Source organism: Ovis aries, chromosome X (assembly GCF_016772045.2).
Source record: "Ovis aries strain OAR_USU_Benz2616 breed Rambouillet chromosome X, ARS-UI_Ramb_v3.0, whole genome shotgun sequence".
Taxonomy (NCBI): domain Eukaryota; kingdom Metazoa; phylum Chordata; class Mammalia; order Artiodactyla; family Bovidae; genus Ovis; species Ovis aries.
The window spans coordinates 34,794,339-34,866,427 of NC_056080.1; the positions used below are offsets into that span (position 1 = coordinate 34,794,339).

Below are 72,089 nucleotides of genomic sequence, written 5' to 3' on the forward strand. Positions count from 1 at the left end.
AAACTTATTCAAAATTAATTCCTTTAACAAATTTATTAAGCACCTACTAAGTAGCTTGAATGTGTGAATTACCCAGGGATTTAGCATTCTAATTCGGTGGGTCTGGGGTAGGGCCATCCAAAGGGTCTACAGTTCTCACCAACTCCCAGTTGATATTGATTATGCTGGTCCCAGGCTCACTTTTGAGTAGTAAGGACCAATATTATAAAATTTTATTCTCTTGAAATATTGTCCCGTATCACTCCCCTTGCAAGATTTCCCCAGTATCACTTGTTCTTGTATGTGTGTTTAGTCCTAAGCAGTTTTGCCACCCATGTAGGGTTGTAGATTCACCATCACAGTAAACATATAGAACAGTTCCATCACTCCTAACATTCCCACCCCGCAACATTGCTAACCTCTGGCAACTGCTAATCTGTTACCATCTCTACAGTTTTGTCATTTTGAAAATGTTATATAAATAGAATTATGCAGTATGTAACCTTTTGAGATTGGTGCTTTCACTTTGTACTTCTTTGGAGAGTCATCTAGATTTTTGCCTGTATCAACAGATCATTCCTTTCTGTTGGAGACAAGTGTTCCATGGGATTAAAGTACCACAGTTGGTTTAACCTGTCACCAGTTGAAGGATATCAGGGTTGTGTGTCCATTTTCAACTATTAGAGATAAAACTGCTCTGAACCTTTGTCTACAGATTTTTGTGTGAACTTAAGTTTTCATTTCTTTGGGATGAATAACCAAGATTGCTGTTGCAGGGTGATACGGCTTCCCAGGTAGCTCAGCTGGTAAAGAATCTGCTTGCAATGCAGGAAACCCTGGTTCAATTCCTGGGTCAGGAAGATCCCCTGAAGAAGGGATAGGCTACCCACTCCAGTATTCGTGGGCTTCCCTGGTGGCTCAGATGGTAAAGAATCCACCTGCATTGTGGGAGAGACCTGGGTTCAATCCCTAGTTTGGGAAAATCCCCTGGAGGAGGGCATGGCAACCCACTCCAGTATTCTTGTCTGGAGAATCCCCATGGACAGAGGAGCCTCGTAGTCCATGGGGTTGCAAAGAGTTGGACACAACTGAGCGACTAAGCACACAGCACAGACACACACACGGTACTTTTATGTTTAATTTTATACGTAAGTGCCAAATTGTTACCCAGCAAGGCTGTACAGTTTTATATTACCACTGGCAAAGTTTGAGTGTGGCAGTTTCTCCTCATCCTTGCCAGCATTTGATGGGGTCACTATTTTAAAAAAAATATATTAGCACACACTTCTTTTTATTATGTTAAAATTAGGCAACGGTCTGACAATGAAAGGGCTGCTTATGGAATACTGTTATGTTAAACTTTACTTACAGGATGTTAAACCCTTATAACTAAGATTTTCTCTATAGTTACTGCTACAAAAGGTGGTTTTACACAAACACTAAATTAAAAAACAAACAAACAAAAAGCTTTAGAACACGATGAATTACTTTTATTTTGATATATATCCACATCTCAGCGTTTAGTGATCCTGAACAAAAAAGTGAAAAAATGCAGCAGTTTGCCAGGGATTTTGGCAATCTCTCATGCACACTGAGTTTTTTCTTAATCCCTGTTGAGGACCATGAGAAGCAACAGCACCAAAAACAAAGTATACACCAACCAAGGTTCTTTTTGTTCTAGTTGTCACATTCCAAACTAGACCCAGATGGATTGCAAAGATGAACAAGTAAGAGCCCTGTTTAAAACTTCTTGAAATTGTAAAAGCAATTACAGGAAATTTCCTTCTCCAGTGCATGAAAGTGAAAAGTGAAAGTGAAGTCACTCAGTCGTGTCCGACTCTTAGTGACCCCATGGACTGCAGCCTACCAGGCTCCTCCATCCATGGGATTTTCCAGGCAAGAGTACTGGAGTGGGTACCATTGCCTTCTCTGTGTGTGCTGACAGGAGTCTTCTATTGCCTCTCTCCAAGTTTATCCACCAAAGACTTTGAGAGCTGGCAGGTCTGAGTAACTCTGTTGATTGTTCTTTTCACCTTATCAAAACATGAGCTAAAAACCAATGATGATGTCAGCCAGTGATGACAGCGGAGGGCGGCAGGGCTGAGAACCCATTATTCAAATCCCAGGCTGGTGGAGAGTAAATAAAGTGGTTGTAAAGCTAAATGAGGGGCTTCCCTGGTGACTCAGAGGTTAAATCGTCTGCCTGGAATGAAGGAGACCCGGGTTCGATCCCTGGGTCGGGAAGATCCCCTGGAGAAGGAAATGGCAACCCACTCCAGTACTCTTGCCTGGAGAATTCCAAGGAGGGAGGAGCCTGGTAGGCTACAGTCCCTGGGGTCACAAAGAGTCGGACGCGACTGAGCGACTTCACTTTCACTTTCAAAGCTAAATGAGGAAGGTCAGAGACTCTTTCCAACCTTGCCCGATGGCTTCTGGCCAAAGCAAGGAGGTGTCACGGAAAGTATTGGATGGTGACGGTGCAAAAAGGGACTTGAGGAGGAGGAAGGAAAAAACAGCACCTCTTGGTCAAGGTAGGGAGAGAAGTGATATGGGAAAAGCCCTGAATTCCTCACCAAAGGCTAATTTCAGAGGGGAGCTGACTGAGTTATGATCTATGCTTTGGTCATGGGTGGTAGTGGAGAGTGAGGAGAAGGATAATTGCTTGAGGGGGTCATCATTTAAGACTTAAAGAAACCAGGAGGGGATGGGGGAGAAGACAGAGATCCCAGGCCATGTAATCTGCAGCAAGGCTGAGTTAGATGTAACTAGTTAGAGCTAACAATTAAGTTAGATATGCCCTGTTGGTTATGATGGGAGTCAATTTAAATTTCTTGGACCCAGAAGTTCAACTGTGTGGATAGTGGTTATACTTGACAGATTTATTTGTTATAGCACAACTTATACATTTCACATGGACACAAAATTAGTGTCCTTTACAGTATCTGAAAATAAACTGCCTTTGAATGGGCTCTTCCTTTCCAGTACTTTGAGGTCTCCAAGATGTATCTAGAAAATTTACTACTTGAAGAAAAAAATGACAATTGCTTAAATCTCATGGGGGATATGGGAGGGTCTGTAGTTTTTTTCTTTTGGATTAACTACTGTATAACACTGTCTTTCAGGCAGCTGAGGAAGTTTCGTATTTTCTTTAGACATTAGGCACCAAAGCTCTTGTAGGACAACTTTGATGCTGGATGAATTTTGCCATTTTGCTCTTAGGTGCACAACTCCATTGGAACTATTAACTCCATCTATATTAATTTTTGTTACAGATCTTACAAAGGGGCATGCTTCTAGGCATTTAGGTCCACATCCTAGTTCAAGGCTGTGTATTCAGTTTTCATAGCTTGTTCTTGGGGGCCCAGTTATCACTCCTGTCCATCTTGTAAGCGTCATGTGTTGGTCATATTTTAGACCCTAGCTAACTGCCATCTCCTAATACTTTCTGATGTTTTTTGAGTTCTAACCATTGAAAATTGTGAGAGACTTTTACTCCCGAGCCTGTAGTGGCTGCCAACGTGCATTGCTCTAACTCTTTCACTATTTTTTTCTAAATTTAGTAATTCTAATAGATATGTAGTGATATCTCAAAGTGGTTTTAATTTGCCTAATGGCTAATGATGTCAAACATCTTTCTTATGCTTCTTTGTCATTTGAATATTATCTTTGGTTAAATGTCTGTCTGTGTTTATCCCAGTTTCTCACTGAATTTTTCTTTTGTTGTTTCTGTTGATTTTAATAGTTCTTCATATGGTCTAGATACTGCCACTTTGTCATATACTTCTTTAGAATTATTTTCTCCCAATCTTAAGCTTGCATTTCATCTTCTTCAGAGTCTTTTGGCAGAGCAAAGGTTTATAATTTTAGTGAGGTCCAGTTTATCATTTTTTCCTTTTATAGATTATGCTTTGGATATCATGTTTAACAATAGCTTGCCTAGACCTGATCCCAAAGTATGTCTATTATTTATTTTCTCATAAAGATTTTATAATTTTAAATATTACATTTAAATCCTTGAACATTTTGGACTTTTTTTTTTTATATATATATAAGGTATGAGATTTAGCTCAGATCTTACTACACCTCTTGAGATGTAGCATGAGATCCAGGTGGGTGTTATGTTCAGTTTCCCACTAGACTCCACTGGTATCACCCTTAAAAAAGTGGAGCAGAGCATTTACACCTCACTGCCGACAGCTGAAGTTAAGTTCAGCCAGCTCTTCCCTATGCTGACATCTTCCCAGCAAATGTGTGACACTGATTTTTACTGCCTTGTTGATTCTGAGTGAATGTGGAAGCTCAGCAGCTCCCTGCTGGGCCCCACTGATGCTACATGAGGAAAGGGAAATAGAGTGTCTGCCAGCTCCACCGCTCATCACCTCATCTACCTCATTGCTAGTGAGTAGGAGGTGAGATGCTGCTCCCCATAGTGCTCCACAGACACAGGGAAAGGACTGTGAAGCTTAGTGGGGACCAGCTCTGCCTCATACTACCTCATTTAGTCTCATTTCTTTCAGGAAGATGTGGACAGTCTGTTCACTGCTGGATCCTACTGACACCATCCTGAGTGGGAGGGAGAATGATAATAACACCTGCTCTGACCGGTGGGGATGGAAGATCAGATCCCTACTCAGCTTTGCCAATACTGTTCCTGCAGGGGAATCATTGGTGGACTTCCCAGGTGGCTTAGCGGTAAGGAATCCGCCTGCCAATGCAGGAGGCATGGGTTTGATCCCTGGGGGAGGAAGATCCCCTGGGGGAGGAAATGGCAACCCATCTTTTAAAGTTTTATTTAATTTTTAAAAATTTTCCCAGTATTCTTGCCTGAGAAGTCCCATGAACAGAGGAGCCTGGCGGGCTACAGTCCATGGGGTCACAAAAGTTGCACACAACTGAGCAACTAAACAACAAAAACAACAAGGTGGATATGTGCACAGCCTGCCTCTGCCGAGCAGAGTATAGATGACTAGCTCCGCCCTTAGCCCTGCCAACTCCACTGGGCAGGGGAATCAGAGGGCTGCCGCCTCTCTGTGGTAGAGGGGGGAGCTGCAGAATCAAAGATCAGCTTGTGCTTGGCTCCAGTGGAACTGTGGGGCAGGGGTACAGTTTTTCCATTGTTTCATTTATTTTGGGCTGGAATAGGGTGGCTATTGCAAAAAAGGTTTCTGTTGTTAAGGTACCCATTTTCTGGGCCTCTAACTAGGGGAAACTTTTTTTTTTTAATTTGTTTCATTTTAATCTGTGCTTTTTTAGATTGGAGGCTTTTGCTTGAGAAGTGATAAGAAAACCCAGGAAACTCACTGCCATGTTGTTCTTCAACCCCCTGCAGTTTAAACCTGCAGAGAAGAGACTGCTGTGGGAAGGAACTGGCTTACTCTGGGTTGTTACTGAGGACCAGTCCTTTTTCTCAGCCATGGATATTGCATTCTCTGAACCTGAGGGCCCAGCTGTGACACTTTCATTGTTTCCCATTAAATTTCTCTTTAATAAGGATTGAAAGGAGTAAGGCTTCAGTTCAGACAGTCATCCTGGTGGCTTCAAGAGGTGCTGTCGACCTCTGAGGGGTTACATGGGATGACAGAAAAGGAAGCTCTGGCCTGCCTCCTTGTAGCGACATCATATCTTTAAAAAAAAATAAAAGAGCTACTGGCTTCTCTTTTTGCTTCTGAATTTGGTCTTTGCCAACACCCTTCCAAGTCCAGTATGTTTTATGTTCCTTATTACTGAGCTCATATTTTTTCAAATACTCCCCTCCAGAAAGGTCCTGGCAATAAATGATTGAACTTCATAGAATTTATTTATTTATTTTAGAATTAAAAAAAAAAAATTGGCTGGGCTGGATCTGAATTGCGGCATACAGGGTCTTTGATCTTCATTGCAACACGTGGGATCTGTAGTTGGAGTATGTAAGATCTAGTTCGCTGACCAGGGATTGAACACAGGCTCCTGTATTGGGAATGTGAAGTCTTAGCCACTGGACCACCAGGGAGGTCCTTTGTAGAATTTATTCTTAACTTCTTGCCCCTCAGTTCATGTCCTCTCTGCCCACTCTTAGGATAACTCAGAGTGCCCAGTGTTTCATGACACTGCATTTTTAACATCTTTTTATGAAATAGAGAAATGTGGCAGGCTTGTAGAAATATCTGACAAGCTTTGCTGTTTAAGGCACCTATAAAAACACTTTTTAGATTCATTAATATTTTATCAATAAATAGTTAGAACTTATATGTAAATTTCTCAAATGTCTTTTAGAGAAAGTGTAAGTTCTTGCTCTGTATCAGATATAACAGAATCATAAAAAACACAAGAAAATCAACCCAAGTCATCTAGACTTAATAGTAAAATTCAAACACCAATGCCATTTATAATGGGAAATCTGATTTTTTTTTTAATTTATGAAGCAACATTATCTTTTCTAACTGTACTTGGAGATGAGGGCTCAAAAGATCACACAATCCAAACTTCATTTGGAGATGAGGAAATATACTCAGAGGACATAAATGGCTTATCCAAGATCACAGACCCAATTAATTCTGAGTTAAGATTCATATCTCATAATTTTGGGACCAATATTATTTACATTACATCAGTGGTTCTCACATTTTAGGGTACATTAGAATCACCTAGAATGGCATGTTTAAAAACAAACTGCTGGGTCCCACCTTCAGAGTTTCTGATTGAGTTTTTAGAGTATAACATGAAAATTTACATCTCATACCAGATTCCACACAGCTGCTGATGCTGCTGTTCTCAGGGACCACTCTTGAGAACAGCTGAATTGCTGCATTTTCCTCTATTTCTATTCTATTTTACTTTAATGAACATCTTTATTTTTACCTTTATATCTTGGATACCTTTGAAAATACACAAAAGTGGACCAGAGACTATGTTTAAGGAATCCTTATCAAACACCACCAACCATCCAACAGTGGCCAATCTAAAGAACTTGATATATCACTTTAATCTTTAGGCACTTTCATCTGGGAGACATATTCTTAGATGTCAAAAAGGTCTAATAAGTATAAGTTATTATATTACTCCTCTAGTATTTTTCAGTTTGTGGTTTTATTTATGTAGACTATCTTTACAATTTTAAGAACAGGTGGAGACAATGGTTTAACAGCTTCCATATTACAAGGAAGAAAAAAAAAAAACACTCACATGATTCTTACATGATTCACCCAGGACTGATACTTAAGTCAGACTCTAGAATTTATTAATAACTTGCTGATCATCATCATCCAGTCACTTTAATTAAAGCCAAACTTATCTGATTTAAGGCAAAGACACTATCTTAGTCCATTTTGCTATAATAGAATGTCATAGCCTGGGTGACTGTAACATTTATTCTCACAGTTCTGGAGACTGACAAGTTCAAGATCAACGCTCTGGCAGATTCAGTGTCTTGTGAGAGCCTACTTGTTGCCCATAAACAGCCATCTTGCTATCTCAAATGGTAGAAGGATGAGGGGTCCCTCTAGAATCTCTTTTTTAAAGGTCACTAATCCCATTCATGAGGTTCTACTCTCATGACCTAATCACCTCTCAAAGGCCTTACTTCCAAATACCACCATAATGGGGGTTAGGATTTCAAAATATTAATTTGGAGAGGATACAAACATTTAGTCTATCAGTCAGTCATTCAGTTCAGTCTTTCAGTGGTATCTGACTCTTTGTGACCCCATGGACTGCAGCACGCCAGGCTTTCCTGTCCATCACTATAACTCCCAGAGCCTACTCAAACTCATGTCCATTGAGTCAGTGATGCCATCCAACCATCTTATCCTCTGTTGTTCCCTTCTCCTCCTGCCCTCAATCTTCTGCAACATCAGGGTCTTTTCCAATGAGTCAGTTCTTTGCATCATGTGGCCAAAATATTGGACCTTCATCTTCAGCATCAGTCCTTCTGATGAATATTCAGGACTGATTTCCTTTAGACTTGACTGGTTTGATCTCCTTGCAGTTCAGGGACTTTTAAGAGTCTTCTCCAACACCACAGTTCAAAAGCATCAGTTCTTTGGCACTCAGCCTCATTTATGGTCCAGCTCTCACATCCATACATGACTACTAGAAAAACCACAGCTTTGACTAGATGGACATTTGTGGGCAAAGTAATGTCTCTGCTTCTTAATATGCTGTCTATGTTGGTCATAGCTTTTCTTCCAAAGAGCAAGTGTCTTTTAATTTCATGGCTGCAGTCACCATCTGCAGTGATTTTGGAGCCCAAGAAAATAAGTCTGTCACTGTTTCCATTGTTTCTCCATCTATTTGCCATGAAGTGATGGGACCAGATGCCATGATCTTCGTTTTCTGAATGTTGAATTTTAAGCCAGCTTTTTCACTCTCCTCTTTCACTTTCATCAAGAGGCTCTTTAGTTCTTCTTTGCTTTCTGCCATAAGGGTGGTGTCATCTGCATATCTGAGGTTATTGATATTTCTCCCCACAATCTTGATTCCAGCTTGTGCTTCATCCAGCCTGGCATTTTGCATGATGTACTCTGCATATAAGTTAAATAAGCAGGGTGACAATATACAGCCTTGACATACTCCTTTCCCATTCAGTCTATAGCAGGCACGTTAACTGACTGCACTTATTATATATGTAACCATTATATATATATAGCCAGTAATGGTGGTACAATGTTAGTATTTGTGAGGAAATGGTAAGTGGTTGGTGGCCCAGGAATATTCAGACCTTCTGGTGGAGTGAAAGCGGCTGTATTTCCAGTCAAACTTCCAGTGACATTAATTGCCATAAGGATTTCAGCATCGCCACCTGATACAATGTTCATGCCAGAGAATGGAGTTCTCCCTTCATTTAGGACCTGAATCTTAGTCTGTCTCTTGCTTTCAGAAATGTAGACAGTCTTTGCCATTTATGTGCCTCCAACAAATTGTGAAGTTTAATGTACTATCAAGAGCTTTTTAGATGAATATTCAAATATAGTACCATGTGTCTCTAAATAGTTCTCTATATTATACATTTATGAATAGTTCATATGCAATTATGATCTAATCATCAGAAATACAAAAGTATAAAATACCTACATGTGTCAAATAAAATGCCACTCAGCACTGGCAACTGATGAAATCTTATCCTAAACTCCAAATCCTTACACTGCTCTAACAGTTACCACCTTTTGAGATAGAGGTGATTTACTTAGTGTGTACCTCTCTGTGACAAACATTATACCCCGTACTTTCTATGATTAGCACAGAATAAAAAACAAAAAGTCAGAGAAAAGCCACTCGAGATGAAACTTGACAGTTATAGTACTTTCTTACCACTGACCTGTGACTTTTTAAAATGTGATTCTGATTTCTTTTCTTCACGTTCATTAATTTGGGACAATAATGAGTGGTTTTAGCACACTGTATGAGTCGACAGCTGTTTTTATCTAGGTCTAGAAGAAAAATAAAAACATCCGCTTTATATATTTTTATATTAACAGATTTGCATCCAGTACAGATAATTAGCATATGAAAAGTTTCTCATCAGCGTTGCAACTGCAAATGTCAATGAGATATCATCAGAATAGTTAAAATTAAAAGAACTGACATGCCAAGTGTTGGCAGGGATGAAGAGTAGCTGAAATTCGTTCACATTGCTGGCTGGAAGTAAATTGCTAAAACTGCTTTGGAAAACTGTTTTAACAGCAATTGGCAAGGCTAAAATACAAATACCCTAGGATCCAGTAATTCCATTCTTGGCCTTGTTCACAAACATAAATGTGTACGTGTGTACCAAAATGCATGAACAGAAATGATCTTCCCAGCCAGAACCTGAAAACAACACAAATTGCAGCCACAGGTGAATGGATAAATACATGTGATATATTCATACAATAGGATATAACTCAACAGTAAAAAGAATAAACTACTGATATATGCAAATACATAGATGACACTCACATATATAGTATTGAGCAAAAGAAAGTCAAACACAAAAGAGGACAAACTGTATAATTCCTTTTATATCAAATTCAAAAACAGCCAAAACTTTTGGGAGTATTGGCTATGAGAAGGCACAAGGGAGCTTCCTGTAGTTTTAGATATGCCCTTTACCTTGATATCAGATGCTGGTTTCATGGGTGTAAAAATTCATCAAGCTTTACCCTTAAGATCTGTTTGCTTACTAAAATATTTTCTTAAAAAATAGAAATAAAAAGATAATCCAAAATTGTCAAAATGTCCAATTGAATTAACACTTCCAGCCAGGCTCATTTCAAAGTATGCAAACTTGGTCCCAGAGAATTAAAGCTTTTTGGAGGCATCAGGTGATATGTCTTGAGCTTATTCGTGGATAGTATATTTTCAGTGCTCTGCTCAGGAACCAACGATGCTTAAAGGTAGATTTAGTATCATCTCTTTTTATTGTACAGTGCCACATGGAAGCAGCAATATCTCATATCCCACATTTTGAGTTGAATACTCAGTCATATAACTCATAATTTTCTACTTATAAATATACAATTAAGCAACTTAACAGCCATCACAACTTACACAACTTCTGAAAAGCAGTCGTAAGTAACTACTGGATTTATCTAATACTGGAAAGTTTTTGCTGAACAAGATAGGCATCATTTTTTCCCTGAGATTTTTGGGAAACTGTCTATACATATCTTATTTCATAGATTTTTTTTTTTTCAGATAGATGTCTTCTTTTTTTTTTTTCCCACACACAGATACTCTGTCATTGTATGCACACCCAGAAAAAAGGTATGGCCTCGCTTCTAAGTCATATTCTGAATGGGACTGTCTTCTTCCTGGAATGCAGTATCTTACAAAGGTACACAAAATAGGAAGGTGCTCTCAGTCTGAAGAGATTCCCACTATGAAGACATCTGCTAAGGTGTGGCATTTGGCTTTTGCTAAAGTTTTGCACAACCTTCTGTTGCCCCAGATACAAAATGACACAGGGAATTAATTTCCAGGAATGAAGCTTTGAGTCATGGGTTTTGTGTCTGGAATGCATTTTTACAACTTCCTTTTTGATCTTTGAAATGGAGCAAACCCTTGTATCCTGGAATTAATTTTTATACCAGAGGACATTCTCAAATATCATTTTTCTTTTGATAGGGGTCTGTCCTTCATATTGTAGTCATGAGGTCTTACTAAATGCATCATCTCTGCTAGTTAAAACAGACTATTACAAGCCAGATGCTACTCTCAGCATTGCAATGGCTGAAACAAGGTAGAATATAAAAGATATTTCATGTCAATGGAAGTGGTAGAGGCAGCAAATGAACTGGATTCCTTTAAGATGAATCTTTTATGGATCAGCAGATTTATTTGGAGTGACTTGGAAAGGAGTTATTTCATTAGCAACTAACTCTGATCTGTGTCAGCAATAAGGCATCCTTAAGTCATTTATTTCAGTATAAGAAGTCACTGCAGAAGAAATATGATTATTGACTAAGATGGAAATAAATATTGAGGCAAAACTAAGACTTTTTTATAGAAGTATGAATATTACACTTGATTTTATGGTTCATTTAATCAAAGCATTTGGCTATTATATTTTGGCAAGTAAATTTATGATCAAGAAAGATGAAACAAATATTTTTTAGGAACCTTAAAGCTAACACATTTTTGTAGAGATTTTAGCAGTGATTTAAGTACAAACTTAGAGCTATTATATAAGGAGTATGGGAAATGCTGGTTGCTCAACTGATTTTTGACAAAAAGGCAAAAGCAATTTAATGGAGAAAAAGTTACCTTTCAACAAATGATGGTGGAGCAATTGGACATCTGGAGGCAAATAGATAAAATGAACTTCATCCATGAACTTCAGCCTGAGTCTCATATACAAAAATTAACTCAAAATAGATTATAGATTTAAATATAAAAATTGAAACTATAAAAAATTTTGGCAAAAGCAAAGGAGAAAATCTTTGGAAACTAAGGCTAGTCAAAGAGTTCCTAGACTTGACATAGGCAAGCACAATCCATTAAAGAAATTCAATAAGGAAAATACTAATATTAATAATTCAGACTTCATCAAATTTATATGCTTTTGTTTTATAAAAACACTATGTTAAGTGGATGTAAACACAAGCTACAATATGTTAAAACTCTCAAATCTGTTCAGTGGCTCAGTCGTGTCTGACTCTTTGCAGCCCTGTGGACTGCAGCACGCCAGGCCTCCCTGTCCATCACCAACTCCCAGAGCCCACTCAAACTCATGTCCATCGCGTAGGTAATGCCATCTAACCATCTCATTCTCTGTTGTCCCCTTCTCCTCCCACTTCAATCTTTCCCAGCATCAGGGTCTTTTCTAATGAGTTGGTTCTTCGCATCAGGTGGCCAAAGTACTGGAGTTTCAGCTTCAACATCAGTCCTTCCAATGAACACCCAGGACTGATCTCCTTTAAGATGGACTGGTTGGATCTCCTTGCAGTCCAAGGGACTTTCAAGAGTCTTCTCCAACACCACAGTTCAAAAGCATCAATTCATTGGTGCTCAGCTTTCTTTATAGTCCAACTCTTACATCCATACATGACTACTGGGAAAACCATAGCTTTGACTAGATGGACCTTTGTTAATAAAGTAATTGTGCTTTTTAACATGCTGTCTAGGTTGATCATAGCTTTTCTTCCAAGGAGCAAGCATTTTTTAATTTCATGGCTGCATTCACCATCTGCAGTGATTTTGGAGCCCCAAAATATAAATTCTGTCACTGTTTCCATTGTTTCCCCATCTATCTGCCGTGAAGTGATGGGAGCAGATACCATGATCTTCATTTTTTGAATGTTGATTTTTAAGCCAGCTTTTTTACTCTCCTCTTACACTTTCATCAAGAGGCTGTTTAGTTCTTCTTTGCTTTCTGCCATAAGGGTGGCGTCATCTGCATATCTGAGGTTATTGATATTTCTCCCAGCAGTCTTGACTCCAGCTTGTGCTTCATCCAGCCCAGCATGATATATTCTGCATATAAGTTAAATAAGCAGGGTGACAATATACAGCCTTGACCTACTCCTTTTCCTATTTGGAACCAGTCTGTTGTTCCATGTCTAGTTCTAACTGTTGCTTCCTGACCTGCATACACATTTCTCAGGAGACAGGTTAGGTGGTCTGGTATTCCCATCTCTTTCAGAATTTTCCACAGTTTATTGTGATCCACACAGTCAAAGGCTTTGGCATAATCAATAAAGCAGAAATCAGTGTTTTTCTGGAACTCTCTTGCTTTTTCGATGATCCACTGGATGTTGGCAATTTGATCTCTGGTTCCTCTGCCTTTTCTAAAACCAGCTTAAACATCAGGGAGTTCACGGTTCACGTATTGCTGAAGCCTGGCTTGGAGAATTTTGAGCATTACTTTACTAGCATGTGCGATGAGTGCAATTGTGCGGTAGTTTGAGCATTCTTTTGCATTGCCTTTCTTTGGAACTGGAATGAAAACTGACGTTTTCCAGTCCTGTGGCCACTGCTGAGTTTTCCAAATTTGCTGGCATATTGAGTGCAGCACTTTCATAGCATCACGTTTCAGGATTTGAGACAGCTCAACTGGAATTCCATCTCCTCCACTAGCTTTGTTCGTAGTGATGCTTTCTAAGGCCCACTTGACTTCACATCCCAAGATGTCTGGCTCTAGATTAGTAATCACATCATCATGATTATCTGGGTCATGAAGATCTTTTTTGTACAGTTCTTCCATGTATTCTTGCCACCTCTTCTTAATATCTTCTGCTTCTGTTAGGTCCATACCATTTCTGTCCTTTATCAAGCCCATCTTTGCATGAAATGTTCCCTTGGTATCTCTAATTTTCTTGAAGAGATTTCTAGTCTTTCCCATTCTGTTGTTTTCCTCTATTTCTTTGCATTGATCGCTGAAGAAGGCTTTCTTATCTCTTCTTGCTATTCTTTGGAACTCTGCATTCAGATGCTTATACCTTTCCTTTTCTCCTTTGCTTTTCGCCTCTCTTCATTTCACAGCTATTTGTAAGGCCTCCCCAGACAGCCATTTTGCTTTTTTGCATTTCTTTTCCATGGGGATGGTCTTGATCCCTGTCTCTTGTACAGTGTCACGAACCTCATTCCATAGTTTATCAGGCACTCTATCTATCAGATCTAGGCCCTTAAATCTATTTCTCACTTCCCCTGTATAATCATAAAGGATTTGATTTAGGTCATACCTGAATGGTCTAGCAGTTTTCCCTACTTTCTTCAATTTAAGTCTGAACTTGGTAATAAGGAGTTCATTATCTGAACCACAGTCAGCTCCTGGTCTTGTTTTTGCTGACTGTATAGAGCTTCTCCATCTTTGGCTGCAAAGAATATAATCAATCTGATTTTGGTATTGACCAGCTGGTGATGTCCATGTGTAGAGTCTTCTCTTGTGTTGTTGTAAGAGGGTGTTTGCTATGACCAGTGCATTTTCTTGGCAGAACTCTATTAGCCTTTGCCCTGCTTCATTTTATACTCCAAGGCCAAATTTGCCTGTTACTCCAGTTGTTTCTTGACTTCCTACTTTTGCATTCCAGTCCCCTATAATGAAAAGGACATCTTTTTTGGGTGTTAGTTCTAAAAGGTCTTGTAGGTCTTCATAAAACTGTTCAACTTCAGTTTCTTCAGTGTTACTGGTTGGGGAATAGACTTGGATAACTGTGATATTGAAAGGTTTGCCTTGGAGACGAACAGAGATCATTCTGTCGTTTTTGAGATTGCATCCAAGTACTGCATTTCGGACTCTTTTGTTGACCATGATGGCTACTCCATTTCTTCTGAGGGATTCCTGCCCACAGTAGTAGATATAATGGTCATCTGAGTTAAATTCACCCATTCCAGTCCATTTTAGTTCGCTGACTCCTAGAATGTCAGTGTTCACCCTTGCCATCTCCTGTTTGACCACTTCCAGTTTGCCTTGATTCATGGACCTGACATTCCAGGTTCCTAAGCAATATTGCTCTTTATAGCATTGGATCTTGCTTCTATCACCAGTCACATCCACAGCTCAGTATTGTTTTTGCTTTGGCTCCATCCCTTCATTCTTTCTGGAGTTATTTCTCTACCGATCTCCAGTAGCATATTGAGCACCTAATGACCTGGGGAGTTCCTCTTTGGTATCCTATCATTTTGCCTTTCCATACTGTTCATGGGGTTCTCAAGGCAAGAATACTGAAGTGGCTTGCCATTCCTTTTTCCAGTGGACCACATTCTGTCAGACCTCTCCACCATGACCCACCCGTCTTGGGTTGCCCCACGGGCATGGCTTGGTTTCATTGAGTTAGACAAGGCAATAGTTCCAATTAAAAATAGTGGCACCAGAATTTCTAGAGAGGCTGTGGAGAAACCTAATCACATGCACATTGCTGGAGAAAATATAAAATGGCACAGCCATGCTGGAATCAATTTGGCAGTTTGTTATAAAACTAAATATACAAGTGCTCTACAGTGCAGCATTTGCACTGTTGCTATGCATCCCAGAGAAGTGAAAATTTTTGTTCACACAAAAACCTGTACATGAAAGTTCATAGTAGCTTTATTTATAATAGTCAAAATTACAAACAACTCAGATGTTCTTCAAGAGGAGAATGGCTACACAAATTATGGCACACCCCTACCATGGACTACTACTCATCAGTAAAAAAGGAACAAACAATACAGTAATCTGGATGAATCTCCAGAGCACTGTTCTGAGTGAAAAAAGCCAATAGTCAAAGATCACATGCTATATGATTCCATTTATGTAATATTCTTGAAAAGATCTAATTGTAGAAATGATGACTAGAATAGAATAGTGGTTGTCAAATTGAAAGAGATGATAAGAGTGAGAATGAAGTAAGCTTATCCATTAAAGAGCAATATGAAAGAAAAATCTTTGTAGTGATGAAATTGGCCTGTATCAATGTCAATATCCTAATTATGGTATTGTACTATAATTTTGTAAGATGTTAATTTTGGGGAAAGTAAGCAAAAGTTATATGTAATCTTCATTTTTCCCACTGCATGTGAACCTACAAGTTCCTTAAAATCTTTTTTAAAGTTTATGTAAAAAATTTATTCATATTCATAGTGTGTTTGTAATTGTAACAGAGATTGTGTTCAGAGATATTATGAATGAGCAATATTGAGATTCTCTTGGACAAAGAGACCATGAATGTCCACTATGTTCACTAAGAAGCATTTCTCTCAGATATTAAAAAAAAAAAAAAAGTAATGCTACATAGGCATTTCTTCTCTCTATATCTGGTTATATACTTGACCACCTCACCCCAGCTTGTTCTGACCTTGATATGGTAAAAAGTGGAGGCCATGAATCTGTTGCAGGAAAGAGAGTGGGGCACAGGAAGATGGTCACATCCCAGGTCACATCCGAGTCCCTGAGATGGCCGCCGAGTGTGGGCTCTTAGCTTCGTGCAGGAAAGAATTCAAGAGCAAGCCACAGTGAAGAGAAAGAAGGTCTATTCAGGGAAGAAACAGACTCCATAGACAGAGTGTGGGCCATCTTGGAAGGCAAGAGAGGCCCCAGGGTATGAGGTTATCAGTTTTTATAAGGGTGAGTTATTTCATAGGCTAATGAGGGCAACAAGTTTTCCAGCTATTTTGGAGAAGGGATGGGGATTTCCAGGAATGGACCACTACCTGCTTTTGACCTTTATGGTCGTGGTACCCAGCTCTTGGATCTAGTTGGTTCTAATCAATTTATGTCATGTCCTCATTGCCCTCTTCCCTTCCTATCTCAAACTTTACATATCCATTATCCATGTACTAATATTCTTGTGCTGCTTCTTTAAACTGATTCAAAAGCAAGTCCATCTGTAAACTTATTCAGAATAAATAATTAGTGCCTGGAGTGTTAAATGTAAAGGAGAGATATATCAGAAAGATCCAGGTATAACACATGAAACCTAAGGGTATGCAATACAGACAGACCTCCCAAGTGATACAAACAAGCTATTGGAATGGTATTAGTAAGTGAGTCACATCATAGCAGCTCCAGTTTGTTAGTTCCTTGTGTCTCTATCTGAAGTTGGGCTTTATTGATATTTTTCATCGTTTATTGATGCATACCTTACTGTCCCGTAACTCCCAAAATTTACTTAAGTAAATCAGTTCAGTTTAGTCTCTCAGTGGTTTCCGACTCTGTGACCCCATGAATCACAGCACTCCAGGCCTCCCTGTCCATCACCAACTCCCAGAGTCCACCCAAACTCATGTGCATCGAGTCAGTGATGCCATCCAGCCATCTCATCCTCTGTCGTCCCCTTCTCCTCCTGCCCCCAATCCCTCCCAGCATCAGGGTCTTTTCCAATGAGTCAACTCTTTGCATGAAGTGGCCAAAGTATTAGAGGTTCAGCCTAACTGAATAGTTGATACTAAAACAGATTTTCCCATCACAACCTTAAATTCCTAGGAAACAATCTGATGGTTTTTCCCAAGGTCAGTTCCCTGTACTTTATCCAATTAACTAGAGTCCTGCAGGAGAATAAATATGGATACTGAGAACTTAGATCTAGAGTCCAGTGACATTTACCTTTTGAAAGCTATGATGAGAGACTTACTGGCATGAATGAGGCACATATCTCTATATAAACCCTTTCTTGGAATCTGAAAAATACTATTGCCTGGATAGCTTATACATGGGGTGGGGATGCCCTCATCTATGTGTTATATACATGTCAGAAGTTCCTGTGTCAGTAGTAGGGGATGAGAATCATTCATCAGCCTCTGTTAGTATCTCCCTTTGCCCCCAGGACTTCCCAGTTGGTGTAGTGGTAAAGAATCTGCCTGCCAGTGCAGGAGACAAAGGAGACAGGTCTGATTCCTGGATTGGGAAGATCCTCTGGAGAAGGAAATGGCAACCCACTCCAATATTCTTGTCTGGAGAACCCCATGGACAGAGGAGCCTGGTGGGTTACAGTCCATAGGGTGGCAAAAAGTCCAACACAACTGAGCACATTGCCTGTACTCCCTCAACAGTCAGCGTCCAGTACCTGACAGCCATGCCGCACTGCAGACTTCTACCTAAAGGGCTGTCTTTCACACAACTGTAAGTTCTTGCACCTAGAAAGTTAATGCTACTAGGGAACAGCCCTAAGCAATGACAATGAGAACTAGAGGATAAATATCAGACTAATTGCTAACCTATCTAAGCATTAAAATTCAGCCTTACCCACAGTCACATTAGATTATTGTCTAATGTTTTACTTCAGGTTAATTAATGAAGAGCTTTTTATAATAGAGAACAAATGTCTCCCTATAGATGTAATTTCAAATAGGGCCCTCAGTTTAAAAACTCTGCATATCACAATATTTCAAGTCTCCACAATAGAGTTTTACTCAGGAACATGTTAGTTTAATAGCAAAGATTCAACAATTTGATATTCAGTGAGGATATGTTAACCCTGGCAGAAAAGGGCATAGCAAATTACTTAATCCTAAAATGTGGAGATCAAGTCTCTTCTCAGTGATAGCTGATAAAGAGGAAACAATCCCAATATCCTTAACCAGTTGATGGAATTGGAAATTTTTATACAACTCTTTAAATGTTAAGCATCTCCTGAAACAGAGCAAAAATTAATTTAGTGACTGATTATCATCTATAGGTATAAAATTCTAGAAACCTCATAGCCATTTTCATTTGAAAGTGGTTGGATTTCTTTTATCAATTAATTTGGCAAAACTCTAATAGAATGTGTAGTTTAAAATTAACCCAGAAACACTGGTACACAGTCTGTCATTGATGGATCCCCTTTTGCACTACAATATTGTCAATGAAAGATTTAAGAAAAAAAAAAAGAACCTTAGATAAGATAAACATCTTCGTAGGCCAGAGGCGAAACAGAAAGCTGGAATTGTATATGAGGCTGAAGATCCATATTCCAAAGGAAGTGGTGGGAGGTATAGGTTCACCTCCTTTGGGAGTAGAAGGACTAGAGGTCTTGCTTTTGAAATGGAAAAACAGAGTCAGCTTCACTGCATAAATCCAGGAGCTATCACTCATAAAAGTAAGGTGAAAAGAAATACTGACAACTGCTGCCTGGGGCTACAACTTACACAGAGCTGCCAGGCAATGTAACCCTGAGGATATGGACATGACCTCAGGACAGAGCTGCCTGGGGCTCACTAACCATTTCAGTATATTCTTTATACCCCTACTAGGGAGGAGCCCCGAGCCTTCATTATGAAAGCTGTTTCTCAACTAATGCCCCAGGACGTTCATGGAAGTAGCCTCACAGCTTCCTGCCAGAGAGGAAGCAACCTAGAGAGAGAAAAAAGAGAGAGAGGAACAAAAAAATTCTCTTTAGATAAGCCTGTGATCTGAAACTCTAAAATGCTTGTAGAATTCTAATGTTAAGGCAGAGCACCCCCCCCCCAAAAAAATAAATAAATAAATAAATAAACCTTGGAACAGGAGTTATTTTCTGATGATACATATGTTATGAAATAGTTGTGTGTGTGTATGTGTGTATATGTTAGTAACTCAGTAGTGTCTGACTCTTTGTGACCTCTTGGACTCCTCTGTCCGGGCCAGGCTCTGCCAGGCTCCTCTGTCCATGGGATTCTGCAGGTAAGAATACTGGAGTGGGTTGCCATTTCCTTCTCTATGGAATCTTCCCAACTCAAGGATAGAACCTGGGTCTCCTGCATTGTAGGCAGATTCTTTACCATCTGAGCTATAAGGGAAGCCCATGAACTAGTTAGATAAATGTTTGAAAATAAGCATGGTTAGAATACTCAAAGGTGTGAGGACCTAACATTTATAAAAAGAACAAGAAAACACTAAACACAAAGTTACATGCATAAAATAAGATGGGTATAGAAAGGAATTCAGTTGAAATATGGAAACAAAAATATAAAAAATAGAAATAAAATTAATAGATAAGATAAACTCTAAACAGAACACCACTGAAAAGATTAATCCTGACTGATAGCACTTAACTCTTCACCTACCACATAGTAAAAAAATAAGAGATAAAATACATGCAAGAGCAGTTAATATTCCCACAAGATCTATTGAGTTCTTTTACACTTAAACTTCACTGATGTCTTTGAAAACATGTCCTAGCATATAGACAATACAGGAACTGGCATGAAAAGAATATTTGATATTCACTGAGAATTTTCTGACACTGAAGAGAGACAAAAGTATTCAAATTATCAGTGCACTTTGAGTAGCAAGCAGAATAGTAACAATAAAATAATAATAACATAATGGATCCATAGAGAGGTACATAATAGAGCAGTTTCAAGAAATGAAGAATAAAAGAAAAAATGTAAAAGCTAGAATAAAGAAAAATCAGTTTATCTAAATAGTAAAGGCAACTTGAGAGTATATTTCTCATTAACAGCAAGAGAGGACAGAAAAAAATGGAAAAATAGTTTCAAAGTGCTGAGAGGAAAAATAATTATGAACCCAGAGTTCTACATCCAACAAAATGTAATTCAAAAGTAAGGGCAAAATGAAGATCTTTTTAGAAATAGAAAGACTGAATGATGTTGCCACAAGCAAACCTTTATAACATTGACTTTGGTTAGAAGGAACACCTAAATAAATGCCATTTTTGTCTTACTGCAAATAAATTTCAGTAAGGTACTTACAGGAGATTAGATAGGTCTCAAAACTTTCCCCTAGGCTCCTTGTAATGCCCTATTAACTCTTTTCTTCCCAGGAGGAGAGAGGGTAGGGAGAATATTCCACATTGTCCAGTCTGTTCAGGATCTATGCCTTGCTCTGGTGGGCTTAGTGGGGACAGGGCCCCTGACTGGAGTACCCTTACCTCAGGAGCAGGATCTAGATATTTCTCATACATTTCTTCTCAGTTTACAACACTGCTGCTTCTCTTTGCTCAGTGCTGTTTCACTGTCTGTTTTTCAGGGTGGTATTCACACCCCTTTTCTCTTTTTAAGTATTTTGTACTAATATGTGAACCTTAAAGTCACCGGGAGAACTTGTTAAAATTTAATAGATTTTTTAATCTAGCCCCAAGTATACTGACTCAGGATAGAAAGAATGAACTGCATTTTTAACAGTCAACTCAGATAATTCTGATGCATACTAGAGATTAAGAACCACCACTTTAAAACACTGGTTATGTACTAAGTATTATCATGTATAATTTTGGTTTTGACTCATAACAATTTACCAATAAGTCACAAAATTTATATCAGAATCAAAGCCATGTTCTCAGATCCACCTGCTAACTGGCTGTTTCAATATAAATGTCCCATATTTACCCATCTTCTGTCCAGTTTTTTTCATGTAGTCACTGAGCTTAGAATGTGAATTACCTTAAGCTCCCTTATTCCCGCTTAACATTTGTTCCCATGTTTTTTGTCAGTCCCCAACCCATCTATCCTGAGCTCCAACCATTGCTTTACTGGTTCCTAGACATGCCAGTCTTGAGAGTTTACCGTCTGTTCTGCACATGCTGCTGCTGCTGCTAAGTCGCTTCAATCATGTCTGACTCTGTGTGACCCCATAGACGGAAGCCCACCAGGCTCCCCCGTCCCCGGGATTCTCCAGGCAAGAACACTGGAGTGGGTTGCCATTTCCTTCTCCAATGCATGAAAGTGAAAAGTAAAAGTGAAGTCGCTCAGTCATATCCTACTCTTAGCGACCCCATGGACCACAGCCCACCAGGCTCCTCCATCCATGGGATTTTCCAGGCAAGAGTACTGGAGTGGGGTGCCATTGCCTTCTCCGCTGTTCTGCACATAGAAGACTCCAAATCCAATAATATTCTTTTTAAAAATGATGTTTTCCTTGAAGTCTTTTCTCATTCCCCAGTCAGGTCCCCACCTCTGTGTTTCTACCCCAAGGTCTCAATCACAGCACTTTCCATATGATATGGAAACTACCTGCTTATCCCTGTCTTCCATACAAGTCAGGGAGCACTTGCAGAAAAGGTCTGATCAGGGCTCTTTTTTTTTAATTTTAATTTTCTATATGTTTTAATATCTCAAGGTTCTGTAAAAACCCTAGCTTGGAGCAGTACTTAATATTTGTTTTGTTTTTAAAATGGATTCTGTAATCTTGCTCATAGGTATGAGCAAGTTGATAGATACTTGACCAAAGTTCTAGTCAAGGCGATGATTTTTTCAGTAGTCATGTATTGGATGTGAGAGTTGGACTATAAAGAAAGCTGAGCACCGAAGAATTGATGCTTTTGAACTGTGGTGTTAGAGAAGACTCTTGAGAGTCCCTTAGGCTACAAGGAGATCCAACCAGTCAGTCCTGAATATTCACTGGAAGGACTGATGCGGAAGTTGAAACTCCAATACTTTGGCCACCTGATGTGAAGAACTGACTCATTTAAAAAGATGCTGATGCTGTGAAAGATTGAAGGTGGGAGGAGAAGGAGACAACAGAGGATGAGATGGTTGGATGGCATCACCGACTCAACAGACATGAGTTTGAGTAAACTCCGGCAGTTGGTGATGGGCAGAGAGGCCTGGTGTGCTACCATCCATGGGGTTGCAAAGAGTCAGACATGACTGAGCAGGTGAACTGAACTGAACTAAACTGACCAAAGTTCATATAACTTACGGTCAAAGTCTAAATTAGCATATGTATTTTTTTAAAGGATAGTGTAAGTTTCATGTGGAACTTTCCGATTCCCAGAAAATTCTTATCTTCTTTTCTGCAGGAAATTCACATACCCAGGTCTCCTGCATTGCAGGCAGACGCTTTAACCTCTGGGCCACCAGGGAAGCCCAATGAACAAATTAGTGACCCTCAAATAAGAAACTCTAGGTAAAACCTTTTATTGCCTTTGAAGATTCCCTTTTTTATTATGAAGCTACAAACATCAACACAGTACAGTGTGTTCCTTTTCCTCTACAGATCAGGAAGGAGTTTGTGGATCAGGGTAGACCTTTTCCTGTTTACTCCCCCTACTCCCCATGTAGCTGCTCTAGTCTCTGAATTGATTTGATGTCCTTTGATTTTAAGAGCCATTGATATTCACAAGCATTGGACAAATAGTGAGAAGTATACAAAGCAACAGTTTTCTGTTCCTGAATCATTTCCTAACACCAGTGGATACTTAAAATAAAACAAAAGACTGGTCATGCTTGAAAACTCTTTTAAGGTTTTACTGATTGCATGTTGCTCTGTAGTTTATCATGGGAACTAGGACCATAGCTATATAAAGAGAGACTTTATATAGCTTGTCACTTTCCATATATTGGTCATATTCACAATTCTTCTTTATAAAAAATGTATTCACATTCTTCTTTATAAAGAATGTTTCTATAGGACATTTTAAAAAGTAAAACTGCCAAAAGAACATGGAAAATTCCTAATCTAGTTCAAGTCCCTTACAGTATTAATAGTGAATAGTGAAGTCGCTCAGTTGTGTCTGACTCTTTGTGACCCCATAGACAGTAGGGGATTTTCCAGGCAAGAACACTGAAGTGGATTGCCATTTCCTTCTCCACAGGATCTTCCTGACCCAGGGATCGAACCCGGGTCTCCCGCATTGTAGGCAAATGCTTTAGCATCTGAGCCACCAAGGAAGGCCAACAGTATTAAAATAATCCACAAATGATGGATGAGCAAAGAGCATTTAACACTATGACCTCGACTCTTTATGTCTTCTTGACACCTGAGGATTAGGATATTTCTTGCTATCTGGCCACACTAAGGACAATTTCAGATAAATATGAAATTTCTAAACTAGGCAAACTATGAAGCCCAAATATCCTAAAACAAATAAAGACTGAGAGTTATTTGCTATATGGTTCTGATAATGAATGACTTCCCTGGTGGCTCAGACGGTAAAGCATCTGCCTACGATGCAGGAGACCCAGGTTCGATTCCTGGGTCGGTAGATCCCCTGGAGAAAGAAATGGCAACCCACTCCAGTACTCTCACCTGGAAAATCCCATGGACGGAGGAGCCTGGTGGGCTACAGTCCATGGGGTCGCAAGAGTTGGACACAACTGAGCGACTTCCCTTCCCTAATAATGAAAGGGCTTCGGGAGATCATTTGCAAAATTATTAAGTAGAATGACTTGTACTTCAGGTGCCTGCCATGGAGAGATGAATCCAGAATCATCTTCCAAGTCTCAGAGAAGTTCTCACATTTTTAAGACTGTGGTATTGATTTACTTCTCTCACTTACTGCCAGATGCTACTTACATTGACATTGGCCAAATCTCCCCACATCAGTCATCTCAATGGACTTTTCTGGGACTCACAAATGACCCTTGCATGTTACCTAAAAACAGCAAAGAGGTAAAACATACAAAATATTTATATATAGTATATTGAATATATAGCAACAGTGTGTAACTGTTTATTCATCTTCTTCGTGAATACCTTGAAAATCCTATGTACCCAAACCACTTTTACAATATAGACATCACAGCCAATTAACCTATCCTAATAGCCCATGTTCTCCTCAATGCAACATGACTGAAAATTGATTGATCCTCTCGTGTCTATGTAATAATCACTCCCTAGTGTATTCATGGAAGGGTTCATTAGTGTACAATCAAAAATCAAAGACCACCACTGCTGACAAAACCAAGTAGAATTAACTGCTCCTCCTCCTCCAGGCCAGTGCCTCGAGAGCCAGGAAAAGTCACTCAAGAGGTAGGTTCACAAGGTCTCACCAAGTTAAAAGCAAGGCTGGAGATAGCATAGAAAGAGAAAGAATTTCCCAAATGAAGATTCTGAAAGTCATGGTTTGAATGACTAAGGAGAGGATGATAAAGTCTCTTTGGGATTGATGAGGGCACTGGTGTACATCGCAGAAGTGTGGGTCCAGGGAGGATACATTTAGATTAACAGAGATAATCGTTTTCCACTTGCAGGATGGACTGCAAGTTCATGGGCCAGGCCTTTGTTTCAGATGTCTCTGAGCACCAACACCATACCCTTTGAATCATGCTGGGCACGTTATGACTGTAAAAAAAAATTTTTTTTGAGTAAATGAATGTTTGCATACAGGTTATGCAGATGCCACAACTTTGTATCATCCTCAGAAATCTTTGCATCAATGAATGATCATTTACATGTTGAGCATAGCGCTATGTTTTTCCATGTCTACACTTTATCTCCAGGAGATTTTCTACTTTGCTATGGGTCTTTGCATGGTTTATAACCGATTCTTTGTCTTCAATTTATTTTCACACTCTGTTCTCCCTGGACACATATATAAATCCAGTACAAAAAGGCCTTTTAAATGAAAATGATGTCAAATACTGAGAGAATGTCTCCCAAGGGGATATCTTCTAGTCCACTGGATTAAGGCAGAATTTTGCTCTGGTTTTATCTGTCTCAATTCCCATCTTGTTTCTGTTTTTAGTCAAGAATGTTAAGCCTTCTTCATCTTTCTGTCACATGTTCCATATAGAAAACTAAATTAAATACCCACTATTAATCCTTTTCTCTCAGCAGTTTATCTGTTGAAGAGTCATTTAAGCAATCCAATAAATACTTTTAGGGTACAGGGCTATGTACAGGTCTGACTGATACTCTTTGACTTAATAAGCACGTTTGATACATCAGTAATTCTTAACTAGGTCTCTAATAATCATACCATCCCTGCACGTGATGAGGAATTAAGATGCCTCTCTCTTCTTAATGCATCATCTCTCCTCCTAAAGAAGCATGGATGTGTGGCGAGTAAACCATGGTGTGGCATAACGGAACATGGAAACTGGGGAGTGATGTCAGAAGGAGAAATAAAATCAACAGCCAGGTCTAATATCAAGGTATTACTTGGAAGAGGCTATGCAGAGAACAGAATAGGTGAGGCCTGACAGCAACAAAAGCATCAGAGAATCCCAACAAGAGGGGCTATTTGCCTTTCTTGCACATGTGAGTGTGGGAATGGCTGGGAGTTGGATGAAGGCAGTCATTCTCAGAGAATTGCTTGAAACCCTGAGGTGGAGCTGTGGACTCATCTCATATTGTGGTTGTAGCCCAACCGAGGAAAAGCGAGGGCACACAAAGAACCAAACTAGATAGAGCATTGTCCTGAGCTGTATTATGAGGGGTGCTTTTGATAAACATATTTAAATCCATGATAATGTCTTCGAAACTGCTTTTACTGGTCCCAGATGTATGGTAGAAAAAGCACTGAACTACTAACAGGGAGACAGATTCCAGTACTGCCTCTCCTACTCACTTAGGGCTTTTGTTGCAAATGTTAAATTCATGTCAAATAAAAAGACAGTCATTGGATGCTTATAAGGAACAGCAGTGGTTAATGTGGTGGATAAAAGATGGTTAAGTTCTTATCTTCTAAGGGCTCCGAAATAAAGTGAGGGAAACATTCAGATCCCCAAGTGATAATGAGGCATAGTGTGACAAGAACTACAATGGTATAAAGCACAGAGAGAAAGAACTCGGAAAGAAAAGAATTCAGATGGAAAACATCTGACATCTAAAAAAACTTTCTGCTGAAAGAAGAATTTGAGCAGAGTTTAGAAAGATGGAACATATGTTGCTGGGCTGGTATGAGACTGACGTGTACTTTAAGCAGCAGCAACTGCACCAGCTAAGGTACCTAAGCCCTGGTTTTAAGGCAGATGAGGGATCAAGTGTGAGATAAGACAGTGGATGAAATGAGGGGGGGGGGTGGATTTTGTTAAATGCTTTGGATTTCAAGCTGAGGAAGATAACCTACACTGTAAATGCTGAGAATTTCTGCGTAAGTTTGTGAATACGACCGATATAAAAAAGCAAAACAAAACTGTGAATGCATTGGAAAGTGACAAGCTACAGCAGCCTAGACATGCCATGATGTCTGACCAAGGCAGGTAAAGTGGCCCTAAGAAGAAAGAGATCATTACTCATGACACTAAAGAGGATGAACAAGATCTAGGGGGAAAAAAGAGAAAAAAGAACTTTTTGAACCAAGTGTGCAACTTTTAAATCACCTGTGGAGGGCTTGGTTCCAGCTCTAGTCTCATGTTCCATCTAGTTCCATCTCAGGCTGGCTTGAAGAAGAGACTGAGGGGCCGGCTTCCTGCTGGAGTACACTATACAGTCATCAGGAAGTCCATTTAATAATGCTCTCATATATTCTTACCTGCCTCTTTCTCCAACTCCCCATCCCTGAGTCATGGAAGTCCCACCTCAATCCCTGGGTGCTGCAGGAGTGAAATGGGTTTCTCCAGCAGTGTGCCACAGAGTGGGGGAAGCTGGGTACCCTCTCACCCCTCACCACTTCCTCCCCACCTCACCAGGAAAAGTCAAGGCAGGACAACTTCAATCATGCCAAGTCACCTTGGGAGAAGAGGCTGTGTTGTCAATGTAACTCTTAACTTGTCTAATGCGTCCAAACTCTTGCAGTGAAGTACTGGAATCTCTCTTGAGGAAACCAAGACTTCTACAAGGCTCTCTTGTAGTCCATAGCTCCAGATCTTTCCAGACCGCAGCCAAGAGAGGCTCAAGCAGGTTCAGGGCTCCTGCTGGTTCCAGTACCTGTGTCAAGGTCTGTCTGCCTATTACCCAACTGCATGGGTGAATGACACTCCCCTCCACTCTACTCCCCTATGATTCTGGATCTCACAACTCCCAAGAGGCCCTTTTGTTTATGGAGGGACATCCAGTTTTAGTTGTTAAAAGCGGGGAGAGGAACAACAAGTTTTATATCACCATGGATGCTGACATCACTCTACAGTTCCTATTTAAGATTTTTGCTGTGGCTTGACCTTGTGAAAGGATTTCAGTCTAAAACATATGGGAGATGAATCTACCTGCCAATGCAGGGAACATGGATTCAGTCCCTGTTCAGGAAGATTCCACATGCGGGGATGGGCAGTCGAGCTCAGGAGCCACAACTACTGAGCCCACACTGTAGAGCCCATGCTCCACACGAGAAGGCACCACAATGAGAAGCCTGCACGCTCCAACAAAGAGTAGCAACTAGAGAAAGCCCTCGTGCAGCCAAAAATAAAAAAAAAAAAAAATTAGAAGGGAAAATCCAAACCGGAGATCTCATACATGCACCCTCAGAAGAATGGACCTTAGCTGAGAGACTAGCTTCTTGAAAATACATGATTTACTGAAGGCAGACTTACCTCCTGACAGGTAAACCTCCGCCATGAATCTCTTGTCATCCTTAAGCCAATGAGCTTACAGCTTACTGAACTTCTTGTGTGGACTTCCCGCTTTGTGTGTTCCTTCCCCCCAGATATAGCCCACCCCAAACTCTCCACAGACTGGTTTGGAACTTGGAACATTGTGCCTTCTGGAATTGTGGTTCTTAGCTGTTCCCAAGTAAAGACAGGTTCAGGTAATTTGAGCTTGTCTCAGTTGTACCTCTTTATTTAGGTTGACAGTACCTTATATTCCCTTGAACAAGTAAATTTGTAAGCAGTGGTCATGTGATAAAATCAACCCTAAATATTCACTGGAAGGACTGATGCTGAAGCTCCAATATTTTGGCCACCTGATGTGAAGAACTGACTCATTAGAAAAGACCCTGATGCTGGGAAAGATTAATGGCAGGAGGAGAAGGGGACAACAGAGGATGAGATGGTTGGATGACATCACCGACTCAATGGACATGAATTTGAGCAAGCTCTGGGAGATGGTGAAGGACAGGGAAGCCTGGCGTGCTGCAGTCCATGGGGTCGCAAAGAGTTGGACATGACTGAGCAACTGAAAAACAACAACATGTGACGAAAGTAAAAGCAAATACAGTAAATCTCTGGATTTTTGTAGGAAATGCCAGAAAAAAAGGAACATTCTTTTTATGCATTAATCATGATTTTATTTTCAGTATTTTATGATGTTTTGATATTTTCAAAATCTTGCTGGCTGGAGAGTGACCACCCCCCGCTACAGTTAGCTGTTTCTTGGAGACAACAAAACTCTCTAGCCAGGAGCATATCTTTCATACACAACAACCCTGAGTCTATAGCTTCAAACACCTCCTTATCTGACTCCCATGTACAAGCCTGTATTTCCTCTGCCTCATCCTGGGGTCAGCTACAGATAGCTAGAGACCACCCTATAGCCCATATCCTGCCATAATTATTCAAACTAATCAATTCTAAAAAAATTTTCTCTGCTCTAGCTTAGAGTTTTCTTTTGTTCCTGTCTGCCACCCAATTAAAACCTGGAGCTTCCTTTGTGGCCCTGCCTGGCGTGTAGTGACTCCTGTCTAGGATCTGTGAGTATGATCAAATTTTTTTCTTTCAAGCATGGTTCTCATTTCCTTCTGTGGCCACACTCACTTTTCCATACCTTATCCAGCATTTGCATTCTTAGAATTCTTTACCCATCTACTTGAAGCTAAAAGGATGGAACAAGTGTAGTAAAATGCCCCATGAAGGAAGAAACTAGAGCTGCTAGGCAACCGTGTATAATCTTGAAATGGAGCTTACACAGAGCAAGAGATGAAAAGAGACTCGATCCAAATGATTTTGTTTTTATTCTAAATCTAACCATGGCTGAAGCTGCTTCTTGAGTTTTCAGTAAAATGAACTAAAAATCCACTTTGTTCTTTAATCCAGTCTGAGTTGCATTCTATTGGCAACTGCATCACAAGCAAATCCACCTGAGGGAGTGCCGAATGTAATGGATACTAAATTATTAAATTAGATGAGCTGAGGCCATTAGGAAGTGATATTTTGCTTTGATATTTGATAATTTTTTTAAATGTTAATGAGACAGTAGGTTAACATGTTACCTGTTTTGTTTGGCACTAAGACGATGCCAGCAGGGCTGCAGCATCTGACGTTTGGAATTAGAAATTCAGGATGCACCTTGGAAAACGTTGCCTAGGTTTTTTTTTTTTTTTTCTTAAATTCATTTATTTTTGGCTGTGCTGGTTCTTTGTTGCTGCATGCAGGCTTTCCCTAGTTGAGGCAAGTGGGGGCTACTCTCTAGCTGTGGTTCGTGGGCATCTCATTAGACAGAGGATGAGCTCCAGGGCATGCACGCTTAGTGGTTATGACACGAGGGCTTAGTTGCTCCACGGCATGTGGGATCTTCCTGGACCAGGATTGAACAGGTGTCCCCTGAATTGACAGGTGGATTCCTAACCACTGGACCACCAGGGAAGTCCCTGGGTTTTTTGTTTTTGCTTTTCTTAAATCAATTTCACATGGAATATACAATAAATAGTCAAGCTTTAAATATATATGCATATACATATCAGTGTAAAACTTTAGTTGTCAGCTGTTTGAGTCCAAGACTATTCTCCTGGATATAGCTCACCAAAAATTATGTGAACAAACTCTAGATGAACAGAAACAAAATCACTATCCGCTTCTCTGTTTCCAGTCTTTATTAATGGTACCAGCACTTTAAAACTAATCTGGCTCAGAAATGTAAACAGGTTGACTGACTGATACCTCATTATATTGCATCTAATGACCTATGAGATGAAAGCCCTATCTTTATTCAGGGTCTTTTTCTTACATTGATAATATCCTCATGTCATAGCCATATTAAAATTCCCTGATGTACAGTTGCTTTAATTGCTTTCTTGTTCAAACATCTTTTAATATCTCCCCACAGTCAATAACACCAAAAAAATCAAATATGTACACTATAGTATTCCAGTTGAACTTTTGTGTAAAATGACTGCATTTGAGCTGAATTGCCTCCACTATTCTTCCTTACATACACCTGAAGAGAATTATTCAGTTTGACAGAATCATCCCAGACTTTCCCTGCTTTTGTGTAAACTGTTGCTTCTGTCTCAAATGTGTCCCCTTTCATCAGTCTTTTATCATTCAATGTCTAATTCATGTTTTATCTCCTCTAGGAACCCTATTCCATTTCTATATCAACTCTTAATGTCAATTTGCACTTTTCCCAAAGTTGGTTGTCACATATTGATTTTGTAATTAATGTTATTTTGTATTTTATTCCCCCAACTATTACATGGATACCTATAGGATAAGAACTACAGGAGCTATGTCTTTAAATATGCTTCCCAACTCCAAGTTAATTCTTTAGAATTTTAGTGGGTTGTTTCCACAATATTTTATAGGCATATTAAAATCATATAGGCTCTTTACAATTTCATAAATGAGTTAGGACTGTAGCATACTCAGTTTAGTGTATGTGTTTATATGAATATGTGTATCATAAACTGATTCTGAATGTCAGTTCCAAAAGTGAAGCTACATATAGTGTTTTAAACAGTTGAAATATTACTACATGTATAATTAGTGAGTGTATAGTAAATGCAGTGTCAGAGAAAGTAAAATGACATAGAGCAAACTTCAAAATTAGAGTACTCAAAGGAGGCTTCATTGATGAAGTGGAATCAGTAGGCTTTGGATAGGCAGAGGGGAAACTGGAGAAAATGTCAGGGAAAGGCATGAGCAAAAGTATAAAGATGAAAATAAATGACGAGGGTGGTTTTGAAAAGGAATAGACAACAGAGACCAAGTGTGAAGGAGGAGGTATGGTAAATAATCTTGATGAATAGCATCAGGTTTTAGAGGTCTTTGAAAAATGGTAGATTTGGACTTGATGTGATAATAATTGGTTATGTTTGTAAAATAACTTCTAGTTTATAAGGCACAATAGATTTTTTCATTTAAACTTTAATTTGTGACAGGCATGCTGTATTATAGATGAGGAACTAGAACCAGAGCAGTTAAGAATCTGCTGAAAATCATGCAGCTAATAAAATGCAGGACACCTGACTTACTACTCAGTGTTCTTTTTGTGCCTGAGCCATTTGTTTCCTCTGCATTTTTAGGCAAAAGATAGGGAAAAAATGGTATTTTAGGAAATCTATTATGTCTATATTGTTGTTATTGTTCAGTCGCTGTGTCACGTCCAACTGTTTGCAACCCCATGGACTGCAGCATGCCAGGCTTGCTTCCCTGTCCTTCACTATCTCCTGGAATTTGCTCAAACTTGTGGGCATTGAGTCATTGATGCCATGCAACCATCTCACCCTCTGTCGCCCCCTTCTCCTCTTGCCCTCCATCTTTCCCAGCCTCAGGGTCTTTTCCATGCCTGTATTAGAGGTAACTGTGTTGGAAATATCCACTGTACAATAGAGAGTCTGAAGATGCTTTCTTTGTCTAAAAGAAAATAGAGATTAATGGAGCAGGAGAAAGACAGCAGAAGACAGTAGAAAAGAAAGAAACTGCGTGAATGAGATGTTCGTGTTGAGTATCCTTTGGAAACAAGAAACAGTTTCTTGTGATGGCTACCTCAATGATGATAGCAAAAAATGTGATATTCCTCTGCATATCACAGTCTGCATGTGTAGCTACATTTTCTTTCTAGAACAGTGATTAACATCAAAAGAATAAACCCTTCACTGTTAAGAAATCAGATATCAACACTTAGGAGAGGGAGGCATTACAGAAAATCGTTGTCAGATATCAGTGTGAAATCAGTGCAGCATTGGTAGAAGAAAATAAAGGAAAATATTCCTGAAAGGCTTATGAGACTTTTGCTAGGGTAGAATGTGTTTCTCTGTTTTGGGAAAGACAAATGAAATCTTCCATGAAACACTGAATCAAATGAGCAGATGAAATATGAGGAGAGGACAAAAGAGGGAGAGGGTACTTTGGGGAACACAGATGAGTCAAGTTTTGCCTGGCAATAATATTGCTAACAGTGATAATAAACAGAGTGTATCAGGGGACTGAAATGCCAGCCCAATATTGTCAGTCCCCACCAGAGTGTTATAAAATGGATTAACTAAATTAAACAAGCTTTGGGCTTAACAGCTGGCTCAGTGGTAAAGAATCCGCCTGCCAATGCAGGAGACAGGAAACTGGTTCGATCCCTGGTCTGGAAGATCCCTTGGAGAAGGAAATGGCAACCTACTCCAGTATTCTTGCCTGGAGAATCCCATGGACACGGGAGCCTGGTGGGTTACAGTCCGTGGGGCTGCAGAAGAGTCAGGCGTGACTAAGCAAGTGAGGAGCAGCAACAGTTTTTGTTTGTTTGTTTGTTTGTTTTTACTTGTTAATATTTTTAAAATTTGTAATTAAAATATATGTTTAAAGAATAAAATCAATGAGTATTAAAGTGATTATATGGAATAAGGAAATTAGAGGTGCTATTACAAGCCAATTTTTTAAGGAAGAAGGAACATAACAATAAGGGTACACTGTGTGTTGTTTTCAGGTCAATAATTTTATTTTCTAATTTCTTATTTAAAGGGCAGGAACTGCATAAAATACCAGTAGCTGAAATTTTCTGGGGCCATTTTCAAAAATTACAGCAATAATAAAGTCATTTCTGGTACATTTTGATTGATAGATATAAGAAGAGTTATTTGGAAAAATTGCCAGGTAATTTTGAGATCCTGTTCTTTAAAGCAGAAACCTTGACCTGAAATTCTATGAATTAACTACTTTACAGCTGCTATGCACCAAGTTACTATGTATTTAAAGCATATTGCAAAATCAGTTTCACTGAAAATCAATCCAATTTATCAATAGTTTTTCTCTATTGATTATTTTGACTGATAATGATTAGAAACAGTGTTAGTATGTGCTAGTATAAAGAAAGATAATATGCATTATTTGATACAAATACATCAAAAAACATCAATAACTATAATCTCTGAATGAGTTCATGTACTTTCCCCTCCCTCTGGTTCCTGCTGCTGCTGCTAAGTCACTTCAGTTCCTGAAGTGTATGCTATGATAATCAGTTACATGGTTATAGCTTTTTTATCCTTGATGCCAGTCACTGACAATTTTAAAAGGCAGATCCTAAAAAATGACGAATCACTGATCTGGGACCTGGGATTTTCATTGTCTCAAGATAAATAGTATATAATAGGGCTCCTAAAAATTTGTTATTTTGAGGAGTAATCTCTGATCCATCTTTCAGAAATCATTATTAGCATGTAAAGATAAATGGAGGATATAGCTTCTAACCTAATGTAAAGTTTTCTGATGGGAAACAATGAATACATTCAGAGTTACTGACATAAAACCAGTAGTAACTTATGTCTCAGCAGTATAGATGTGAAGTACATTGCTGCGTGCACTCAGATACCAAGTCAACGAATGATTTAGTGTCCCAGCTGCTGAAAATGCTGTGGAAGGAATGTCTTTGGCTATCTGTCCCTTAAGGAATTGCCTCAACTGCAGAGAACAAACGACCTCCTCTAAGGTTACACCCCTTTCCAGATTGATCTACATCAAATATGAAGTCAATATAAGGGTGTAAATTCCTGGCCATATCAGCCCTTCTCCAAATACTCTATAGGCATAGTCTAGCAGCAGAGATCCTCATGAGGTTGCTCAAAGTTGTCCTGGGGACCCAGTTGCAGCCTGAGTTCTTCCTCTATCCAATCCTGCTTCCGTCCCTTTCCTTACGCGTACCAAGTCTAAGAGTACTCCTTACTAACCTCCTGCGCGGTTAACACCATCTCAGTATCTGTTTTCCACAGGACTCAACTCACAGCAATTGTCATCAAAAAATAAGCCATATCTTCCTCAAGAGATAGCTAATTACCTTAATACATCAAGCACAAATTGAAATGCATTTTTCTTCTATGTATGAGAACAAATGTATATGATTAAAAGTTTAAACCCAGGGTTATTTTGAGAGTATAATTCACTGAAAGCTTTGAGATGAAAGAATAATCTGGCACTCTAGTTGATTCATAATTTGAGCAAATATTTGGATATGCTGAGCTATCATTTGCTGGAATGTATTTATTTTGTTATGTGTTGAGAACTGCTATCCTGATAGAGTTATAATAGTAATTGGTTTTATCCAGAAATCATAGCCTTAAAATCTCTTGTGTATTAGTTCTCTATTGCTGTGTAACAAATTACCATAATTTTACTAGCTTAACACAAAATACCTATCTTTTTTCCCAAAATACATATTGTCTCACAGCTTATGTAGGTTAGGGGTGCAAATATATTTTAACTGGGTCCTCTGCTCAGGATTTCACAAGACTGAAATTAAGATGCTATCTGGGATGCAATGTTATCTGGAAATGTGACTCAGGAGGAATCTATCTCCAAACTTATTCAGGCTATTGGCAAATTCACTTCTATGTGGTTGGAGGCCAGAGTCCCTATTTTCTTGCTGATCCTCAGCTGGGGACCATGCTCAGCCAATAGAGATCACCCTCAGGTCTTTTCCGTATGGGCATCTCCGCAGTCCGCTCCCAATATGGTATTTTCTTATTTAAAACCAGCAGAATAATCTCATTTTGAATCTCTCTTGTTCTGAATTCCTCTCTTGAAGGAAGACCTGGATCCTCTTTTAAATGGCTCTCTGATTAAGTCATGCTCAACCAGGATAACCTCACTTTTGATTAATTTAAAGACAGTTTACATCTGCAAAATTGCTTCACTTTTGTTATACCAAGTAACCTAATCAAGGAGAGAAATCTCATCATATTTATAAGTCCTGCACACACACTTGGGCTTCCCTGGTGGCTCAGACAGTAAAGAAGCTGCTTGAAATGCAGGAGACCTGGGTTTGATCCCTGGGTCAGGAGAAGGAAATGGCAACCCACTCTACTATTCTTGCCTGGAGAACTCCATGGACAGGGGACCCTGGCGGGCTGAAGTCCACAAGGTCACAAAGAGTTGGACACACTGACTGACTAACACACTCACACACACTCAAGTACAAGGGATTATAGAGAGCTTATGTTCCTAGTGGATGAGGGGGAATTTCAATTTCAGAGTCCATATTAGAATTCTGCCTACCACAAATTGGTTTTATGTTTGTAAACAGTATATCTTCTTGTTTCAACTCATGCTTTAAAGCGTTGCAAGATACTTGACATACATTTTATCTGGTCTGTGTGTGTGTGAATTATCCAAAATTAGAAGAAAAAGCTGTGTATTTATGTTTTGGGGGTGGGGTGATTAATGTCCTTTGAATAGGAGTCACAGGTCCACCTAAAGTTTATTTACAGAGTGAACTTTGACTCACTGTTTGCTGTTGATTAAGGTTCCCAGACATGATTATGTTACATATTATAGATTTTCTTTTGGTATGTGTTCAAATAATTGGTAGAAAAGATAACCCCCAAATTAGAGTTTATAGCCCTTTAAGTTAGTGACTGGAGAAGGCAATGGCACTCCACTCCAGTACTCTTGCCTGGAAAATGCTATGGACAGAGGAGCCTGGTAGGCTGCAGTCCATGGGGTCGCTAAGAGTCGGGCACGACTGAGTGACTTCACTTTCACCTTTCACTTTCATGCACTGGAGAAGGAAATGGCAACCCACTCCAGTGTTCTTGCCTGGAGAATCCCAGGGATGGGGGAGCCTGGTGGGCTGCTGTCTCTGGGGTCGCACAGAGTCGGACACGACTGAAGTGACTTAGCAGCAGTAGCAGCAGCAAGTTAGTGACTAATTGTGTATGTTTTTTTTTAAATTTTTTTTTATGTTTAAGTTTTTCATTTTGCTAAAATGTACAAATAGAATACAACTACCCACATTTTATGGTTTCTAAACATATAACCACTGATGGTTTCCAAAAGATGCTGATGTTCCTCATAGTTAGGATGCCTCATCTTCTGTGAAAGCCCAGCGTACCTTCCTCTCTACCCACCGAGCCAGTCTATTTCAGAAGTCTTGCCCTGTGTTTTCTTTGTTTGCCTCTCCGTGTTGCTGCTTCATTTGAAAGAGCTCATTTTCTAATTGTACAATAGTCCTTTCAATCTCACAATTCTTACTGACCAGGGATACCCAGGTTGACTCCATTTCTGTTCATTGAGATCCAGCTGTGAGTTGCATGTTCTTTCGTTGCCAGTTTAAGTCTTGAATATGTTTCCTTAACTTCTGAAGCTCTTTCTGTGCGTGCTCAATCATATGAACTAGATTTTCATTATACACTTTCCAGGCATTGCATCCATGCTGGGACATTATTAGTTCCAGATTCTCAATTCGAACTGCCTGATGCTCTAACTGCGCCATAGAATTGTTTACGCACTCTTGCCATGCAGTGATGTCATTTTTCTGACCAGAGGAAGGGGCTGGAAGTTCGTATCGTTTCATACTGAGCAATTCAGTTGGTTGTCGAGCAGCCAATCTTTCAAATTCATTTCTCATTATGTCTGTCTCAAAAGCAGAATAACCCGGGGCCATCAGGTAGTTTAGATAGTTCTTCGTAGGTGGGTATCTGCGAGTTTCCTCCTCCACCAATGCGGCAGCCGCTTCGCGAACACCAGGCGCTTCATAACCCTGATCGAAATACGGCAGCGCATCCACCACAACCTCCCCAGCCACCAAACCAGTGCCCGCCATCCTTAGGTTCACTGGAGTTTTCTAAGTCTCTAATTGTGTATGTTATATAGCAATATTATGTATCCCTTTATTATTCCTACATAGCTCCTCAATTTCTCTCTTAAATGAGTCTCAATTTTGTAGTGGTTTCCTCATTACTAAATTACTTAAATCTTTGACCTCTTATGTTTACCTGAAGATCATCAAAATTACAAGAATTATTTATATAACCCAGCTATTCACCTGATACTTGGATATTTTTTGGACTCTCTCTGCTAAAGTCAACCTAACTTTGAACATCATCAGTAGTGGGCATTTCTCCATTTCCTCATGCTTCCTTTCAATTTTAAGTTGACACAGAGTCCTTCCTAGAATGAGGGATGATTTTAAAATAAGATGGATTGATTGAATAAATGAATGTGGTAAACAACCATGGTGAATGTTAATTACAGAATAAGTGGTAGGTGTGTGTATAGTCTCTGTATAATTATTTCAGTTTTTCCACTTGCTTGAAACAGTAATGTAGAAAAAAATTTAATATGGACCCAAATTCAGATTTCCTATAGTATATAAGTTTCTTTACAAAAATAACAACTATTCCTTACTAAAATTACAGTAGTGAAAGTTTTAGGACACAGTAAAAATATACAATTAAAAAAACAATATTTTCAAAGAATCATATATCAGTTTTACCTAATATTAGCCATAGGATTTGTATACTACTTCTTGATATAAATTTTCATTTGTCACACAGTGTAAAGATTTTTGCTTCAAAAGGAGGGGGGAGGGCAACAAAAATTAGTTAAATTCAGTGACATAAAGGTTACCTATCCAGCTTGTAGAATTTGTTTTATTCAGTCATATAAGTGCTCATTTTATCTGAGATTTAAAAGCAAGTCATACGGTACTGTGATTTTTATTCAAAGTTCTGTTAAGAGTAAGTTTATGGGAAAATATAACATGACTCAATACATACTCAATGAGAAGTTAAGACAGCCCAACCCATGGGTGGTTAACTGTAGCATTCATACTTTTTCCTGAAGTATTTATAGCCTGTTTAAAAATCCCTCAGAGGAGAAAGCTAAATGAAAATAGAAAATTGCTTCCTGCCACTCACTCTGTTGTAATTGTATGAGTAATTTGAAAGTTATTACTGTTGTTCAGCTCTAATCCCATTAGAGGCAAACATATTACTTAACAGTTTCAGCCAAATGTTATTTTTAATGACAACAACCATTAGAATCTATATAGATTTTTATAGCATTTGCCTTTAAGTAAGTGTATAAATCCTAAAGAAGCTATCATATTCAATGTATTATGTTAACTATTTTGATCAACCTGTGAGATATGAAGACAGTTTCCTGATGGTTCTTATTTTCATATTTTGCCATCTCAAGGAATCAGTGAGGCAGAAAGCCATGGAGTAGCAAAACGTATTAGCCAAGCATGAAGAAAATCTCTCCCTTTTCCTGTATCATCACTTTTAGACTTTGATGTGGTGGTGACGTTATTACTGATGGTATCCTTGGACACAGGCAGGAGACAGTAGTCTCAAAGCTATATACACATAAAAATAACTAAATTTTTTAAAGCTGTGCAAATGTTAAGAATAGCTATGATTCTCAAAAATTTATGTGTATCTTAGCACTACTAATATCAAGCTAAAAGCATCTTCATTTTACATTAGGTAGTCAACACTTCATATGTGAATTAATAGCTCATGAATTTTAGCCTTCATATATATATATATTTTTTGAAATGGCAAGATGGCAAATAAAGGAGAAAGAATAGAGTAAATCCACTGTGGTAATGTTCAGCCACAACAGTTTAAGGAAATAAAAATTAGGAAACTAAGGATGAAATGAGGTCACTGGTTAGCTGTTGAGTTGATGGGGACCAGAATTGCATTTGATCAAAACCTAATATAGCTTAATAATGCATGGTTTAAAAAATCACATTTTACTGTTAGTTATTCTTCTCTGAATGGTTACTTAGGCACTTGATTATGAATAATAAATATGAGGGCAAGTGTAGTTCAAGTACACTTGGAAAAGTATGCTCAGTAACACTGTCAAACCAATAACCAATAACCAAAAATTCTGAAAAAGATTGTGCAGATCCTGCTGTAGGCCCAGAACTATGCAGTCGTAAGAACTATGCAAAAAATCATTAAAGACTCTGCCTTCCTGAATCTTGTCACCTGGTTGAAAGAAATTGGAAGTGATCATTCTTAAGACACTTTGTTGATACAGCTGCAGTAGAATTTGTTTGATTTTTTCAAAATAGCCCCTTAATTAAGTGAACTCTTAAACACACTGTTGTTTAGTCACTAAGTCATGTCTGACTCTTTGTGACCCTATGGACTGTAGCCCACCAGGCTCCTCTGTCCATAGGATTTCCCAGGCAAGAATACTGGAGTGGGTTGCCATTTTCTTCTCCAGGTGATCTCCTGGACCCAGGGATTGAACCCACATCTCCTGCATTGGCTGGCAGATTCTTTACTGCTGAGCCACCAGCATGATATGAATAATAAAGTTTCTGTTTTTCAATTACTTTGAAATTTTTTGTTTTCTGTTATTTAAATAAAGCTATAATATTTTCTATAAGGTTGAGTCTATGATTTAATAATTCACTAGAACAAATAGATGTCAGAATAAGGAGGCAAGGGGAGCTCTGAAGCAACCTTTAAAAATACACATTCATATTACTTGCATGGTATTTGTGAAGCAATAACACTAGTTGGATCTACCAGACATTCTAACACTTGATCTTAGGTTGATAAATATCCTGTATATTTTAATCAACTGTGAATTAACAGTCTTATAAACCTCAGTTAAAACCCTTGCTCTGCCGCTTGCAAGCTATCTGATCAGGAAAACCTGCTCTATGTCTTTGAGCTAGCTCTTTCCCTCAGGGCAAATCACATCTATTTTTCAGGGTGAATAAATAAGGAAATATGTCTGTCACAGAGCAATTCAAGTATTCATTATATGGTAGTTCTTTTCCTTACACCTGCTTCATCAGAAGTAGGTTTAAAAGACATTTAATTTTTTCCAACAGTATAGCAGTGTAGATACTCTGGAAAAAGAAAAAAAAAAAAGGAAAATTGTTATCTAAGCATCTAGCAACACTTGGTTTAAAAAAAAGTATAACAAATGCAGAGATGAACATTTTAAATAAAAGAGATTTAAAGAATCTCATAGGATATGTCAGAAATAAACACACAAATGAATGGTAGAAAAAAACAGTTGTAAACTGGGACAAATGCTAAGGCTATCTTGGGGGCTATTTGCTGGACCAGATTTTAACAGCCGTTTCAGTACAGAAGCAAGTCTCCACACAATGAGGAATCAAAGCTAAAGCTCTAATATAAAGCCGCCAAGGGCCTTGAAGGGCTATACCCTCAGTGAATGGGTAGACTAGGTACAATCTATATGCCAGAAAACTGTGATTAGGAAATTGAGAATTTATAACTGGCATGCAAATCCTTACACTGTGCTGTTGTTTGAATGTACAATATAACTAGTTTTGTCCTCAAACCAAGATAGTACCATAGATTTGACTCAGGTTAATGATGTTAAAAGCAAATTCTTTCTAACAGGACACACCATCAAACAAGGTCATGCAGTTTTCCCACAGCTAGAGAGAGCCCCACTAAACATCAGATCACAAACAAAAATTATAAACTCGTGATAAAATAAGCCATAAGCATGGAAGTTATAAAATGTTTCAAGAGCTACAAGTGATTGAATATAGACAGAATTTAAGATATGGCATAGAAGTCACCCAGTCATAAGCTGGGGATGTGGAATTATGTTTATTTTTGTCATAAACAGGGCATGAACAAAGCTCAGAGGAGATAAACAGGATGTTCAGTTTTGCCAAAAATAAAAGGTATAATGTGTGTCAGTTATCATCAACATCACCCTGCTGGTGTTCTGTAAGATAATGAGTATTGGGATGCATTGTGAAATCTTGGCTGTGTCAAACACTAATTCTGTGGCCTTAGGAGAGCTACTCTTACTATCTGTGTCATCGTTTCCTCACTTGTATAATGAGGATATTAGCAATAGCTGAGATTAATGTTTTTATGAGAAAAGAATGAGATTATGAAAGTACACAATTAACTATTCAAATATCCAAAAGGGATATTTAAGTGTATTCATATTGTTCAAGTATGCATTCAAACTATTTTACTCTGTGGTAAATAATGTAAGCTAAAACAAGATTGATATGACCTTGTATGTGAATTTTAGGAGACTGGAACCAATATGAAATGTTAGGGGATGGGGGATTTTTATTCTTTGTTATTTCTCATATAGACTTTTTAGAGTTGACAGCAAAATTCAATGGAAGGTATAGAAACTTCCCATATATCCCCTGCCCCCTACACATGCACAACCCGCCCCCCCCCACATTAACATTCTGTATCAAGGCGGTATGTTTATTACAATCAATGAATTAACATTGATACATCATTATCTCCCAAAGTCCGCAGTTTACATTAGCATTCACTCTTGGTATTCTACATTCTATGGGTTTGGGCAAATGTTGAATGATATATATCCACCACTGAAGCATCAAACAGGATAGTTTCATTGCCCTAAAAATTCTCTGTACTCTACCTGGTCATTCCCCCCTCTCTTTCTAACCCCTGGTAAACATTGACCTTTTTACTGTCTTCTTATTTTTGCTTATTTTCAGAATGCCATAGAAGTAGAACCAATTATTTTAGATTGGCCTGTTTTACTTAGTAATAGGCATTTAAGTTTCTTTTATATCTTTTCTAGGCTTGATAGCTGATTTCTTTTAAGTATTTAATAATCCATTCTCTTAATGTACCACAGTTTATTTATCCATTCACCTCCTGAAGGACAACTCGGTTGCTTCCAAGCTCTGGCAATTATGAATAAAGCTACTTTAAACATACATGTGCAGGTTTTTGTGTGGACATAAGTTTTCACCTCCTTTGAGTAATTATAAAGGAGCACAATTGGTGGATCGTATGGTGAGAGTAGGGGCTTCCCAGATGACGATAGTGGTAAAGAACCCACGTGCCAATGCAGGAGACATAAGAGATGTGGGTTCAATCCCTGGGTCAGGAAGATCCCCTGGAGGAGGGCATAGCAACCCACTCCAGTATTCTTGCTTGGAGAATCCCATTGACAGAGGAGCCTGGCAGGCTTCAGTCCATAGGTTTGCATAGCGTTGGACCCAACTGAAGTGACTTATCATGCATGCACACGTGATAAGAATATGTTTAGTATTGTGAAAAACTGCCAACTGTATTCCAAAGCGGCTGTGTCATTTTGCATTCCCACCAGCAGTGAATGAGAGTTCCTGATGCCCCACATCCTGGCCAGCATTTGGTGTTAGCATTCTGAATTCTGTCCATTCTACCTGATACATAGTGATACCTCATTGTTGCTTCATTTCCCCCCAGATTTATTGAGATATAATAGTAATATAACGTGTAGGTTATAGTTTATACGTGTATGTGATGATTTGATATATATATATATATATATATTAAAATGATTACCACACATAATTACCTTTTTGTTGTTGTTGTTGTTTGATGGAGTGAGAACATTTAAGATTAATTCCTTTAATAGTTTTCGAGTATTGATGTATAATTCAATATTGTTTACTATACTCACCATCCTGTACATTAGATCCCTACAATGTAGTCATCTTATAACTGAAACTTTGTACCCTTTGATCAACATGTCCCCATTAACCCTAGCCTCTGACAACCACTATACTACTATTTCAGTGTTTGACTTTTATAGATTCCTCATTAAAACTGAGATCATACCCTATTTGTCTGTCTCTATCTAATGTATTTTTCTTAGCATGATTCAAGGACTGCCCATGTTGTCACAAATGGTAAAATCTTGTTTTATTGCTGAATAAAATTTCATTATATGATTATGTTATTATTACATATATGCTATATTTTCTTTCTTCATTCATATATCAATTAACACTTAGGTTATTTCCATATCTTCACTATTGTGAATAATGATGCAGTGTAAATGAGAGTGCAGCTATCTGTTCAAGATAGCGATTTTAATTCCTTTAAAATCCTGTATGAACAAAACTCATTACTTCTTTACTGATTACTGTCCAACCCCAAACTTTGCTTAAATTCTTTACCATTCCCTTCTCAGGGTATCTTCCTGACCCAGGGATTAAACCCAGTCTCCTACCTTGCAGGCAGATTCTTTACCATCTGAACCACCAAGGAAGCCCACTAATGAAACACCCAAACCTGAATTTCTTGGTCCTGTCAAAGCTGCCTGGCTTTGGTCCCTTCTTGGGTTCCATTTCTGTAAGACCTCCATGCCCACAAATTAAATTGTTTTTTTTTTTCTCCTGTTAATCTATTTTGTGTCAGTTTAATTATTAGACCTGCTAAGAGAACTCAAGTAGAGTCAGAAGGGAAATTTCCCCCTCCTTGACATTTGCATGACCCATAATAGTTTATTGGAAACTTGACATTTCAGTTCTATATTATAGCAACTCTGGGTAATGGTCCCTTGTCCCTAGCCCCTGGACATTTTATTATTATTTACTTGTTTAGTAACTGGCTGTATTCCTGAAGTCTGCAAGTCTGTTCCATAAGCTTTGATATGAAGTTTTTTATTTTGTTACTCAGGGGTTGCTGCCTTGGGTATTCCCACAGTCACCAGTAGCATGAAAATGGTTTTGGTAGGGCTGTCTTTGACTGTCTTTTTCCCTGACCACATCCAGCTGTCAAGCACCACTAATTGCTGCCTGATTGCTTTATTATTTTTCAATAATTCTCTATAAGGCCAAACTGCTTCACAAACTAGTCCAATCATATTGTTCCCCCATTGAAAGGATAGTATTAGAGGTCAGTGTTGGAGATATTTTCTGACCAAAGGAAGGCTCTCCCCAAATGTCTCTTTCCAAATTTCTCTCCAGAAGACCAGCCAGCCTCCAGTTTAGCCTATATTTCCAGTGACTATCTTTTCATTACAACATCCACCACTTTTTTCTGAGAGTGCCCATTGGCATGAATTTCTTCTAACTCTGTTTCAATTAAAGTCAGTTACTTCCTTGGAGAGAGAGTTTGGAGCTCTCTGTTCTATGACTAAGATCATGGCATCCAGAAGGGGAAAAAGTGGGAGCAGTGACAGATTTTCTTTTCTTGGACTCCAAAATCACTATAGATGGTGACTGCAGCCATGGAATTAAAAGACAGTTAACTCCTTGGAAGGAAAGCTATGACAAACCTAGACAGCGTATTTAAAAGCAGAGACCTTACTTTGCCAACAAAAGTCCATATAGTCAATGCTGTGGTTTTTCCAGTAGTCATGTATTGATGTGAGTGTTGGACCATAAAGAAGGCTGAGCACCAAAGAATTGATGCTTTTGAATTATGGCGCTGGAGAAGTCTCTTGAGAGTCCTTTGGATAGCAAGGAGATTAAATCAGTCAATCCTAAAAGAAATCAACCTTGAATATTCACTGGAAGGACTGATGCTGAAATTCCAATACTTTGGCCATCTTATGTGAAGAGCCAGTTCATTGTGAAAGACCCTGATGCTGGGAAAGATTGAAGGCAATAGGAGAAAGGGGTGGCAGAGGATAAGATGGTTAAATAGCACCACTAACTCAGTGGACATGAGTTTGAGCACACTCTGGGAGATAGTGGAGAACAGAGAAACCTGGCGTGCAGCAGTGAATGGGGTCACAAAGAGTCAGACGTGACTTAGTGACTGAACAACAACAGCAATGATTCTGACTTGCTTATCTACCCCAGGGGGGGAAATGTCTCCAAGCCCAGGTTGGGAATAGCCCCGGAGAAGGATATGGCAACCCACTCCAGTATTCTTGCCTGACAAATCCCTTAGATAGAAGAGGCTACAGTCCATGGTGTTGCAAAGACAGACATGACTTAGAATTTAATAATATAATAATAATAAATATATTTTATGTCATAATCCATTAAACACAAACACACGAATCCAGATTTTAGAGAACAATACTTTTCATTGCTGAGTGTGAATCTCAGTATTTTTCTGTTCTATTTTGCTTAATTAAAAAATGTACTAGTTGGAAATATCTAGATTGATTTTTACCCACTAACATCATGACTACCAGATTGAAAAACACTGTTCAAGTTGATTTGCAGTCTTTGTTAATTTGTCCACTCATTTATTCTTTTAATTCAGTCTATACTAATTTACAACACTAGCTCAATTTTCATTTTCAAAAATACCAATATGAATGAAATATAATTATGTATTCGGAGAAGCTTAAAATCTACTCGATGAGCATGTTAAATGTGAAAATGCTATTGAGAAGAGACACACTGTTGGAAGTTTTTAACCAGGGGACTAATGTAATCATAGTTATGTTTCAGTAAGTTAAATCTAGATGTTAGATGGAGATGGGTAATGGGGAGAAACTGCAATCTGGTACATTAGTTTGGAGGCTTTTGTGTTAAGTCAGTAAACATGCTGTGAGGACCCCCTGGTGGTCCAGTGATTAAGACTCCAGGCTTCTGCTTCATGGGGCATGGGTTCAATTCCTGGTTGGGGAACTAGTATCCCACATGACACATGATGGGACTGAAAGGAAAAAAGTAAACATGTTGTAAACCTGGATTTAGATAGTATGGTTGACTCAGATAAGAGAAAGTTGAGGGATGGGAATCTAAGATATATGTAGCAGATAGAGCCAATAAAATGCAGTCATAGGTGGATTTTAGGATAAAGATATTTTCTTGTACAGTGGAGGGTACACAAGATGCTATTAACTTGAGGTGGGAATAGTAGGAAGGAGGAATATGTTTAGGGGGAAGTGGAGGTAAAACTTTCTTTTTTTAAGTGGTGTTCATTTCTTTGTAATTGAGAACATGTGAACTGTAAGGAAAGCATTTACTAAAAAGTCCAGTAGAAATTGTGGAAATTTAACAGAAAGTGATCCACCATTGAGTGAAAATAAAAATTATTCACCAACCCTGATATTTATGAAATTAAAGAATTTTGACTTAATATAGAAGTGTTTGGCAGTATTGTTTTCATGTCTTTTAGTGTAGTACCTATTGTCACTTTCATTTTAGTGAAAAGTAACAATTTATTTAATAAAGCATTAATCTAAAGAGTTAAGGTAAATTAAAGTACAATGGTTGCATTTGAAGTCATTTATGCAAAAATATTTTGCAAGAAAAGATCATGATATCAATATATTTTGAATTTAGAATAATAACAATGAACTATTTTAAAGTGAAGAAAATGACCGAGTTTAGACATTTGTCACAGTGAACTTGACACTTCTGGGTTCATTCATTATAAACAGCAAAGAAAAATAATACTCATTTGTACTTGTTTAGTGCAGCTGAAATAACATCTGTTCTTGATCACATAGATAAGAACTTGTTTCAAATTCTGCACAGTCACTTACTATGTGATAATGAAGAGTAATTTTTTCTTTAAACCTAGTTTCTGCATCTAAAAGTGAAAAGTAATACCAGCTCCCTCTTTATGTTGTGAGGATTTAATGCAGGAGTTCAGTAAAGGGACTAGCACTCACACCTAGCATTTTGTGGGTACAAATGAATGAGATACAGAGAAAGACCTGCATCCACACCTCAAAGTTAGTACAGATTAGTGAGCTGTGACATCTGACAACCACAGTGTTTCTGGAAGTTCTTTAATAGCTATATTATCATGGTACAGAGGGACTACTGTGTTATCTTTGATGTGAATAATACTATTGCTCAGGTCATGTCATTTTTAGTTAACAGTAATGGCTCTAATGTCCCAAATTATTCTTGGCTGGAGAATCCCATGAACAGGGGGCCTGGCTGGCTCCAGTCCGTAGGGTTGCAAAGACTCAGACAAAACTGAAGTGACTTAGCATAACTACATTAGAAACTACAGCCCAGTTGAATGTTTATCCATTGGTTTATATATTCCTATAATTTAAGTAATTCTAAGCACTCCAAATAGGTCATATCTTTAGGCACTGTTTTGTAATTAGCAGTTACCAAAAAATGTCATTTTTTCTTAAATGATTACATGTGATGATACTAATATGTATAGAACAAATTCTCAGATACAAATTTCTATTCAATTAATTGTGGATAATTTAAAAGTGAGAACATTATGTGTATGGATTTGTGGATGCCAAAATATTTAATAGATTAGTATCTTAACATAAACCATGTTACTGTTACTGCCTAGAACGATTCCTGATAAATTTGAATAATATACTTCTGGGGATTAATATATGACAATATTAATAATTATCTGCAAGGGCTCATTGGAAATAACAACCTATCAGTTTGGTTCAGTTCGATCGCTCAGTCATGTCTGACTCTTTGCGACCCCATGGACTGCAGCATGCCAGGCTTCCCTGTCCATCACCAACTCCCGGAGCCTACTCAAACTCATGTCCATAGCATCAGTGATGCCATCCAACCATCTCTTCCTCTGCATTCCCCTCTCCTCCCGCCTTCAATCTTTCCCAGCATCAGGGTCTTTTCCAGTGAGTCAGTTCTTCACATCAGGTGGCCAAAGTATTGGAGTTTCAGCTTCAGCATCTGTCCTTCCGATGAATATTCAGGACTGATTTCCTTTAGGATGGACTGGTTTTAAAGCCCTAATTGTGTACATTTTAATTAAGTTGCAACTGATTTTGTAATAAGAGCATGATAATATATTTTATATCTCTGTATTTGTCTATTTGTCTATCCAATACGATGTACCAGTTATGGTAGTGAGTGATGCTAAGCATAAGATACAATTCAAAATAAATAAGGAGTATTTCATTTTCCCATATTACTAGAAGGAATGACTTACAGTGGGATAGTTAGTAGAAAGTCAGTCATGCCATTAATATAATACACTATGGGTTTACTTTATAAAAAGAAAAAAAGTAAAAAAATAAATAAATAAACATCTTATATGCTTTTTAGCTAGTTATCAGAGATACACGTGCCCCACCGCTTTACCTTTTAGGTTTTAAAAGTAACCCCATTACTCATAAATACTTCTCCAAGCCCTCTGAGATATCAATTGGACAGACTGTCGTGGTCCAGGTGTGGGTTGAAAAAGAATTTCTGAACATGAGACAGAACAAGAGAGAAATATGGTTTATTAGAGTGGGAGATGCTGTTAGAACAGCAGGCCAGCTCAAGGGAGAAGCGACGTTGAATGGGAATCCTTAGTCCACTTTTATACCCAGGGTACAAGGAGTGGAATACGGTCTTGCAGGTCATTTGCTGATTGGATGAGGCATGTGCTCCCTCTGGGGTAGGAGGGGAGGCAGGTTATACTGTTCCATTAATAGTTACAGCATGGGGGAGGGAAGGATGATAAGGGTCTGGTTTTTCCATTTCTGCATTCCAAGACCCTCCTTGGTTCTATCTGCTCTTTTGTCCTTGCGTCACCACAGTCTTCCCTCTCTTTATTTTTAGGGCCAATTCTTTGGCCCCTTTTGATACCCTGCTATGTCTAACTGTCAACCTATTTCCCTTCTCAGGCATTTGGGAACCCAGTCTCAGGGAAAAAGGGGCAGTGACCATTCTGGATTCTTCAGGCTTTACAGGGGCTTCATGGGGCTCTGGGTTTCCTTTGCCTGCTCTCTGTCAGGGTGCGTTTATGGAGGGAGATGAGAGTCCATGGAATGATAAGGTGTGACTTGTTTCAGCATTGTATAGGTGTTGGTCAGGGAATATTCTTGTCATACTACCACTTGGAGATTTGCCGTATTCTAGAAGAAACAAATTTAACAAGAAATTAAAGGTACATGGCCCAAAGATTAATAGAAGTAGAAAAGCTGCTCAGGGGCTAGCCAGGAGAACCAGGAGCAGACATTGATTCGTGACATTACTGTTTCTCTAGGCATGAGAAGATGCAAGAATTTGGGCTCATAAAATCTTTACCTGAAAACATCTGACTGTCTGAAGGCTGGTTCTTCTGGGTTTTCCCCAGATCACTGCTGCTGCTAAGTCGCTTCAGTTGTGTCCAACTCTGCATGACCCCATAGACGGCAGCCCACCAGAGTCCTCTGTCCCTGGGATTCTCCAGGCAAGAATACTGGAGTGGGTTGCCATTTCCTTCTTCCTTCCCAGAGCACAGAGTACCTTATTTCTGATTTTCACCCTTAACTCCTTTCAGGGGGTGTTTGAAGGTCAGCAGCTTGCAGTGCTCTTGATGTAATTTTTGTATTGGCAGCTGCTGCTGCTAAGTCACTTCAGTCATGTCCAACTCTGTGTGACCCCATAGATGGCAGCCCACCAGACTCCCCTGTCCTTGGGACTCTCCAGGTAAGAACACTGGAGTGGATTGCCATTTCCTTCTCCAATGTGTGAAAGTGAAAAGTGAAAGTGAAGTTGCTCAGTTGTGTCCGACTCTGAGCGACCCCATGGACTGCACCCTACCAGGCTCCTCCATCTGTGGGAGTTTCTAGGCAAAAGTACTGGAGTAGCTTGCCATTGCCTTCTCTGCTATAGGCAGCTGGCAAGTGCCGACTTCTATTCAGCAGGGTCCCTTCATAGCCACATATTTGACCATGTTTTGGGGGCATTTCATGACCATAGTGTCCCCTGGTGCTGGGAAAGCTCATTCCCAGGTCTACCGAAGATTCCTTTGACAGGCCACTCAATGCACTAGACCAGGCCTTGCAAGTAGCAAAAGTCTCTGGACCATAACTGTCTTTCTAGCCTCTTGGTCCAGGAAAATATTTCCTTTTGTTGCTTCTTCCCAGGTCTAGAGTTACATTATTACAATCAATCATTGATCTCATGTGGAACTGCATATCAGCATTGTATCACAGGCTCAGTCATACCTTTGGTAATGTAAGAAGCAATCTTCTGAAGCAAGTAACATAGAAAATAATATAGCTATAGCTAGCAATTATTAGTAAGGTCATAAGTAAGAATTAGGAGTCAAGAACTTTCATTAGGTAGAGCTCAGTATACCCTAAGTCATCTAACTTCATTTGTTAAATGACTGTAGCCTGGTGTTAATCTCCTGGTTGTACATCATGGAGTGTACATTTATCTGAAGATTGGTTACTGAGATAAGCTTAGGGTCATTTTTAATAACTTAATTAAATCTTTCAGCAATATAATATAACAACAAGGAACTATCTCAGAAGTGTCTTAGTAAACTATAGACTTTAATTAACAAAACTAGAAACTTAGTTTAACAATTAACAAAACTTAATATTTAGTGAAACATGATTTATTCATTATGAGGGAATTAACCCTGTAACCAGGGAAGGCTTTAACTCATCAAATAAAAATGAGGTTTGTCAGGAAGCTGGCAAAAGCTAAGTGGCCGTCTTAGATTTCCCATAGCCCTGACTGTTTGATTTACAGCTATTGTTCACCCATTTTTAATTGCCTGATTTAGGAATAGACTGTTGCCATGTTTTAGGACATCAGGATAGCAAAAGTCTAACAGTGAGGGGTTATTTTTTTTTTTTTTTGTAGAAGCAGAATGAGCTTTTGCATGTACCATAATCTTAAATAATGTTTATTTACTTTACCAAAGTAGCAAAAGATTTATATTTTTTTTACTTTTTTTTTTAATTTTTATTTTTACTTTATTTTACTTTACAATACTGTATTGGTTTTGCCATACATTGACATGAATCCACCATGGGTGTACATGAGTTCCCAAACGTGAAACCCCCTCCCACCTCCCTCCCCATAACATCTCTCTGGGTCATCCCCGTGCACCAGCCCCAAGCATGCTGTATCCTGCATCGGTGTGGGATGATTTGGGAGAATGGCAAAAGATTTTTAAAATAAATATAAGTCACTTAAAGGCAAAGAAGTTCATAATCTGTTATTGAGAGCTTCATTCTAAGAAAACTTTGTTCATTCTATAGAACATCTCAGGATGGCATCAAACATTATTCATTAATAGTCCAAAATGTTAGTTTCTCTGTAAGAGGAAGTTAGTGTTCAGTAATGAATGTTTCAGAATCTTATTTTATTTGGAAATGACCTAGCTATTCAATAAACTTCTGTAACTTAGTTTGGCACAACCCTAGAAATTCAGGTTACCAAAATCTAGAGAGACTATTTTAGACAGACATTTCTAACATATAATTATTCTTAATAGAGTTTACCTGAAAGCTCATATCTCATTTACAATTTTTTGAAGTTTCTTCACTCGAGGTACTTTCCTTGCTGACAAACTTGTAACAGATATAACAATATAACAGTGTTTAACTTATAATAAACCTTGGCACAATGAAAATATTATGCTTAATGTTAATGACTCTTAGACATGTCTATATTAGATTAGCAAACAAACATTAATACTAGATATTTAATATTGACTATTTCCCAGTCCATGTGAATCTTAAATTCATTTAGGTTAATTTCTCTTATATTTAGAATTGTCTGATTTGTAAGCACTTACTTTTCTTTAGGCCAATTAAATTAGAACTCATTTTCAACTTCAGCAATATTATTAAAAAAAAAGACACATACATACTGAGACATACATAAGGAAATTCTGAGTCCTTTCCCTGCTTTTGGCAAAAGCTAGTGTGCCACTCAGAAGCCATTTTTTGGGGGTCCTCCATTTGTATTGGGGCCAGGCCTTTTGCAGGGTCAAAATTTTCCAGTTTCTGAGAATATAGCCAAGGGATGAGTCTGAGAGAGGCTCCTGTGATGTTGCAGAACCCACTCTTAGCCTATCTGCCATAGAATGGGGGTACTAAGAGTCACCGGCTGACGGAAAGGCGTCCCTTTTGTCCCTGTGATCTGTCTGTGTGACTAACGGCACAAATATGGTCTACTGTCCCAACAGTCACATCCGACAGTGAGAGGTGATCCCTGAGAACTGTGTGGCTAAGGCACATGTAACCCAGGCAAAGAAAGACAGAGCTAAGGCACCATGTGACCCAGGCAGAGAAAGACAGAGTTCCTGGGAGCAACCAGGTGTCTTACCGTTTGGCAATTCCCTGAAACGTGGAAGGCATTCTTGGGATGCCTCAGAGGCTACACCTGTAAGTCAATCTGGACTGAAAGGGAAAGAAGTGAAAGTGACAGGGAAGAAGGCTGAGGAATCTGCCTTACAATCCTATTGGGGAGGTGGTGGCCAGGGGACAATGGTCTCTGTTTTGCTTTAACTGCTATGTGCCTGACACAGTGCACGGAAGTTGTCTTACTGGGGGTGGATGCTTTTGTGGCCTAATTCATTCCATGTCCCCCTTATCCTCACATGGGAGTCTTCATGTGGCAGGCGCCCTAATGGCTTTTAAGTGCCTGACCCGTGCCCACACAATGTTGGTTGGACGAGTCCTCAGTTGGAAAGAAGACAAAGGAGAGACCCTCAGCCATTCAAGTGGCAGCTACTGGGGCTCAGTGAACAGTGGAGCCTTTGGAACACACCAGAGGGTAACCCTGGCCAGAGTTCCTCAGTTGCTTCCACTGCACTTGTCTCTTCACAGAGGGTCCCTATGAAAAAGGTGAAGTGAGGGGGTGGGGGAAGAAACCCCAAGCTCCCTGTACAGGCTACCAAAAATCTCATGGTCCAGGTGTGGGTTGGAAAAGAATTTCCAGACATGAGACAGAATGATACGGAAATAAAGTTTATTAGAGTGGGAGACGTTGTTAGAACAGTGGGCCAGCTCAAGGAAGAACTGACGTTGAATGGGAATCCTTAGTCCACTTTTATACCCAGGGTACAAGGAGTGGGATAGGGTCTTGCAGGTCATTTGCTGATTGGATGAAGCATGTGCTCCCTCGGGGGTAGGAGGGGAGACAGGTTATACTGTTCCATTAATAGTTACAACATGGGGGAGGGAAGGATGATAAGTGAAGTCACTTAGTCATGTCCGACTCTTGGCAACACCATGGACTATAGCCTACCAGGCTCCTCTGTCCACGGGATTTTCCAGGCAAGAGTACTGGAGTGGATTGCCATTTCCTTCTCCAGGGGATCTTCCCGACCCAGGGATCGAACTCAGGTATCCCACATTGTAGACAGACACTTTACCATCTGGATGATATCATACCGAAAGATGATAAGGGTCTGGTTTTTCCATTCCTGCATTCCAAGACCCTCCTTGGTTTTATCTGCTCTTTCATCCTTGGGTCACCATACAAACAATGGCGGGAAGTGATGGGCAGGCAACCTGTTGCCAGAGAGGAGTGGGCAGAATGGTACTCCTTCTCTAGGTGTTCCCGATGTAGTGCCCTTGAAACACTATCATTGTATAATTTCCATTGGCATTAGCCCTGGTCTTGGAGCAAAAGGCCTATGGGAGAGGAAAAGAGATATGAGATACATAAATAAATTCTGTGATCTAAAAGTGTGGTAAATACATATACTTGACCTTTATTGTGCTCTATTTCAGTCTCCTTATGAACGAGGCTAAAGGGCCAGAGGGTAAAGATATATCACTTGGGATTTTCCGACACATAAATGGCAGCAGGCAAGGCTTCAGCCAACCTTCAGGTCCTCTAGGCAGTCCAATTCTCTGAGGCCTAGCCAGTCATACTGTGAATCACACACACGCACACAAGAACAATGCCAGCTACTCCCTACTTTTATTAACACCTCCAAATTATAGTTCTTATACTGATATTTAACATTCTTTAATCACATTATAAATAATCACTCCCAGTCATGTATTTTCAAGAAGAAAATGTTTTCCTCTACGATGTTTGTCACAGATAGTTGGGGGCCTGAGAATAAACAGAGTAGAGAGATTAACAGGAGAAAAGACAAGGTTCATAAAGTTTATTTACACGTGCACAAGGGGATTTCTCAGTAATGAGTAATTTTGATGAACAACCAGAGGTAAAGGTACATATGCCACTTTAACAAATGTTTGGGGTAGGGCTGTTGGACTTTTTGATGCTAATGCACAGCTCAATTCCCATTTCCCAGTGATAAAAGACAGTCTTGCCCTGTTCAGGAAACTGCCTGGGAGTGGGCGGAGAGGTATGGCAATAGCAGCTGTATTTTTGGGAGACTCTGCTAAAGTTTAAATGATGCTCCTTTAGGGAGTGATGGTTATTAAGATTTTCAGTTTAAAGTAATTTCCATAGCACTTCAGTTCAGTTCACTTCAGTCACTCAATCGTGTCTGAATCTTTGCGACCCCATGAATCGCAGCATGCCAGGCCTCCCTGTCCATCACTAGCTCCCGGAGTTCACTCAAACTCACGTCCATCGAGTCGGTGATACCATCCAGCCATCTCATCCTCTGTCGTTCCCTCTTCTTCCTGCTCCCAATCCCTCCCAACATCAGAGTATTTTCCAATGAGTCAACTCTTCGCATGAGGTGGACAAAGTACTGGAGTTTCAGCTTTATCATCATTCCTTCCAAAGAAATCCCAGGGCTGATCTCCTCCAGAATGGACTGGTTGGATCTCCTTGCAGTCCAAGGGATTCTCAAGAGTCTTCTCCAACACCACAGTTCAAAAGCATCAATTCTTTGGCACTCAGCTTTCTTCACAGTCCAACTCTCACATCCATACATGACCACAGGAAAAACCACAGCCTTGACTAGATGGACCTTAGTCAGCAAAGTAATGTCTCTGCTTTTGAATATGCTGTCTAGGTTGGTCATAACTTTTCTTCCAAGGAGCAAGCGTCTTTTAATTTCATGGCTGCAGTCACCATCTGCAGTGATTTTGGAGCCCCCAAAAATAAAGTCTGACACTGTTTCCACTGTTTCTGCATCTATTTCCCATGAAGTGATGGGACCAGATGCCATGATCTTCGTTTTCTGAATGTTGAGCTTTAAGCCAACTTTTTCACTCTCCTCTTTCACTTTCCTCAAGAGGCTTTTTAGTTCCTCTTCACTTTCTGCCCTAAGGGTGGTGTCATCAGCATATCTGAGGTTTTGATATTTCTCCCAGCAATCTTGATTCCAGCTTAGTGGACAATTAATCCCTGTATTTCCTGTATCTGAAACTTCTCTAAATGTTTCACAAACTGCCAGATGAAATGCTGTGGAGAAAAGACTTGGGTTAGAAGTCTGGAAGCGAGAGATCTGTAAAGGGTAAGATGTATAAAACTGAGTGAATTTGGTCAAAAGATACAAACTTCTGTTCTCGAGTCCAAGCTCACTCTGCTCGCCACGTGATAAGCCAATGAATCTAAGAGACAAGGTGTTGAGGCAAGGAAGAGACTTTAATTGGGGAGCCGGCAGCCTGAGAAGATGGCAGGCTAGTGCCTCAAAATCACCATCTTATTGTGGTCAGGATGCCAGGTTCTTTTATAGATCAGAAGAAAGAAGCAATGAGAAGCTAAAGTCAAAAGGCAGACTAGAGAGGGAGAGGCAGTGGGGAATTAAAGTGAAAGGGTCTTCAGTCTTGCAAAACATCTCCAAGAGAATGGCAAGCCTTTGGAAGAGGTATGTTAATCTCTCCTGTTCACAGGTGGGTGGGAACAAATTATTGCTCCCTGAGCTGAACAAAGGCACTTTAGTTTCCAGTCAAGCAGAGGGCAAGGTCCTCCAGGCAAACCATTGAGTATGATTGTAATAATAAAGGCGACCAAAAGCAAGTCAAAGAAACAGTTTCCAACATGGAGTCAGAATTGGCTTTCTCCCTGCAACACTTCTAGCTATAACATAAATAAATACTAGGGATGAACAACATGATACATATAATGAACACTGCTGAATGTTATGTGTGAAAGTTGTTCAGTGAAAGTGAAAGTGTGAAAGTGTTAGTTGCTCAGTCATGTCTAACTCTTTACAACCCCGTGAATGGTAGCCCACCAGGCTCCTCTGTCCATGGAATTTTCCAGGCAACAATACTGGAGTGGGTTGCCATTTCCTTCTTCAGGGAATCTTCTCAATCTAGGGATCAAACCCAGTCTCCTGCATTGCAGGCAGACTCTTTCCTGTCTTAGCCACCCAGGGAAACCCTTACTGTGATGAAAAAAAAACTTATTTTTCTTTAACTTTATTATATATCTATATGAGATCATTGTGATAATCATTTCATGAGATGTGTGTGTCAAGTCATTATGCTGTACACCTTGAATGTATACAGTGCTGTATGTCAATGATAATCTCAAGAAAATTGGAAGAAAAAATAAGGATTATAATATATACAATAATATTAATTAGATAATGATTTAATTTTTAAACGTGTGTTCTTATTTGTTTTGTGAAGAAGCATGGTATTGTTGTTAAGAATAGGCTTTATAGTCAGACAAAGTTTGAACCCTACTTTCATGATTCTTACTTTGAATATACCTGATAATGCAAATGAATCTCAAGGGTATTATGTTTAGTTGTAAAAAGCCAATATCAAAAGTTTACATAGTGTATGATTCCATTTATATGACCTTCTAAAAAATACAATAACATAGAGATGAAGAACAGATTAATGGTTTCCATTGATACACAGGGAGTTATTGGGTTGGATTGGGCTATAAAGAGATAGCACATGGGAATTACTCTGTGGTGATGAAACATCGATAGTTTAGTTACTGATCCAAACTTGGGTCTGTTCATCCTCTTGCAGTAAAGCTAATCTACTGACACAGGGTTGTGGTGAAGGAAAGTGCAGTGTTTATTGTAAGGCCCGTACAAGGAATCCAGGAGAGCTAATGCTCAAAAAGCCTTAACTCCCCATTGAGTTTTAAGGAGGCCTTTTTAAAGGCAAGGTAAAAGAGGGAAGTCACTAGTATGCAGTCAACTCATGCACAGTTCTATGATTGGTTGATGGTAAGACAACAGGGTGGTTTCACAGGGGTTAACATCAATCCTCAGACTCCAATAAGTCTGGGGGCTAGATCCTCATGGTCATCAAGTAGTTAACTTCTTCCATTTGGTGGGAGTTTTAGCATCTGTCAAACAACTCAGGAAATGTACATCAGATTATGTAGGTACTCCAGAGAGGAGCTAAAGCAGAGGACATGAAGGGGTGGAGTCTGTCCAGGGACGGCCCCATACAGTTCTGCTCTGTTAGTTCTGTGTGTTTGTTGAGGTTGTCATTAAACTAATCTATATGTGGGTTCATACTGCCTGGAAATACACAGATATACTCATACACAAATGTGTGTAAAAAATGATGTACATGGAAAGTCTGTGGTCCAGTTAATGATATTTTACCAATGTAAATTTCCTTGATTTGGTATTACACTACAGTTATATAACATGTCATCCATTTGGAACAACAGTAGGGTAAGAGCTCACAGGATTGTACTATTTTTGCAATTTGCTTTGAGTCTCTTATAGGCTTCCCTGGTGGCTCAGTGGTAAAGAATCTGCCTGCCAATGCAGGAGATGCAAGAGACGGAGGTTTGATCCCTGGGTTGAGAAAATTCCTTAGAGAAGGAAATGGCAACTCAGTCCAGTATTCTTGCTTAGGAAATCTGATGGACAGAGGAGCCTGCTGGGCTATAGTCCATGAGGTGACCAAGAGTCAGACACAACTTAGCAACTACACAAAAGATGAATCTATTGTACTTATTTTAAGTAAAGGTTTAAAAATGTGAGAATTATAAAACTATTAAAAGTTTTAATACTAAATGGATATTTTATGTTAATATTAAGTAATTATTGTTAATTTTTAGATATGATAGTGGTTATCATGGTTTTGAGTTTTGACTTTTAGAGATTAATAGGAAATATTTGCAGATGATCAGATGTCTGGGATGTTCTTCAAAATAATATAGAAGATAGGGAAGGGAGTGGGTATCTCAAATAGGATTGGCCATGAGTGAATATGTGTTCATTCTGGATGATAAGTGTATGGAGATTAATTATTCTATTTCTGCACATATTTGTAGTTTTCCATAGAAAATAGGATCAACAAAATAGTGATTCCTTAAACATGGGGCTTCCAGGTGGCACTAGTGATAAAAATCCCACCTGCCCATGCAGGAGATATAAGAGACCTGGGTTCAATCCCTGGGTCAGGAAGATCCCCTGGAGAAGTACATGGCAACTCACTCCAGTATTCTTGCCTGGAAATCCTATGGACAGAGGAGCCTGGCAGGCTACAGTCCATAAGGGCCACAAAGACTTGGACACAACTGAAGCAACTTAGCCTGCATGAAAACGTTTCAGTCTCAATTTTCCCCACATAAGCTTTTATCAAATTGCTTCACTTTAGACTAACTGCAGATATCATGTTTTCAGTCAATACCATATGCCAACTTATTGTCTCAAAGGCAACCTTCAGTTCTGCTGCCAATGATTTAATTGTCATATCAGTACAGGGAAGCCAGGAACATACTTTGCTAATAAGGCCTCCTAACTAGCTAATTTTAGAAATGTCCACTGTATATTAGATAAAATAAACATTATCTTAGCTTGCAAATGTATCTTTAAAGAGATTACTTAAGCCCATTAGAAGGCAGGTATATCCTCTTAACCAGCAAGTACAACATGATCATTTAAAATCAAATATCAGTACAGGCAGAGGACTATTTGCAACAAGGCTCCATACATTTTATATTTTTATCACCTGAGTTGTAAGAACTCTCATAAAGATGAAAAACAGAAGTTTTTTCTCAAGCTATATTCAACATCTTTCTTTATTTATAACAGTAATAATATATTTTTCTGGTCTTGGCACTGCCTAAATTACTGTCTTAACAGTTTTGTAATCACTTTGGCGCTAAGAGTTGTATCTTGAAACATTTCTTTTGTGCCTATGCTACTGAAAATAGACACAGGCAATAGGTATCTTTTCAAAAAGATAACTTTCGTCTTTTCATAAAGTTCTTAGTAGAATATATTTAGGAAATTTTATAGAGAAATTTTGCCAACCTGTGGAATCTACAAAACTGTATTTTCCTTTGCTATTAATAAAATGATAGTTTAGCAAACTTTTATCTTCATAGTTCATTTTATATTTATTATTTCAATTTGTTGGGGGAATGTGTAATTTCCTTGATTCTGTCTCGCTGCAGCAAAGATTTGAAATGACAGACTAGTGTAACAGCTCAGTTACTAGTCAGAGTTTTGTTTGACAAGCAAAGAATAGTACACCCTTGAGGCATGAGGGCAGGCTGACCCCAACCTCAATTCCTCTTGTCTTCCTCCTTTTATACATTTGTCTCCCCACTCCCTGAGTCTGCCCTATGTAAATTGGGCTAGCCAGGAGGACTGTTTGTATCCCCCGAGGTTCTCACTCCTGTCCTCGGATTTTCTTTGGTTCTGTTTTCAAGGACTTTTCCCTTTCTTTGTCTTTTAGCCACCCCCATTTTGGACTCCTTTTTCCTATTCTAACTCACCTGATATTCCCCACTCAAGAGATGGGAGGCCCAATTCTTTGGGAATAGGAGTGTCGAGATCTCTCTGGCTACTTCCTGCTGAACTGGACAGCAAGGGGCGTTGGGCCTCCCCCTCTTGCTAGTCTCAAGCCCATAGTCCTTATAGTGCTGTCCGTCTTAGGGTGAGTAGTATTTTCCGTGGTTGGCTGTAGTTTTGTATATCCTTGTTGAACTGGCACTGCATGTTGTAACTTGTTGACCTGGGCAGAGACAAAACAGGTTAGACAATTGATAATACATGGAGCAATCATAAGCAGCATCAATATGGTGATAACAAGGATTAGTAGGGGCATTAGTTAACTCCAAATTCCCCCTTGCCAGGAATAGGATCCCCCAAAGAGAGATTGTAGGCACCCCAAGAACTCTCCAGCTTATTCTTTGAGATCCTATAAGATCTGAATGTTTTTAATACTTTCTTTAACTTAGCTGGAGGTATTTACCTAGAAACAACACGTCTCATTCAAGATGACTCAAGTCCCTCCTTGTTCAGGGATCAGGAGATCTGTCTCCCTGAGAAATCTTATTCCCAGAAACTTAATTTTGGGGGTGTTCGTTAGAATGGCACTCATTTGTAGTCCTGAATAAGTATCTGAGATCTCCCAGGGGCTCACAGGTGTATTGAGTGTCCTCTTCTGTCTTCTTCCATGGCTTGACTCGTGAGTAGTGAATCCAGGAGTCATGTCCTGGTACCTTGACTGCTGTGGGGGTAGAAACTATTACGGGGTAGGGGCCCTTCCATGTGGGCTGGAGTTGAATCTTTGGAGACCCATCTTTCAGTTATTAGGACTTGAGTCCATGGAGCATATAATGGTGGCTTTTTAGAATCTTTTGGGTCCTGGTTGACCCCCCACAAGCATATATCTTGTTGGAATTGCCCGATGGTCATGTTATAAGATTGGAGGGTCTGAACCTCTGTATCTAGGAAGAGGTCATTGATATAAACAAAAGATCTCCCATATATCATCTCATAAGGACTAAGACCAACCTGTTCCTTAGGGGCAGTATGGGTGTGGAGGAGAGCTATTGGTAAAATCCCAGGAGGTCTCCCAGGTTATCTTTTTTATTGCTGATTTTAAGAGTTGGTTGGCTCTTTCTACTGTTCCTGAAGACTGAGGCCTCCAGGCACATTGAAGATAATAAGTAATGCCCAATGCTTTAGAGACCCCTTGGGTGACCTTAGAAGTAAATGATGTCCTATTGTCACTTTGTAATGACCTGGGCAGACCAAATCTTGGAATAATTTCATGGAGCAGTTTTTTTACCACCTCCTCAGCCTTCTCAGTCCGGGTGGGAAAGCCTTTAATCCATCCTGTGAATGTATATATCATGACTAATAGGAACTTATATCCTTGAGAAACTGGCATCTGGGTGAAGTCCATCTGCCAGTCCTCTCCTGGGTATGTCCCATGCTTTTGGACAGGCTGGGCCAGCTGGGGTCTTCAAGCTCCTTGGGGGTTGTTTAATTGGTACATGGGACAAGAAGAGACCACTTGCCTTATAGTCATTTGGAGGCCTGTTCCTCTGAAGGACCTCTCTAGTAATCTTTGGAGGGCCTTTTCCCCTAAATGAGTGGTGGCATGTAAGGAGTTAACCAACTTCCATTGGAGGTTCCCAGGCAGAAAAAGGAGTCACTCGTTTTGGAACCACCGCATATGATCTTCTTGAAAGCCCTCACTCTTAGCTTTAAGAGTCTCACTTTCAGTATATGAAGGAGTTTCTGGCAAATTAGTCTTTGGAACTAGGGTAGCAAACCCTATTAGGTCATTGTTCTGTAATGCTGCTCTCTTAGATGCTGATCAGCTGCTTGGTTCCCTCATGCCACTTCTGTGTTCCCTTTTTGGTGTCCTTTACAGTGGGAGACTGAAACCTCAGTGGGCAGATGGACTGCCTCCAAGAGTCTAAGAATATGATCACCATATTTGATTGGGGACCCTTGGGTGGTCAAGTGGCCTCTTTCTTTCCAAATAGCAGCATGTGCATGTAGCACCAGAAAGGCATACTTGGAGTCAGTGTGAATGGCTACTCTTTTTCCTTTTTCCAGCTCTAAAGCTCGAGTCAAGGCTATGAGCTCAGCTAATTGGGCTGAAGTACCTGGTGGCAAAGGTTTAGCCTCTATGGTCTCAATATTGGAGACTACTGCATATCCAGTTCCTCTTTTTCTATCCAAGACAAAGCTGCTTCCATCAGTGTACCAGATTTCCTCAGGATTGGTCAGAGGATCTTATGACAATCCCTCTTGGGTTTTGTCCAAATGTTCCAAGGTTTCTAGGCAAGAGTGAAAGGGGAGAGAGGCCTTGGGGGTAAGGCAGGAGGGTAGCTGGGTTAAGAACCTCACAAGAGGATATAGTCAAGCCTGATTTTCCATCAGCACTACTTGATATCTGAGGATCTTTTGATCAGACATCCATAAGTGGCCTCTCCTATTCAGGAGTTGTTTCACCTGGTGTCTGGTAAAAAGTTTGCCCCCAAAAGAGAGTTTTAAAGCATCTTCTATCAGGACTACAATAGCTGCATGATTTCAAAGGCAGGGAAAGATCTCTTCCCAATAAGGGAGTAGGACAGTCAAGGACCACCAGACACTGGTAGGAAAATATTTGTCCCTCCCAGCAACAAAGAAATACTCGGGTGAATCTTTTTGTAATTGTTTTTCCTGTAGTACCCAAAATGGTACAGGTTTAGAAGGAGAAGGCTCAGGGGTAGGAAGTCATAACAGAGTAGATAGCCCCTCTGTCAACCAAGAAATTTTTGGACCTACCTGCCACATCCAGTTGCACCCTTGGCTCCAGCCCCAGGATGGTTATCTGTGACAGGCAGACTGGCTGGAGTGGGTCACTTAAGTCCTGTTGAACCATCATGAGGGAAGGCTTGGCACTTGACCTTGAGGCTCTTGGGTTCCGAGGGCAGAGTGCCACCCAGTGTTCCAATTGATGGCATTTGTAGCAAGCCGTTTTAGGAGACTTGTCACGGTTTGGACACTCTTTGGCCCTATGTCCCGTCTGTCTACAGATTAGGCATTTGCTTGTCATTCAAGGACTCGGGGTTTGCCATAAGGTTTCCCTGGAGGGCAGCCAGCATCTGGGCATGCCTTGTCTCCTTTCCTCCCTTTCCTGGGCCTTGGTCTCCCTCTCCTATTCTCTGTTGTAAAAGGTATTGGTGGCTGTCTAGACCATCTCATCTAAAGAGGCAGGGTCCTACAGATGTGTTGGGGCTGGTGCATGGGGATGACCCAGAGAGATGTTATGGGGAGGGAGGTGGGAGGGGGGTTCATGTTTGGGAACGTGTGTAAGAATTAAAGATTTTAAAATTATAAAAAAAAATAATAATAAAAAAATAAAAAATTCCAAAATAAATAAATAAATATATAAATAAAGAGGCAGGGTCCTGCTGCTGTAGCTGTTGTAACTTTATCCTAATGTCTGATGCACATTGGGACAGGAATTTGTCCTTTAAAATCACCTGTCCCTCATAAGAGTCTAAGTCCAAATTGGTAAACTTTTGGAGGGCCTCTTTTAGACTTTCCAGAAAGGCAGTGGGGTTCTCACTGGGCTCCTGAGTTACTGTTGAGACTGGGCACAGTCTTACAACTAATAGGCTTCCTTCTATTTCCATGGGTGGACTTCCTTAGAGGTGAGACTCTTTGAAGCTTATCCTACCCAGTACTATTGCAACCTGGGAGCCAGGCGTCCCTGGGTCAGGGTGCAGATCCCCAGGCAGGCTGAGGCATGACAGCCTCCTGGAGATCAAGGCAGGTTGGCCTCCCAAAAATTGGATCTCTGGGCAGGTTAAGGGATGTTGACCTCCTGGGACCCCTGGACTGGCAGATCCCTAAGCAGGTTGAGGTGTGACAACCTCCTGAGGACCAGATCCCTAGGAAGGTTGACCTCCTGGGACCCTGGACTGGAGTTGGGTGTCCCCAAGGTCTCCAGCATGACCAGTGCTAAGCAGGATTAAGGGGCTGTAATCTAAACTCATTGTTGGCTTGTCCACTGCAGATGGGAATATATACCATGATGTAAAGCAACCCAAGCCTGTGCCCTGAGACTGGGAAGCTGGTGAAACAGGCATAAGCCTTATCCTCTTATTGTTCTGAGGGAATGTAAGTCACTGATTTCCTCCCCTAGTCTTCCATAAAAGCAGTTTAAGGTGTTTCCAATGGTAAACATTTCATTGTCATAGACCCACTTTAGGTAATAACAGAAATAATGACAAAGGAGTGGGTTATCTGGCCCTGTTAGGGCCATTGAGAGTATTTTAATAATAAGCAGGGTGGAGCAATGCTGCCTACAAGGGGACAGGGTCCTGGTTGTAGGAGTTAGTCAGTGGCTTAAGGACAAATTGATAAGAGGCAACAGACCAGATGTTCCATAAAAGTGGAGTGGAAATTTGATCCAGGGGTATGTTTGTGACTTTAGGAGAAGGGCGGTAAAGTTTGGGGCCCTAATGGCCTGCAGGGCTAACTCCCAAAGTGGCAACCATTATCCCAGGAAGCCTAATTGCCCTTGAAGGGATGCCATCAACAGATGGACTTCTATCAGGTATTGTGTGCCTATCACCGGCCCTAGAGCATTCAATGAGAGATGCTGTTGATGCACATATTGTAGGAAACATGGAAGATGAAGGCTTGAATATCCAGACAGATTGGATATTATATAGCATTTCTCTCCCAAAGGCCAGCTATTTTCTGGTTGTCCCTCCAGAAGATTGTAGAGGCAACATTGTGGGCTCAGGAAAAGAGCATGAGACAGGAGGGAAGGGGGCAGGGCACAACTTTTGAAAGAATGACATAGCCCAAGGGCATAACATAAACCAATTAAAATCAAATGGGTCCAGGATGACAGATAAGTCAAATTCAACTAAACCTTGATCCTCAGTCTGCAAGCTAAATGACACACTCAGAGGCACCATGACAGTTCCAAGGCACTATGAAAAGACCAAGGAGTGGGTGGTTCCCTAATTGTTGGAATGATCCTCCCACTCATTAGCATATGAAATCACAAAGCCCAGGAAAACTAACCACACCACATTCCATGGCCGCCACACTCACCCCCTGTGATGGCCCACACCCTGTGGACTGTGTTTCTCTCTGAAACTGAACAAATCTACCTGTTACCTATCGCTGTGTCTCCCACTGAATTTTTTGCAATGAGACATCAAGAGCTTGAGCTTCATTAGGTCCTGAAGCCAGGCAACGTGGGTTTTGGCCAGGCTCAAGTCCTGGGAGAGAGAAGCTGAAGGATGGGAGGAAAAAGCAGTGAGAAAAATATGCTAAGGAATCCCCTTCATAACCTGCTGGAAAATCTGCTAAATACCTGACCTATGCTCCTGATCCTTGGCACAAAGAAGATTAAGGACAGAATAACCCCCATCCACTTGGGCAACAGCTACTAGAGCACAGAAGATAGTGGAGCCTTCAGGACAGACTGAGGAGTCGCCTTTCCAGAGTTCCTCAATTGTACCCGCTGCCACTCACCTGTTCACCGGGGGTATTTGAGGAAACAAGAAATGAGCGATTTAAAGGAATTAAGATCTTGTTAGCCATATGGCCTTCCAGCCATAGGAGCGAGGACCTCCTACCTTAACCGGAGGTCTTCTGGAATCTGAGAATGAGCTGCGTGAACTTTCCACTGAGTTGTTTTTGTTGTCTCAGTTTCCAGCATGGTGGGGCTTTTGTCACTTCCCCTGTGCTGGGTTTTCTTCATGTTCAGCTTCCACTGTGGGAGCTTTCACCGAGCTGGGCTTCTGCTGTGCTTGGCTTCTGCCTTGTGGGGGCAGAGCCGAGATTGTTTCAGCCAGGTTAAATCCTAGAAGTGGCACCATATATGTTGGGGAATTGAGTAATTCCCTTGATTCTGTCTTGCTGCAGCAAAAATTTGAAGTGACAGATGGACCAGTGTTACAGCTCCATGTTACAGCTCTGTTTTATTTGGCAAGCAAAGGAAAATACATCCTCAAGGCATGAGGGCAGGCTGACCCAAAAGACTAGAAGAGAACAGAAGCCTCCAGCTCAAAGAGAACAGAAGCCTCCAGCTCAATTTTGACTCCTCTTTTTATATGTTTTTTCTCCTCCCCCTGAGCCTGCCCTATGTAAATTAGGCTAGCCAGGAGGGCTGTTTGTTTTACCTGAGGTTCTCACTCTTGCCCTAGGACCTTCCTTTGTTCTATTTTCATGGGGCTTTTCCCTTCTTTTTCTTTTGGCCACCACCGTTCTGGACTCCTTTTTCCTATTATAACTACCTAACAAATTCAAAAAAATTTAATCTTATATTTAATTTTTCTCAACTGTTCAGGCTCAGTTTTTTTGTTTATAATACTCTGTGCTTTAAAAAAGATTCAAAAATCTCATCTCAAATCACCTATACATAATAATGTTCTTGAAAACACATATTATAGCAAGATAATGTCTTAGTATTAAACCTTTTCACCTAGTTTGTTTAATGCTTTTGGTGACATCAAGCATCTTTGGCTATTGCCTATATAGAAGGCCCCTATATTAATAATATTGCTCTATATTTCCTATTTTACATTCAAGGTTTAAAACCCACATTGATGAGAGTCCCTTCAGTGTCAAATGGAAGAAGTTCTCCAACCTGAGACTATCAAAACTCCAGATTGCTGCCAAGTAGGAAGTTTGTGGTGAATTGCTCAACATGTCTAGAAAAAAAGTGTAACTATTGACCTGTTAAATTTGATCATTACCCTCTTCTGTTTGTGAGACCTTGATGACTGAAGACTGTATCCTGTTGCAATAGCACAGCCATGCAGCTATTAGCCTGATGCTTCTGACTGATGCCAAAAATTTGGCATCCATAGATGCTGGTTTGAATCTCAGAGATGGAGTTTTAGGTGAAGTTGAAAAGAATAGCTATATTGCCTTGCCAGGCAAAGAGGGGACACGTGCCTTCAAAATTGTGTGTCCTGAGCCAGGGGGATTTGGTGAGTTTTATAGAAATGGTTCCAGGGTGGGGTTGTGGATAAAGGATCAGAGTGTGTAAGGTTTACATTTCTTTAATCTGACCTCAAGTGGTCTCCTGATGAGCTTCTGAGGTGCTCAGTGTTATCAAACTGTGACCTTCTTTCTAGAATGAAGAATGCTTCATCAAGTAGTTAATATCTTCCATTTGTTGGGGGTTTTGGTTCTACAAAAGAGCTGAAAGATATTGTTATGTCTATACCTTGAGATGGAACCAGGATCCTTCCCCAAGGCTACACTATTGTTTCTCCCTTGTGTTACTCTTCCCTTATGTTACTCCTCTCACATACACTCCCTTCCCTGATTAATAACTGTTTGAACCTGCCGTTTGGAACTCAGGGAAGGTCATGGAGACGACGCTTATTCCCTATAAAGAAGAAATGGGAGACACAGAAACAATTCCATGCCCAGTAGCTCCACAGGATCCTGTTCAGTTTCATATGAAATACTCACAGAATAATAATCAGAAGGAATTTTATAAATTACTGAAAAGTTGTATTCTTCCCAAAGTAATAAAATGGAATCCTAAAGATTTTTTCCCATATTTATAGTGTACAAAGAAAAAACTAGCCATAAAATAATGGGAAGAACTCAATGTCCTAAATGAAAATTCAGTCATTTGTAAATTTGTATATAAAATGACTGACCAGAACAGCTGTCATAGCATTGCCAAACACAAGTTCCTGTGCCCAGCACACAGTGAGGCCAAACAATTGGGAACGTTCAAATTTGGAGTAGAGAAAGGTTTATGTCAGGGTCAAGCAAGGAGAATGGGTGGGTTATGCTCAAAAACCCCCAACTCCCCAGTGGCACTGAGGGAGAAGCTTCCATGGTCAAAATTTGGGATGGGGGCTACAGGGTGTGTGACTTTCTTCTGATTCACTGGTGGTGAGATAACAGGGTGGTGCTCCAGGAATCTTGAACTCAGCCTGAAGTTACATCCTCCATCAGGGTAGAGGCCTTAGTTTCTGTTCAGTTCAGTTGCTCAGTCATGTCCAACTCTTTGTGACCCTATGAATCACAGCTTGCCAGGCCTCCCTGTCCATCACCAACTCCCAGAGTTCACTCAAACTCATGTCCATCGAGATGGCCATCTAGCCATCTCATCCTCTGTCATCCCCTTCTCCTCCTGCCCCCAATCCTTCCCAGCATCAGGGTCTTTTCCAATGAATCAACTCTTCGCATAAGGTGGCCAAAGTTTTGGAGTTTCAGCTTCAGCATGAGTCCTTCCAATGAACACCCAGGACTAATCTCCTTTAGGATGGACTGATTGGATGTCCTTGCAGTACAAGGGTTGTAGAAGAACTCAAAAATATAATGTTATGTATCAGTATATTCCTTAAGGAAGAACCAAGATCCTGCCTTAATGGCTACACTATAATTTCTCGACTGCTTCTCTTTGTTTCTGCATTCCTTCCCTTCTCCAATTAGCAACTGCTTGAATTTGCCCTTTGGTACTCAGGGAAGGTCTTGAAGGCTAACTGAAGTCTCTTTCCTACAAACAAGAAACCTGGGATATGGAAAGGGTTTATATCTAGGAAAACCCCTAAGGGTTCTTCTTGGTTTCCATAAGATTCTTGTTTATACTACTGTTCCATTATGATATTTAACTTCCTTTCCATTTGCTGACTGAGATGGAAGCACTTTACAAGTTCCTTGAGTATTTTGGGGCCTGAAGATGGGTTTCAGTGATCTGAAATGAACTGAGTGACATTTAAGACTCAAGTAACCATCTTCATGCCAAGGTTCATTCTTTTGGGGATGAAGACTGTGAAAGAAGTTGAGGAACTTCTTGGTGCACTAAAACAAAGGAGGAGTAGACTATGTGGGAGGTTGTACACCAAGGAATTTAAATTTCAAAGTGATGGATAGAAAGTCAATTACAGTTTTCAAAAATGGGCACAACAGTAAAACAGAAAAAGAGACGGGAAATTTATGTTGGGATTATTTTATCTACTGAGCAAGTATATGTTGAGCATCGTGGCAGAGGTTTAAAGAGTGGACTGGATATCTGTGGACTAGATTGGGACCCTAGTTCTATCAAGATGTGTGACTTCAGATCATTTACTTAATCTGTACCTCAGTTTTCTCATCTGTTACATAAATTTAATAACCCATGTAAAGTCATCACATCTGTGCTTACCATGTGAAAAGTATTAAGTATTAACCAGTATTACTATGTTCATTATTTTTGTTGTTGCTGTTTTAACATTTCATTACCAATGCTAGGCAATGATGCATGATCTAATAAATGAGAGATGAATAAGACAGATTGCCATTCTCAAGAAGGTCAATCTAGTGCAGTATTTTAAATCAGTGATTTAGAGGCAAATAGGTACTAAAAATCAGAGACATCACTTTGCCAACAAAAGTCCATATAGTCAAAGCTATGGTTTTTCCAGTAGTCATGTAGAATCCCCATGAACAAAGGAGCCTGGCAGGCTACAGTCCATGAGATCACAAAAAGTCAAACACAACTGAACAGCTAAGCACACACACATAGATGTGAGAGTTGAACCATAAAGAAGGCTGAACACTGAAGAATTGATGCTTTCGAACTGTGGTGCTAGAGAAGCCTCTTGAGAGTCCTTCGGACAGCAAAGAGATCAAACCAGTCAATCCCAAACGAAATCAACCCTGAATATTCATTGGAAGGGCTGGTGCTGAATTCAATTCAATCCAATTCTTTGGCTACCTGATGTGAAGAGCTGACTCATTGGAAAAGATGCTGATGGAAAGATTGAGGTCAATAAGAGAAGGGGGCAACAAAGTGTGAGATGGCTGAATGGCATCCCTGACTCAGTGGATATGAGTTTGAGCAAACTCAGGGAGACAGTGAAAGACAGGGAAGCCTGGCGTGTTGCAGTTTATGGGGTTGCAAACAGTCAGACACAACTTGGCAACTGAACAACAACTACAAAAGGCAAATGACCATAAAAATATCTTATAAACCTTTCTAAAATATAGTTCAGTTCAGTCGCTCAGTCATGTCCGACTCCTTGTGACCACACGAATCACAGGCCTCCCTATCCATCACCAACTCCCAGAGTTCACTCAGACTCATGTCCATCAAGTCCGTGATGCCATCCAGCCATCTCATCCTCTGTCATCCCCTTCTCCTCCTGCCCCCAATCCCTCCCCAGCATCAGAGTCTTTTCCAGTGAGTCAACACTTCACATGAGGTGGCCAAAGTTTTGGAGTTTCAGCTTCAGCATCAGTCCTTCCAATGAACACTCAGGACTGATCTCCTTTAGGATGGACTGGTTGGATCTCCTTGCCATCCAAGGGACTCTCAAGAGTCTTCTCCAACACCGTAGTTCAAAAGCATCAATTCTTTGGTGCTCAGCTGTCTTCACAGTCCAACTCTCACATCCATACATGAGCACTGGAAAAACTATAGCCTTGACTAGATGGACCTTTGTTGGCAAAGTATGTCTCTGCTTTTTAATGTGCTATCTAGGTAGGTCATAACTTTCCTTCCAAGGAGTAAGTGTCTTTTAATTTCATGGCTGCAATCACCATCTGAAGTGATTTTGGAGCCCCCAAAAATAAAGTCTGACACTGCTTCCACTGTTTCTTCATCTATCTCCCATGAAGTGATGGGACCAGATGCCATGATCTTAGTTTTCTGAATGTTTAGCTTTAGGCCAGCTTTTTCACTCTCCACTTTCACTTTCATCAAGAGGCTCTTTAGTTCTTCTTCACTTTCTGCTGTAAGGGTGATGTCATCTGCATATCTGAGGTTATTGATATTTCTTCCGGCAATCTTGATTCCAGCTTGTGCTTCTTCCAGCCCAGCGTTTCTCATGATGCATAGAAGTTAAATAAGCAGGGTCACAATATGCATCCTTGACGTATTCCTTTTCCTATTTGGAATCAGTCTGTTGTTCCATGTCCAGTTCTCACTGTGGCTTCCTGACCTGCATATAGGTTTCTCAAGAGGCAGGTCAGGTGGTCTGGTATTCCCATCTCTTTCAGAATTTTCCACAGTTAATTGTGATCCACACAGTCAAAGGCTTTGGCATACTCAATAAAGTAGAAAGAGATGTTTTTTCTGGAACTCTCTTGCTTTTTTGATGATCCAGCAGATGTTGGCAATTTGATCTCTGGTTCCTCTGCCTCTCGTAAAACCAGCTTGAACATCTGGAAGTTCACGGTTCATGTATTGCTGAAGCCTGGCTTGGAGAATTTTGAGCAGTACTTTACTAGAGTATGACATGAGTGCAATTGTGGGGTAGTTTGAGCATTCTTAAGAGATAAATATAAGGTATATAAAATATGGGTTGTTGCTATTAAAGTTGTAATAGAGAACCAATCAGAAGGTGCTATAATGTTTATTATATGTTTTCTAGTTATCCATTAAGAACTGAGTTTGTGGCTTGGGTAACCCAATCATTCCTAGTATTCTGCTAGGATGTTTTCATAATCAGAATGTAAGAAGTTTCCTGTCTCTGAACTGATTTCATTATCTGTGATTTCCAAACTTTTTACAGTCCAACAGAAAAATATGCCAAATATCCAAGATGCTTAAGTAAATAAAATGTTAGCTACACAAAATTGGGAACTAAAAATTTACATAGATCTAGTATATAAGTATTAGTGACATAAAAATTACAGATATCAGAACTATAATCAGATACCCATGGACTCTATAGCACATCACTATAATAGTTTCATGAATAATATGGCTTTTTTAAAATTAATAGTTTTAAAAATAACATGTTAATTTACATAAGGAAAAATAATTTTCCCTATACTTGTCTAGGTTCTTGGCTGACACACCATGTAATAAAAGATTAAAAAGAGAAAAACAGAAGTTTAATAACATGTATACCCCATATATACATGGGAGAGCCTCAAGCAAACTGATTAACTCTGAAATGGCTGAAGATACCAGCTTAAATACCATTTTTAGCTCCACATAAGAAAATTGGGGGAAGGAGTGGAAAGCCAGTTGTAGGAGGTTACCAGGAAAATCTCAATAAACAAGGCTAATGTTGTTATGCAGATTTAAGGTCATGCCTTCTCCTTGGTAAGAGTTTCTAGAGTTTTAGAGTCACCCATTTCTTCCCGGTACAGAGAGGGAGACATGCTTACAAATGGACATTTCCCGGATAAATGTAAATATCACTTAGAAAATCGCAAGTTGTGCTTAGTTTTAGACCTTTTCCTGTATCTGCTGTGTGTGTGTGTGTGTGTGTGTGTGTGTTTAATAATTAAATTACGAGTAATATAGTCTCTTCCCCTTCATTAATAAGGAAATCTTGTGTTATTTATAGCAGAAGTTTAAAATTTGGGATGATTCTAAACAGCAACTCTTTCTAGAAAAATGTGACTCATTCTTCTGTATTTCTTACAGAAGTTGAGGCACAGAAACCAAGTCTGGGATCTTGAGGAAAAAGTGTTTATGGTGTTAAAAAATGAAATTCAACTGAGTAAATTTGAAGATCTGACTTGCTTTATTCAATAATACATGAATCAGGAAACATTACATCTACCAAGTAGAAAAGTGCTCCAAGGAGCTCTATAAAATGAAGGTTTTTAGAAGGAGAATGGGAATGAGACAAAAGTAAAAATGAAAGAACTATTTCAGGCAAGGTTGTCTTCCTTTGGGGGAAGCATGAGAGTCTCTCATGCAGATTACCTTTCTAGCATTGATCAGGAAATTCCAGACTGATTGGCTTAAAATTCCTCTGTATAATAACTAAAAGTACAATTATGTTAAGTATTAAATTGTGATTTGCTGACATAGGGCTTAGCAGCACAAGTGACTCCATT

The 72,089-nt window shown here is 39.6% G+C and overlaps 1 long non-coding RNA gene and 2 pseudogenes across 2 annotated transcripts; all 3 read right to left on the reverse strand.

Annotated features, from left to right (window-relative positions):
• Positions 1–3,015: 3,015 nt before the first annotated feature.
• LOC114116698 (ubiquitin-conjugating enzyme E2 variant 1-like) lies at positions 3,016–4,541 on the reverse strand (annotated as a pseudogene).
• A 31,736-nt stretch (positions 4,542–36,277) lies between these two features.
• LOC101121149 (pre-mRNA-splicing factor SPF27-like) lies at positions 36,278–37,131 on the reverse strand (annotated as a pseudogene).
• A 16,689-nt stretch (positions 37,132–53,820) lies between these two features.
• LOC132658736 (uncharacterized) lies at positions 53,821–65,364 on the reverse strand. Of its 2 annotated transcripts, XR_009598730.1 has the most exons (3): positions 62,097–65,364; positions 59,303–59,541; positions 53,821–55,051 (listed from the first exon to the last, which is right to left on the reverse strand). It is a non-coding gene; the product is annotated as an uncharacterized LOC132658736 (long non-coding RNA). The 2 variants fall into 2 exon arrangements; XR_009598731.1 differs by having other exon boundaries at positions 59,303–65,364.
• Between the last annotated feature and the right edge of the window lie 6,725 nt (positions 65,365–72,089).